This window comes from Salvelinus namaycush, chromosome 23 (assembly GCF_016432855.1).
Source record: "Salvelinus namaycush isolate Seneca chromosome 23, SaNama_1.0, whole genome shotgun sequence".
Taxonomy (NCBI): Eukaryota; Metazoa; Chordata; class Actinopteri; order Salmoniformes; family Salmonidae; genus Salvelinus; species Salvelinus namaycush.
In genome coordinates this window covers 10,506,650-10,578,738 of record NC_052329.1, presented here as the reverse complement: position 1 = coordinate 10,578,738, position 72,089 = coordinate 10,506,650, and the positions used below count along the sequence as shown (strand labels likewise).

The 72,089-nt window shown below is 42.5% G+C and overlaps 6 protein-coding genes and 1 pseudogene across 6 annotated transcripts; 3 read left to right on the top strand and 4 right to left on the bottom strand.

Annotated features, from left to right (window-relative positions):
• Positions 1-2,806: 2,806 nt before the first annotated feature.
• LOC120018961 (olfactory receptor 10G4-like) lies at positions 2,807-3,389 on the bottom strand. Its single transcript, XM_038962170.1, has 3 exons — positions 3,293-3,389; positions 2,947-3,169; positions 2,807-2,825 (listed from the first exon to the last, which is right to left on the bottom strand). Exons 1-3 carry the CDS (start codon positions 3,387-3,389, stop codon positions 2,807-2,809), a joined length of 339 nt encoding a protein of 112 aa, XP_038818098.1.
• Positions 3,390-11,512: 8,123 nt separating this feature from the next.
• On the bottom strand, positions 11,513-13,479 carry LOC120018960 (olfactory receptor 480-like). The gene is made up of 2 exons (XM_038962169.1): positions 12,701-13,479; positions 11,513-11,657 (listed from the first exon to the last, which is right to left on the bottom strand). Exons 1-2 carry the CDS (start codon positions 13,477-13,479, stop codon positions 11,513-11,515), a joined length of 924 nt encoding a protein of 307 aa, XP_038818097.1.
• An 11,446-nt stretch (positions 13,480-24,925) lies between these two features.
• LOC120018958 (olfactory receptor 4D2-like) lies at positions 24,926-25,753 on the top strand. Its single transcript, XM_038962168.1, has 2 exons — positions 24,926-25,247; positions 25,587-25,753. The coding sequence occupies exons 1-2, from the start codon at positions 24,926-24,928 to the stop codon at positions 25,751-25,753; spliced, it is 489 nt and encodes a 162-aa protein (XP_038818096.1).
• Positions 25,754-31,959: 6,206 nt separating this feature from the next.
• LOC120018957 (olfactory receptor 1-like) lies at positions 31,960-55,596 on the top strand. The gene is made up of 3 exons (XM_038962167.1): positions 31,960-32,914; positions 41,328-41,347; positions 55,591-55,596. Exons 1-3 carry the CDS (start codon positions 31,960-31,962, stop codon positions 55,594-55,596), a joined length of 981 nt encoding a protein of 326 aa, XP_038818095.1.
• Positions 34,955-36,971, bottom strand: LOC120018708 (annotated as a pseudogene).
• Positions 55,597-55,781: 185 nt separating the features above from the next.
• On the top strand, positions 55,782-61,887 carry LOC120018956 (olfactory receptor 49-like). The gene is made up of 3 exons (XM_038962166.1): positions 55,782-56,054; positions 56,259-56,339; positions 61,777-61,887. Exons 1-3 carry the CDS (start codon positions 55,782-55,784, stop codon positions 61,885-61,887), a joined length of 465 nt encoding a protein of 154 aa, XP_038818094.1.
• Positions 61,888-62,108: 221 nt separating this feature from the next.
• Positions 62,109-69,914, bottom strand: LOC120018955 (putative gustatory receptor clone PTE03). The gene is made up of 3 exons (XM_038962165.1): positions 69,713-69,914; positions 63,318-63,842; positions 62,109-62,143 (listed from the first exon to the last, which is right to left on the bottom strand). Exons 1-3 carry the CDS (start codon positions 69,912-69,914, stop codon positions 62,109-62,111), a joined length of 762 nt encoding a protein of 253 aa, XP_038818093.1.
• Between the last annotated feature and the right edge of the window lie 2,175 nt (positions 69,915-72,089).

The following is a 72,089-nucleotide window of genomic DNA, read 5'->3' as shown; positions in this document are numbered from 1 at the left end:
CATATTTCCTTTATTAAAGTCCCCAGCAATAATACATTCCGAATTAGGATATGCCATTTCCAGTTTGCACAAAGTCCAGTGTAGTTCCTTGTGAGACGTCGCTTTTTCGGCTTGGGGAGAAAATAACCAGAGAAAGTTTTCTCGGCAGCTAATGTGATCGACATTTGATGGTGATGTATTCCAGATTGGGAAAACAAAAGGAATTACGGCACATTATGGCACTGCTGCAACAATAAAGAGTATTCTGGTATCCTTATAACAAGACACCTTATAAATATAATCCTTTGTAGAAACAAAATCAACGTGGACACCCTGCCTCTGTTTGGTTTTTTAGGCCAGGAGAAATGCAACCACTCTCAAATTCATAGACAGAACTATGGATGCAAGGAATGACCATCCATGATATAACATTTTTTATTGTCACCATGTTTTAAGGCTATACAGTGTTTGCTTACATTTAAATTGTTTACAAATATTGGAGTAAAACAAGTTTATATTTTGGGATGTGCTGGGGTATGACAGTTGAACTAATCTCATGACGCATCTATAAGTTCTATCCTTGAAGAAACAATGGCTATATATCAGGGCTATTCAAATCTGACCCTACGAGGTCCAGCGCCTGATTCTTTTCTGTTCTACCTGGTCAAATCAAATGTTATTCGTCACATGTGCAGAATACAACAGGTGAAGACCTTACAGTGAAATGATTACTTACGAGCCCTTAACCAACCATGCGGTTTCAAAAAAGTAAAGATAAGAGTAATAGAAAAAAGAATCAAGTAATTAAAGAGCAGCAGTAAAATAACAATAGCGAGACTGTATACAGGAGGGTACCGATACAGAGTCAATGTGCGGGGGCAACGGTTTAGTTGAGGTAGTATGTACATGTAGGTAGACTTATTAAAGTGACTACGCATAGATGACATAAATGAGTAGCAGTTGTGTAAAGAGGGGGTGAGAGGGAGGGGGGACACTGCAAATAGTCTGGGTAGCCATTTGACTAGATGTTCAGGAGTCTTATGGCTTGGGGGTAGAATCTGTTTAGAAGCCTCTTGCACCTAGATTTGGCGCTTCGGTACTGCCTGCCATGCGGTAGCAGAGAAAACAGTCTTTGACCAGGGTGGCTGGAGTCTTTGACAATTTTTAGGGCCTTCCTCTGACACCGCCTGGTATAGAGGTCCTGTATGGCAGGACGCTTGGCCCCAGTGATGTACTGGGCCGTTCGTATTACTGTCTGTAGTGCCTTGCGGTTGGAGGCCGAGCAGTTGCCATACCAGGCAGTGATGCAACCAGTCAGGATGCTCTCGATGGTGCAGCAGATCATTCATTTCCCAGGTTTAAATCAGTTCTTGTTTAGAGGGGAAGAATAAAAATAAACAATGGAACTTACTCCAAGGTCCAGATTTGAATTAGAGGGGTATATATAATTAATTTATGAGTCTGAAAATGCACTTTCAATAAACATTTACTAAGCGATTCAATGCTAAATAACAATACATGAGATAAAAATAGATGCTAAATACATTTTTGTTTTGATACATTGTTTATAAACAATACTCAATCATTAAGCTTCTGTGCAACATAATGTGTTTGATGAAACTATTTGTGGTTACATAGCTAAATCATTAAGATACAGCAGAGACTCTCTTTCTGTGGACCAGTTCATCTTTTGAATCTTTTCATCAAGCTCTGTTTTATATCTTTTGTCTTAAAACAGTATATCAGTAGATTGATCATAGGAGGGAGCAGACTATACAACATGATAATAACAATATGTAAATCAGTGCTGCATCTAATGACAATATTACTGGACAGAGAAATACAAATTCTAGGTAGAATATAGAGGGCAATGATGATCAGCTGGCCACATCAGATAGAAAGGGTTTTGAGGCGGCCTTTGGTGCTAACAATCTTAAGAACTGCAACAATAATGTAGTCAAGCGTCTAGATCAGATCATTTTTTTAAGATAATACTGCAATAATCTAATAGTGGTCCATTACTACATATGCTTTACGCTAACACTTGACATTGAAAAAATTGCATTTAATAGTAGACAACATTAAATATGGTTTCGAATGGGCTAAAATGTAAAATCAAATCAATTTTGACTGACATTTAATTGAGTTGTCAACAGACATCAAACTAATCTAAATCAGGCGTGTCAAACTCATTCCTTGGAGGCCTCAGCGTCTACTGATTTTTGATATTTCTTTACAATTTGTGTGTAATTAAGACCTATAGTATCAGGTGAGGGGAGTTCCTAACTAACCAGTGACCAATTAAGACCTAGAGTATCAGGTGAGGGGAGTTCCTAACTAACCAGTGACCAATTAAGACCTATAGTATCAGGTGAGGGAAGTTCCTAACTAACCAGTGACCAATTAAGACCTAGAGTATCAGGTGAGGGGAGTTCCTAACTAACCAGTGACCAATTAAGACCTAGAGTATCAGGTGAGGGGAGTTCCTAACTAACCAGTGACCTTCAGTGATCAGTAAAAGGCAGGAGTGAAAACCTGCAGACACATTGCCTTCCATGGAATGAGTTTGACACCTGTGATCTAAATCAACCAAACCTTGACACTCTATTGTTGATTCACAGTTGAAACCTGACTGGTTAAATTGAGATAAAAACCACTGATGACTTTTAACAAATTCAATCAAATCTCAACATTGATTCAACATGATTACATTGATGATGAACATTATTGACCACTTTTGCTTGGAACAAGCAAGAAACAAGAAATGGCTTTGGTAACCCTAACCGTTACATTTTTGGAGTAATTTCAGATCTCTTGAAAATATATTTCAGGCGCCCTCGAATCTCCTTGGTTTTGAGACAATACACAAGTGGGTTCACAAGAGAGGGGCCCAGAGTACAGCCAATGACTAGGCCATTTCTGTGAGAGAGCGTGAGAACCAAACCAACCCTGGTGACCAATATTAACAACACCTTGGGGATAAAGAAGCAAGCCACCACTATCATGTGAGAGACACAGGTGTTAAATGTTTTCCTCCTGTCTTTGGATGAAGATATTTGCATCACTGCATAAACTATCTTCATGTATGAGAAGATTATCAAGGCTAAATTACCCCATAATACAGTAGCCGCCAAAGCAGAAATTGCATTGAAATAATGTGAAAGATTCACACATGCTGCTCTTACTAAGGCTGCATATTCACAAAAGCTGTATGGGAGTTTATTTGAGCCACAAAAGGGCAGATTGTTCACCAAGCCAGTCAACAAACTGGCTAACATGCAGCCTACTGCCCAAGTGGCTATTATAAGTAAACATACATTTGTATTAGTTAAGATAGTCTGATATCGAAGAGGATATGAAATTGCAATAAGGCGATCATAAGCCATCAGAGCAATAGCAAAGGGTTCCATAGCGCTTCCTAAATGATATAAGAAGCACTGTATCATGCAAGGTGCATAGGGGATTCTTCTCTCCTCACCAAGGAGAACGTTAAGCATTGTAACACTAATGCCGCTGGTGTAGACTATGTCTACCATTGCTAGTGAGCAAATAAAAAAGTACATGGGGGTATGCAGAGGCTTGTTGAATGCTATGACACAAATGTTGGTGATGCTTCCGATCAGAATGAGAAAGAGGACGAACAAAATGGCTGCTCCCACCAGCTTTGGGTGTTGTACTTCATCCAATCCTGTGATGAGGAATTCTGTTACCAAATATGTTGTTCTGTTGTTTGGCTCCATGTTCCTGTAAAATAATTTACAAAAAATAAGCAGCAAAAGATTGTAAATTGATCTACAGTGATATGCAGAATCTCTAATTGAGAGTGTGCCAGACATTTCTACAATGTAGGCCAACATCACCAACTCCCAACACTTGCTTGAATATAGCAGCCATGTACCACTATCAGGACAGTATAACTCTGTGGTCACTGATACGGTTCAGTTTGTATTTACTGCTACATGATGGAATATCTGTGAAAATAACTGCATAAAAACAGTCTGAATTGTCAAACTGGTGCATTGATTGTAACAGAAAATATATAATGAGAATCATCTAGAAAACATACTGTTGGTTACAAGGTCAAGTTTTGTTAATGGATTGTTAAGTTCAATACTTACCAGGCCAGTCTTGTGCGCCAAGTTTCACACACAGCTGGTAGATGACAATCTGACCAGACTGGCATTGGATGTCTCTGAATTTATCCCCTTTCTGAACCACCTTCTCTCGGCCACTTGAGGAATCCCACGTCATGATTCTCATTAGACAACTACATACTGATTGGTATCAACAACATGTGTAAAAATTGCACACTTGAACATGCGTACATGCTGATTGGCTCAAAGGTCCCTAAGACACATAAAGACGGACATATTTTGAGTTGTCCTTTATCTGTAATTGCTTGAATTGGGCCCTACGTCCTTTCATGAGTGAACTGTATTCATAGAGCGCCAAATCCCTAATGAGACAACCCAATCTCTCTCATAAAACTTGCATTGATGACAATGGTGAATTGCATGCACAGATCTCAAGATAGAACCTTGTCCCATGAGGACATCCCTCCCCGTGCGCTTTATTCAGTCACAACCCAAATGATCGGCACCCTTGATATAGAATAGCAAAAAAGACTATAAAATAAATTATAGAAATACTGAGCTATACTGAATGCACATTTTTATTTAATATTTTTAATAATAATACAATTGCTCAGAGAACATTATTTTCTTTAATAAGTAATACAAATAATCTAAAATATAGGTGTTAAAATTATTATAAACATAATCTAACAATAAATGTTATCAAAATGTTATTTGCATTAACCTTCTACACGTCTCCTGTTAATCTCATTTAAGTAACTGTATTTTGGCCTTTCGTGGCTTCCTGTTTCACTGGGGTAAAAATATGAGGTAACACGCATGTAAAATCCGTTTGTCATCCATCACCATAGAGAAAGGCAATGAACTCTGAGTCTCTCGGTCCCAGATTTGATGCACCTGTACTGTCTCCGCGCTCTAAACTGAATAAAAATATGTAACAATTTCAACGTTTTTATTAAGTTGCAGTTCATATAAGGAAATCCGTCAATTGAAATAAATGCATTAGGCCCTAATCTATGGATTTCACATGACTGGGAAGAAAGATATGCATCGGCACAGATACCTTAAAGAAAATGGGGCGTGGATTGGAAAACCAGTCAGTATCTGGTGTGACCACCAATTGCCTCATGCTGCCCAAACATCGCATGTAGTTGATCAGGCTGTTGATTGAAGCCTTTGGAATGTTGTCCCACTCCTCTTCAATGGCTGTGCGAAGTTGCTAGGGACATGCTGTTGTGCACATATGTCCAGATCATACCAAACATGCCGAATGAGTGACAACAGGTGAGTATGGAGGCCACTGGGACATTTTCAGCTTCCAGGAATTGGAAGGAACTGAGGAGTTTGTGCAGAAATTCTTTGGTTGTGCATACCCACAATTTCTTCAGCTGTCCAGGTGGCTGGTCTGCATATCCTTGTGACATGGCGCCATGCATTATCAAACTGAAGCATGAAGTGATGGCGGCAGATGAATTGCACGACAATGTGCCTCAAGATCTCGTCACTGTATCTCTGTGCATTCAAATTGCCGTCAATTTAATGCAATTGTGTTTGTTGTCTGTAGCTTATGCTACCCATACCATAACCCCACCGCCAACATGGGGCACTCCGTTCACAACGTTGTCAATAGCAAACCGCTCACTCACATGACGCCACACGTGCTGTCTGCCATCTGCCAGTTGTACAGTTGAAACTGAGATTCATCCATGAAAAGCACACTTCTCCAGCATGCTGAAGTCGGTTACGATGCCGAACTGCAGTCAGGGCAAGACGCTGGTGAGGACTACGAGCATGCAGATGAGCTTTCATGAGACGGTATCTGACAGTTTGTGCAGAAATTCTTTGGCTGTGCATATCCACAGTTTCTTCAGCTGTCCAGGAGGCTGGTCTCAGACGATTCTGCAGGTGAAGAAGCTGGATGTGGAGGTCCTAGGCTTGCGAGGTTACACATGGTCTGTGGTTGTGAGGCCGGTTGGACGTACTGACAAATTCTCTAAAACGACAGTGGAGGCGGCTTATTATAGAGAAATTTACATTAAATTCTCTGTCAACAGCTCTGGTGGACATTCCTGCAGTCAGCATGCCATTTGCACGCTCCCACAAAACTTGAGACATCTGTGGCATTGAATTGCGTGACAAAACTGCACATTTTAGAGTGGACTTTTATCATCCCCAGGACAAGGTGCACCTGTGTAATGATCATGCTGTTTAATCAGCTTCTTGATATGCCACAATTGTCAGGTGGGTGGATTATCTTGGCAAAAGAGAAATGCTCACTAACAGGGATGTAAACCAATTTGTGCTCAAAATTGGAGATAAACCCAAAAAAATGCGTATGAAACATTTCTGGGATGTTTAATTTCAGCTCATTAAACATGGGACCAACATTTTACATGTTGTGTTTATATTTTTGTTCAGTGTAGAAGGTAGAGGAGTGAACAAGCCGTGACTTGGGTGGCTGAGGTCCTTGATGATCTTCTTGGCCTTCCTGTGAGACTGGGTGCTGTAGATGTCCAGGAGGGCAGTTAGTGTTCCCCTGATGATGCTTTGGGCTGACCACACCTGCAATTGCGGGTTGTACAGTTGCAGAACTAGGCCTTGATACAGACCACAGAATGCTCTCGATGGTGCATCTGTAGAAGTTTGAGATGTTCTTAGCGGTCAAGCCAAATTTCTTCAGCCTCCTGAGGTTGATGAGGCAATGTTGTGCCTTTTTCTCCATTCTGTCTGTTTGAAGGGACCATTTCAGGTCCTCAGTGACATGAATGCCGAAGAAGTTTAACCTCACTGGTGTAGGGGGCAGTATTTTCACGTCCGGATGAAAACTGTGCCCAGAGTAAACTGCCTGCTACTCAGGCCCAGAGGCTAGGATATGCATATTATTAGTAGATTTTGATAGAACACACTTTGAAGTTTCTAAAACTGTTTGAATGATGTCTGTGAGTATAACAGAACTCATATGTTAGGCAAAAACCTGAGAAAAATCCAACCAGGAAGTGGGAAATCTGAGGTTTGTAGTTTTTCAAGTGATTGCCTATCCAATATACTGTGTCTATGGAGTCAGATTGCACATCCTAAGGCTTCCACTAGATGCCAACAGTCTTTAGAACGTTGTTTCAGGCTTCTACTGTGAAGGGGGAGATAATAAGAGCTGTTTCAATCAGGGGTCTGGCTGAAAGCCATGAGTTTAGTCATGCGCGCGGCCGTGAGCGCGAGCTCCGTTCCTTTTCATTTCTAAAGACAAAGGATTTGTCCAGTTGGAATATTATTGAAGATTTATGATAAAAACATCCTAAAGATTGATTATATATATCGTTTGACATGTTTCTATGAACTGTAATGAAAAGTTTTTTAACTTTTCGTCTGGACTTAGTGCCCGCGCCTTGTGCATTTTGTATTACTGTACTAAACGCGCAAACAAAAAGGAGGTATTTGGACATAAATATGAACTTTATCGAACAAAACACACATTTATTGTCTAACATGGAGTCCTGGGAGTGCCATCCGGTGAAGATCATCAAGGGTTAGTGAATAATTTTAACGCTATTTCTGTCTTTTGTGACACCTCTCCTTCTTTGGAAAATGGCTGTATGGTTTTCTGTTGCTAGGCGCTGACCTAACATAATCACAAGGTGTGCTTTCGCCGTAAAGCCTTTTTGAAATCAGACACTGTGGCTGGATTAACAAGAAGTTTATCGTTAAAATGGTGTATAATACTTGTATGTTTAAGGAATTTTAATTATGAGATTTCTGTTGTTTTGAATTTGGCGCCCTGCAATTTCACTGGCTGTTGGCGAGGTGGGACGCTAGCGTCCCACTTGTACCAGAGAGGTTAAACTGCGGCACATCAATGTGGATGGGGGCATTCTCTCTCTGCTGTCTCCTGTATTCCACGATCACCTCTTTACTTTTGTTGACGTTGAGCGAGAGGTAATGTTCCTGTCACCACTCTGCCAAGGCCCTCACCTCCTCCCTGTAGGCTGTCTCGGCATTGTTGGTAATCAGGCCTACGTAACACTGTTGTGTCTTCAGCAAACTTGATGATTGAGTTGGAGACATGCGTGGACACGCATTGATGGATGAACAGGGAGTACAGGCGGGGGCTCAACATGCACCCCTGTGGGGCCCCCGTGTTGAGGGTCAGCATGGCGGAGGTGTTGCAGCCGACCTTCACCACCTTGGGCACTATGGTTTTGAAGGCTGAGCTGTAGTCTATGGACAGCATTCTTACATAGGTATTCCTCTTGTCCAGGTAGGATAGGGCAGTGTGCAGTGCACTGGCCATTGCGACGTCTGTGGATCTGTTGGGGTTGTATGCAAATTGTTGTGAGTCTAGGGTGTCGGGTAAGGTGGAGGTGATATGATCCTTAACTAGCCTCTCAAAGCACTTCGTGATGTCAGAAGTGAATGATACCAGGCAATAGTAGTTTAGTTCACTTACCTTCGCTATTTTTGGTATAGGAACAATGGTGGACATCTTGAAGCAAGTGGGGACAACAGACTGGGATAGGGGGAGATTGAGTATGCCTATAAACCCTCCAGCCAGATTTGGCCAGAGGTCAGAGGTCAAAGCTAGTCTGTTTGTACCCGTCCATGTTCCCAGTCACCTTTCTGTGGTAAAATACAGTGGGTTGCACAGTTTATTTGGTGTGAATCCTGCCATCTATCCATGGGTAGGAGCAGGATGGTGATGTGATCTGATTTGCCAAAGGGAGGGTGGGGGAGGGCCTTATAGCCGTCCCGGAAGGGAGAGTAACAACGGTCAAGTGTGTTTTCTCCACGTGTAGCACAAGAGAAGTATTTGGTAGAATTTTGAGAGCATATTCTCATATTTCCTTTATTAAAGTCCCCAGCAATAATAAATTCCGAATTAGGATATGCCATTTCCAGTTTGCACAAAGTCCAGTGTAGTTCCTTGTGAGACGTCGCTTTTTCGGCTTGGGGAGAAAATAACCAGAGAAAGTTTTCTCGGCAGCTAATGTGATCGACATTTGATGGTGATGTATTCCAGATTGGGAAAACAAAAGGAATTACGGCACATTATGGCACTGCTGCAACAATAAAGAGTATTCTGGTATCCTTATAACAAGACACCTTATAAATATAATCCTTTGTAGAAACAAAATCAACGTGGACACCCTGCCTCTGTTTGGTTTTTTAGGCCAGGAGAAATGCAACCACTCTCAAATTCATAGACAGAACTATGGATGCAAGGAATGACCATCCATGATATAACATTTTTTATTGTCACCATGTTTTAAGGCTATACAGTGTTTGCTTACATTGAAATTGTTTACAAATATTGGAGTAAAACAAGCTTATATTTTGGGATGTGCTGGGGTATGACAGTTGAACTAATCTCATGACGCATCTATAAGTTCTATCCTTGAAGAAACAATGGCTATATATCAGGGCTATTCAAATCTGACCCTACGAGGTCCAGCGCCTGATTCTTTTCTGTTCTACCTGGTCAAATCAAATGTTATTCGTCACATGTGCAGAATACAACAGGTGAAGACCTTACAGTGAAATGATTACTTACGAGCCCTTAACCAACCATGCGGTTTCAAAAAAGTAAAGATAAGAGTAATAGAAAAAAGAATCAAGTAATTAAAGAGCAGCAGTAAAATAACAATAGCGAGACTGTATACAGGAGGGTACCGATACAGAGTCAATGTGCGGGGTGTTAAGGCTGCGAAGGTTCAACTGAGATAGGAACAATAGCACACCTGAACTTGGTTAAGATAATTGTTTAATTCAAAAGTTAATAAATGGCAAATGCAATTTCCGTATATACGGTTTCACTGTGTCATCACGCAGGATAAGACAGAGAACTGACTTGTTCCTGACAAAGATATTTTAATATACTCATGACAGAGATAGTTCCCGCTTCCGAGCCGGCCTGTCAGAGTAGAGACTGGGCGTGGTTTAGACTCACCCAGCCTATCGTTGGTGTTGGCGCTTAAGCTAGTCCTAGCCCCTTAGCGCTCTTTGGTGTCCCGGCGCTGTTGCTGTGTAGATTACGCTCCCTCACCCCAGAGACTGAGGTCAGACAGCTCTGCAACATTGTCTGAGCTATTTGCACCTGTATACAAAGCCCACTGTTCTCGCTCAAGGCTAACCACAGCTTCCCAGCACACTTATCTGGGGCTAACTGTTACTTCCAGCACACACACACAGACACCCAGGCGCCCAGGCCAACAGTTGCTAATATTCAATCACATTGAGTATTCAATCACAATCACATATAGTATTGGGTTGTAGTGCATAATTTAGAACCTCACAGATGATCTTCGTGTGTATAGTTTATCTGTTATTGTCTATTGTACACCATAGTCAGCAGTCTCATGATTCACCCCCCTCCCTCTAGCCCCTCATGTGCCTCCCTAAGATTAGCTTAGTTTCGGTCACACAGTACAGAGCCCTTCTTGCCACACACACACACACATTATTGTTCATATCTTACGGCCTTGTACTTTATTGCATACACACACATATTTCAGGCTGTGGCCTCATGGTTAGGCTATGAGAACTGTTACTCCTGAGAACAAAGACAGATTGTCAGGTTTACATGAGTCAGTAGCTTAAACTTTAATTAATGCAAAATCCTTCTAGTTTATAGTTATTTTAGCATGCCAAGCCTAGCAAAACCCCACAGGGGGCAACGGTTTAGTTGAGGTAGTATGTACATGTAGGTAGACTTATTAAAGTGACTATGCATAGTTGACAACAGAGAGTAGCAGTGGTGTAAAGAGGGGGTGAGAGGGAGGGGTGGGACACTGCAAATAGTCTGGGTAGCCATTTGACTAGAAGTTCAGGAGTCTTATGGCTTGGGGGTAGAACTGTTTAGAACTGTTTAGAAGCCTCTTGGACCTAGACGTGGTGCTCCGGTACTGCCTGCCATGCGGTAGCAGAGAGAACAGTCTTTGACCAGGGTGGCTGGAGTCTTTGACAATTTTTAGGGCCTTCCTCTGACACCGTCTGGTATAGAGGTTCTGTATGGCAGGAAGCTTGGCCCCAGTGATATACTGGGCCGTTCGTATTACTGTCTGTAGTGCCTTGCGGTCGGAGGCCGAGCAGTTGCCATACCAGGCAGTGATGCAACCAGTCAGGATGCTCTCGATGGTGCAGCTGAACATTCATTTCCCAGGTTTAAATCAGTCCTTGTTTAGAGGGGATTTGAATTTGAGTGGTATATATATTTAATTTATGAATCCAAAAATGCACTTTCAAATTAAACATTTACTAAGCAATTCAATGCTAAATATTAATATATTAGATACAAATAGATGCTAAATACATTTTTGTTTTGATACATTGTTTATAAACAATACTCAATCATTAAGCTTCTGTACAACATAATGTATTGGATGAAACTATTTGTAGTGACATAGCTAAATCATTAAGATGCAGCAGAGACTCTCTTTCTGTGGACCAGTTCATCTTTTGAATCTTTTCATCAAGCTCTGTTTTATATCTTTTGTCTTAAAACAGTATATCAGCGGATTGATCATAGGAGGGAGCAGGCTATACAACATGATAATAACAATATGTAAATCAGTGCTGAAACTAATGCCGATATTTCTGGACAGAGAAATACAAATTCTAGGTAGAATATAGAGGGCAATGATGATCAGCTGGCCACTGTAGATAGAAAGGGTTTTGAGGCGGCCTTTGGTGCTAACAATCTCAAGAACTGCAACAATAATGTAGTCAAGGGTCTAGATCAGATCATATTTTTAAGATAATACTGCAATAATCTAATAGTGGTCCATTACTACATATGCTTTACGCTAACACGTGACGTTTCAATAAAGTTCCATTTAACAGTAGACAAGATTTAATACGGTTCGCATGGGCTAAAATGTAAAATCAAATCAATTTTGACTGACATGTAATTGAGTTGTCAACAGACATCAAACTAATCTAAATCAGGCGTGTCAAACTCAGTCTTTGGAGGCCTCAGCGTCTACTGATTTTTGTTATTTCCTTACAACTTGTGTGCAATTAAGACCTATAGTATCAGGTGAGGGGAGTTCCAAACTAACCAGTGACCAATTAAGACCTATAGTATCAGGTGAGGGGATTTCCTAACTAACCAGTGATCAATTAAGACCTAGAGTATCAGGTGAGGGGAGTTCCTAACTAACCAGTGACCTTCAGTGATCAGTAAAAGGCAGGAGTGAAAACCTGCAGACACATTGCCTTCCATGGAATGAGTTTGACACCTGTGATCTAAATCAACCAAACCTTGACACTCTATTGTTGATTCACAGTTGAAACTGACTGGTTAAATTGAGATAAAAACCACTGATGACTTTTAACAAATTCAATCAAATCTCAACATTGATTCAAAATGATTACAATGATGATGAAATAACATGGGAACAATATCAACCACTTTTTCTTGGAACAAGCAAGAAACAAGAAATGGCTTTGGTAACCCTAACCGTTACATTTTTGGAGTAATTTCAGACCTCTTGAAAATATATTTCAGGCGCCCTCGAATCTCCTTGGTTTTGAGACAATACACAAGTGGGTTCACAAGAGAGGGGCCCAGAGTAGAGCCAATGATTAGGCCATTTCTGTGAGAGAGCGTGAGAACCAAACCAACCCTGGTGACCAACATTAACAACACCTTGGGGATAAAGAAGCAAGCCACCACTATCATGTGAGAGACACAGGTGTTAAACGTTTTCCTCCTGTCTTTGGATGAAGACATGTGTATCACTACATAAACTATCTTCATGTATGAGAAGATTATCAAGGCTAAATTAACCCATAGTATGGCAGTACCCACAGCAGAAATTGCATTGAAATAATATGTAGGATTCACACATGCTGCTCTTACTAAGGCTGCATATTCACAAAAGCTGTATTGGAGTTTATTTGAGCCACAGAAGGGCAGATTGTTCACTAAGCCAGTCAACAAACTGGCTAACATGCAGCCTACTGCCCAAGTGGCTATTATAAGTAAACATACATTTGTATTAGTTAAGATAGTCTGATATCGAAGAGGATATGAAATTGCAATAAGGCGATCATAAGCCATCAGAGCAATAGCGAAGGGTTCCATAGCGCTTCCTAAATTAAATAGGAAGCACTGTATCATGCAGGGTGCATAGGGGACTCTTCTCTCCTCACCAAGGAGAACGTTAAGCATTGTAACACTAATGCCGCTGGTGTAGACTATGTCTACCATTGCTAGTGAGCAAATAAAAAAGTACATGGGGGTATGCAGAGGCTTGTTGAATGCTATGACACAAATGTTGGTGATGCTTCCGATCAGAATGAGAAAGAGGACGAACAAAATGGCTGCTCCCACCAGCTTTGGGTGTTGTACTTCATCCAATCCTGTGATGAGGAATTCTGTTACCGTATATGTTGTTCTGTTGTTTGGCTCCATGTTCCTGTAAAATAATTAACAAAAATAAGCAGCAAAAGATTGTAAATTGATCTACAGTGATATGCAGAATCTCTAATTGAGAGTGTGCCAGACATTTCTACAATGTAGGCCAACATCACCAACTCCCAGCACTTGCTTGAATATAGAAGCCATGTAACACTATCAGGACAGTATAACTCTGTGGTCACTGATACAGTTCAGTTTGTATTTACTGCTCAAAGGACACTACGAAAGCGGACTAAGGCAATGGGGGAGTGGGGTCCACGTCCAGCACCAGAGCCGCCAACGCGGACAGATGCCCACCCAGACCCTCCCCTATTGGTTCAGGTTTTCTGTGAAAAAATCTGTGAAAATAACTGCATAAAAACAGTCTGAATTGTCAAACTGGTGCATTGATTGTAACAGAAAATATATAATGAGAATCATCTAGAAAACATACTGTTGGTTACAAGGTCAAGTTTTGTTAATGGATTGTTAAGTTCAATACTTACCAGGCCAGCCTTGTGCGCCAAGTTTCACACACAGCTGGTAGATGACGCTCTGACCAGACTGGCATTGGATGTCTCTGAATTTATCCTTTCTGAACCACCTTCTCTCGGCCACTTGAGGAATCCCACGTCATGATTCTCATTAGACAACTACATACTGATTGGTATCAACAACATGTGTAAAAATTGCACACTTGAACATGCGTACATGCTGATTGGCTCAAAGGTCCCTAAGACACATAAAGACAGACATATTTTGAGTTGTCCTTTATCTGTAATTGGTTGAATTGGGCCCTACGACCTTTCATGAGTGAACTGTAATCATAGATTGCCAAATCCCTAATGAGACAACACAATCTCTCTCATAAAACTTGCATTGATGACAATGGTGAATTGCATGCACAGATCTCAAGATAGGACCTTGTCCCGTGAGGACATCCCTCCCCCCTGCGCTTTATTCAGTCACAACCCATATTATCGGCACCCTTGATATAGATGAGCAAAAAAGACTATAAAATAAACCATTGAAATACTGAACTATACTGTATGCACATTTCTTTATTGCTCAGAGAACAATATTTTCATTAATATGGCCTTTCATAGCTTCCTGTTTCACTGGGGTATAAAAATGAGGTAACACAAATGTAAAATCCATTTGTCATCCATCACCATAGAGAAAGGCAATGAACTCACAAATGATAATGTAACGATAGTCTTCGTCCTCCTCATCTGACGAGTAGGAAATGTCGGACCAATACGCAGCGTGGTGAGTATTCATATTTATTTGAATACTAAAATAAAGAACAAAACAATAAGCAGACGAAATAAACGAAGACGCAACAGTCCCAAAATAGTGAACACTAATACACACCAACAGGAACAAATCACCCACAAAACACACTACAAAACAGGCTACCTAAATATGGCTCCCAATCAGAGACAATGACAAACACCTGCCTCTGATTGAGAACCATATCAGGCCAAACGAAAACCCCACATAGAAACACAAAACATAGAACCCACCCAACTCACGCCCTGACCAACTAAAACAAAGAAAATACAAAAGAACTAGGGTCAGAACGTGACAGTACCCCCCCCCAAAGTGCGGACTCCGGCCGCAAAACCTGAACCAATAGGGGAGGGTCTGGGTGGGCATCTGTCCGCGGTGGCGGCTCTGGTGCTGGACGTGGACCCCACTCCCCCATTGTCTTAGTCCGCTTTCGTAGTGTCCTTTGAGCGACGACCCTCGCCAACAACCTATGACTGGCAACCCTACTAAAGGGGCCCACGGGACTGAGGGACACCTCTGGACTGAAGGACGCCTCTGGACTGAGGGGCAGCTCCGGACTGAGGGGCAGCTCCGGACTGAGGGGCAGCTCCGGACTGAGGGGCAGCTCCGGACTGAGGGGCAGCTCTGGACTGAGGGGCAGCTCCAGACTGAAGGACAGCTCAGGACTGAAGGGCAGCTCAGGACTGAGGGGTAGCTCAGGACTGAAAGGCAAATCCGGACTGAAGGGCAGCTCCAGACTGGCAGGCGGCTCTGGCGGCTCCTGACTGGCGGGCGGCTCTGGCGGCTCCTGACTGGCGGGCGGCTCTGGCGGCTCCTGACTGGCGGGCGGCTCTGGCGGCTCCTGACTGACAGACGGCTCTAGCGGCTCAGGACATATGGACGGCTCTAGCGGCTCAGGACAGACGGGCGGCCCTGGCGGCTCAGGACAGACGGGCAGCTCAGGCGGCGCTGGAGAGACGGGCAGTTCAGGCGGCGCTGGAGAGACGGGCAGCTCAGGCGGCGCTGGACAGACGGGCAGCTCAGGCGGCGCTGGACAGACGGGCAGCTCAGGCGACGCTGGACAGACGGGCAGCTCAGGCGGCGCTGGACAGACGGGCAGCTCAGGCGGCGCTGGACAGACGGGCAGCTCAGGCGGCGCTGGACAGACGAGCAGCTCAGGCGGCACTGGACAGACGGGCAGCTCAGGCGGCACTGGACAGACGGGCAGCTCAGGCCTGCTGAGGCGCACAGTAGGCCTGGTGTGTGGTGCCGGAACTGGTGGTACCGGGCTGGGGACACGCACCACTGTGCGAGTGCGAGGAGCAGGAACAGGGCATACTGGACCCTGGAGGCGCACAATAGGCCTGGTGCGTGGTGCCGGAACTGGTGGTACCGGGCTGGGAACACGCACCTCAAGGCGAGTGTGGGGTAATGGAACTGGAGGCCTGGTACGTGGAGCCGGTACCGGAGGGCTGGTGCGAGGGGCTGCCACAGGAGGACTGGTGCTTGGAGAAGGCACCGGATAGACCGGACTGTGGAGGCGCACTACAGGTCTCGAGCACCGAGCCTGCCCAACCCTACCTGGCTGAATGCTCCCCGTAGCCAGGCTAGTGCGGCGAGGTGGAATAGCCCGCACTGGGCTGTGCTGGCAAACCGGGGACACCATGCGTAGGGCTGGTGCCATGTACACCGGCCCGAGGAGACGCACTGGAGACCAGATGCATAGAGCCGGCTTCATGGCACCTGGCTCGATGCCCACTCTAGCCCGGCCGATACGAGGCGCTGCTATGTACCGCACAGGGCTATGCACACGTACTGGAGACACCGTGCGCTCTTCCGCATAACACGGTGTCTGCCCGTACGCTCGCTCTCCACGGTAAGCACAGGGAGTTGGCTCAGGTCTCCTACCTGACTTAGCTACACTCCCCGTGTGCCCCCCCCAATACATTTTTGGGGCTGTCTCTCTGGCTTCCAGCCGCGTCTTCGTGCAGCCTCCTCATACCACCGCCTCTCCGCTTTCGCTGCCTCCAGCTCAGCCTTGGGGCGGCGATACTCTCCAGCTTGTGCCCAGGGTCCCTTGCCGTCCAGAATTTCCTCCCAGGTCCAGGAATCCTGCGATCGCTGCTGCTGCTGCCCGTTACCACGCTGCTTGGTCCTGAAGTGGTGGGTGATTCTGTAACGATAGTCTTCGTCCTCCTCATCTGAGGAGTAGGTAATGTTGGACCAATACGCAGCGTGGTGAGTATTCATATTTATTTGAATACTTAAATAAAGAACAAAACAATAAACAGACAAAATAAACGAAGACGCAACAGTCCCAAAATAGTGAACAAAAGAACTAGGGTCAGAACGTGACAGATAAGAAACAAATAGTTTTTGACTTTCAGAAATCAGGCAATGGGTACAAAAAAAAACGATTGAAAAACCAATTGTACCACTGACCACTATTAGGGCAACAATCAAGAAGTGTAAGATTACTGGACCAGTGGTAAACTTGCCTGGAAAAAGGACAAAAGTGTATCTTGTCCACACGCACAGTGAGAAAGCTTGTTCGGGAGGCAGAGAGGCTTTCCATAATAAACCTTTATTGATAGCAACCAACACATATAAATGCCTGGAGTTACAGCATTGCCACTTGGATTGGAACCGGGTGCTCTGGTCAGAGTAGATGAAAATACAGCTCTTAAGCCAGGCACACCAGTGGTGGGTTTGGCCTCAAAAGAAACTTGACCACAAGTGAATCTTCCAGCAAGACAATAACCCCAAGCAGATATAAAAATCCACAACTAAATGTTTAATTGACCACAGAAATCAACATTTTGCAATATCCATCTGTCTCAGGACTTGAACCCCATTGAAAACTTGTGTTTTGAATTGACGAGGGCAGTCCATAAGCGCAGATCGAAGGTTATCAAGAATCTGTAAAGATTCTGTTAGGAGGAATGGTCTAAAATCCCTCCAAATGTGTTCTTCAAACTAATAAAACATTATGAAAAAGGCAAAGTACCGTTATCCACGCATGGGGAAGGTGCACAAAGTACCGTTATCCACGCATGGGGAAGGTGCACAAAGTACCGTTATCCACGCACGGGGAAGGTGCACAAAGTACCGTTATCCACGCATGGGGAAGGTGCACAAAGTACCGTTATCCACGCACGGGGAAGGTGCACAAAGTACCGTTATCCACGCATGGGGAAGGTGCACAAAGTACCGTTATCCACGCACGGGGAAGGTGCACAAAGTACCGTTATCCACGCATGGGGAAGGTGCACAAAGTACCGTTATCCACGCACGGGGAAGGTGCACAAAGTATTGAAAACACGGATGCCAGTCATTTTGACACCTATATCTTTTTTAGATTTTTCTCTGAGCAATTGTATTAGTATAAAATAATATAGTTTTTCATTTTTTTTGTTGCATACAGTATACCGTAGCTCAGTATTTGTTGTTGCATACAGTATACCGCAGCTCAGTATTTGTTGTTGCATACAGTATACCGCAGCTCAGTATTTGTTGTTGCATACAGTATACCGTAGCTCAGTATTTGTTGTTGCATACAGTATACCGTAGCTCAGTATTTGTTTTTGCATACAGTATACCGTAGCTCAGTATTTGTTGTTGCATACAGTATACCGTAGCTCAGTATTTGTTGTTGCATACAGTATACCATAGCTCAGTATTTGTTGTTGCATACAGTATACCGTAGCTCAGTATTTGTTGTTGCATACAGTATACCGCAGCTCAGTATTTGTTGTTGCATACAGTATACCGCAGCTCAGTATTTTTTGTTGCATACAGTATACCGCAGCTCAGTATTTGTTGTTGCATACAGTATACCGTAGCTCAGTATTTGTTGTTGCATACAGTATACCGTAGCTCAGTATTTTTTGTTGCATACAGTATACCGTAGCTCAGTATTTTTTGTTGCATACAGTATACCGTAGCTCAGTATTTTTTGCTCATCTTTATCAAGAGTGCCAATCATTTTGGTCGTGACTATGTTTTTTTAAATTATGACTTAGTCTGCTACCTTTTTAATATTGTATTCCATTGAGCTCCCCTCTCTCTCAACCTTTCAATATCTGTGAGTAGGTTTTGTCATGTGATTCATTACTGTAGTCACCCTTTCACAGACAGTGCGGTTCCAGGGGATCATTAAGGGTCAACGCAAAAATATATTGTAATCCCAAGGCCCAGCTTGTCTAATGATATTAGTGAAGCATTTATACATTCCCTAGGAACAGAAAGCAGCAGCAGTCTGTTAAACCATCCCAGAGGGTTCCAGCATTAATAATTTGTTCAAGTAGGTAACAGCCCCATAGACTGTTCTGAGGTGTAAACAGACCAAAAGAACAACGTGTGTGTATAAGCGTTCATGATTAGCTTTCATAGCCCATTCATAACCATAATAGAAGCAACCATAGTTGGCTACTGTAGAAAAAGGCCAACACCATGATTTGGTTACCTTATCTTTCAACATAAAAAGTCAAATGACTTTTAAAAAGACAATGCAATATATTATTTTAACTTCATAATATACAGTATAATCTTCTGTAATTAGCACAATTCTTTATGACCCAAAATATAAACAATATTATTTGAGAATTCTTGGGCGTGTCAAAAGTGGTTGAAAGTCTGTGGTGTGATTGCAATGAAGACACACACCATTAGAATAAATACATTTTAGATAAACAAAAATGGACCACATGTAGAAGAAAAAATAGCTTAGTTGTTATTGCAGGCATAGTGAAATCATAACAGCAAAACAGAAACACAGACACGAGCACGCACACACACCTCACTAATCACACACAAGGGAACTTAGTGTATGAGAGAGACACTAATTAGACAGTAATCCTTCAAGACTTCATTTGTTGTAAGTTGTTGAAAGACAGGGGTTGCCTCTGAGAATCATGTACACTTCTAACAAACTTCTGTGTTTTGCAAGAACATGAAACAACACGTCAATCCACCCTTATACACAGTAGCAACGTAGGTTTTATATACAGTATTTCTTTTTTTAAATGTATTTTGTTTGGATAAATCATCAGAGGAAGTTTTAATGGAACTAGAAAATTAAGTGATTACTTTTCAACTAGTACTGGAGGCCTATAGGTGCATGACAATCACAAAAGCACTAAACTCTTATGAAAAGTAGAGGCATTCTGTACCTCTCAAAGCTGTAGGTGGAGGTTATCCACAATGGGCTCCTTTTGTAGCTCAGTTGGTGCTTGTAACGCCAGGGTGGTGGGTTCAATTCCCAGGACCACCCATACATAAAATGTATGCATTCATGACTGTAAGTCGCTTTGGACAAATGTGTCTGGTAAATTACATATATATAATTTATTTATGTTCACATGATCCACCTAGTGTCCATGCAAAACATATGAAATGTGACATGAGAGTACGGACTGGATTGACCGCCTGCCCACAGAGTGACTGCATTTGGTCTCCCCATTTAGTCAGATGCAGAGTATTAAGACTTGGGCCAACTTTTCAAATTCTGAATATTGTTCTAATTCTAGACAAAGTGGAACTGACAGCATTTTAGCAACATGACATTTGATTAAAATCTGAAGAATATTACTTATTTTTGTATTTATTTTTTATATTTTCTGACAAGCGAGCGCTTAGATATGGTCATTATTACCTCTTCATAAATGTATAGAATGTTTAGGAATGACGTATAGTCAGACATTTTGTCACACCCTGACCATAGAGAGCCCTCGGTTCTCTATGGAGTTTAGGTCAGAGCGTGACTAGGGGGGTGTTCTAGTCATTGATTTTCTATGTGGCTGGGTTGTATGGTTTCCAATTAGAGGCAGCTGGTAACCGTTGCCTCTAATTGGGGATCATATTTAGGAAGCCCTTTCTCCCACCTGCATTTGTGGGATATTGTGTTTGAGTTTGTGCTTGTTGCACCACTGATATCACGTTTTCGTTGTTGGTTTATTTTTTTATTTTTTTTGTTTTCACCGTAATAAAGATGTGGAACTCTACACACGCTGCGCCTTGGTCCGTCCATTACAACAACCGTGACACATTTGTGAAAATTCTATTGCAATATAGAGTGGGAAAGCAGCCATCTGTTTGGACAATTAATAGACACTGCAGTAAATAAAACCGAATAAAAACATCTGTCTTGTCCAGGGCCGGAGTCTACACAGACCGGTATGCATTAGCCAATTAGAGCTACAGTAGGCGTATGTGCAAATAAACCATTTGCCACACGGGCCTGTCATCGTTCACTTTGAACTGGACTGTGTGTTTACAGGCAGTTGCAACAGCGCAACTTTAGATCTTTAGAACACATTTGGCAAAAGCCACAAAATACACCTGAATGGATTTCTGCCAGTGGAGGCTGCTGAGGGGAGGACGGGTCATGATAATGGCTGGAATGGAGTCAATGGAAGGTATCAAATACATATGGTGTTCATGGGTTTGATACCATTGCATTCACTCCATTCCAGCCATTATCATGACCCGTCCTCCCCTCAGCAGCCTCCACTGATTTCTGCAAATATGTAAATACCATGGGAGTCCTCTTACATTTGGAAACTTCATAATTCTACTTATCAGACAACCATGAAAAGGTAGGCTCTCTCCCCCTCAGTTACCTATGCACATCAACAACATCAAGATCAACAACTAATGCTAGACAGAGCAAGATGAGCTAACATCTAACCAGGGAACATTAAATAAACCCTCTCAAACGTTTTTCAGCTAATTGGCTGTCAAAATTGCACTGATGAATGATGGGGAACAGTAGCCTGCTCGTCCTTCTGCAGCTTGCCTGCCAATGCATGCTTGTCCCATCCCACGTTTGACGACTGAATGGGAACTTGCCTGCCTGCCCACCCATTTGATCGATGCCAAATACATTTGATTGACAAATAAGAGATATGCTAACTGTTGATAACAGTTATTCAAGTTCAGCATAACTAGCTAGCTAGCAAAGCGATTCACATTGCTTGCTAGCTAACCAAATGACACCTGCCACATCTCTGGCTGTAGCCAATTAAAAACGATATGAGGGGAAAAAGTTGGTCACTCACCCACTCCTTCAATGATATGACATCCGCGCAGCAGCTAGCTAGCTAATGCTAGGCTCCGTGTTTTTTGCATGCTAAATAAACAGCTAGGTCCATAAATAGAGCATTCTACTCAATCATTTGTCTATGAACACTGCTTAAGATTTAATCAAAAGCGCATTACAGTGGATTGGAAATACAATGACTGTCACGTTCCTGACCTGTTTTCTGTTATTTTGTATGTGTTTAGTTGGTCAGGGCGTGAGTTGGGGTGGGCATTCTATGTTTTGTGTTTCTATGTTTAGGTCATTTGTAATTAGCCTTATATGGTTCTCAATCAGGGACAGGTGTTTGACGTTTCCTCTGATTGAGAACCATATAAAGGTAGGCTGTCCACACTGTTTGTTTGTGGGTGATTGTCTTCCGTGTCTGGTGTCTGTGTATGTTGCACCACACGGGACTGTTTCGGTTTGTTCGTTCGTTTGTTGTAGTCTGTACCTGTTCGTGCGTTCTTCGTGTTATATGTAAGTTCTCATGTTTTAGGTCAGTCTACGTGCGTTTGTTATTTTGTAGTTTGTTGAAGTGTTTTCGGTTTTCGTCTTTTCTTTAATAAACTTAATTATGTCTACATTCCACTCTGCGCTTTGGTCCAATCCCTACTCCTCCTCTTCTTCCGAAGAGACATTACAATGACATTCAAAAGGAGGGAAATAATTAGCAGGAAACCCTTTAATCATCATTGTGATGTCACCAGATTGACTTTAGATGCAGTATACATTTTGTTATTATTATTTTTATTATTTTTATTTTATTTTTATGAACACAACAAATACAAAAACCGAAATATACAAACAAGAGTACATGTCAAGATATATTTTCAATTTGTCAAAACGTTTTATGGTGTGTATTGCTTTTTTGTTTTTACATTTACTGATCATTTCAAAATAATATTTAAATTCTATCAGATCAGATGTTCAGGAGTCTTATGGCTTGGGGGTAGAAACTGTTTAGAAGCCTCTTGGACCTAGACTTGGTGCTCCAGTACCGCTTGCTGTGCGGTAGTAGAGAGAACAGTCTATGACTAGGGTGGCTGGAGTCTTTGACAATTTTCAGGGACTTCCTCTGACACCGCCTGGCATAGAGGTCCTGGATGGCAGGAAGCTTGGCCCCAGAGACATACTGGGCCGTACGCACTACCCTCTGCAGTGCTTTTCAGTCAGAGGCCGAGCAGTTGCTATACCAGGCAGTGATGCAACCCGTCAGGCTGTTCTCGATGGTGCAGCTGTAGTACCTTTTGAGGATCTGAGGACCCATGCCAAATCTTTTCAGTCTCCTGAGGGGGAATAGGTTTTGTCGTGCCCTCTTCACGACTGTCTTGGTGTGCATGGACCATGTTCGTTTGTTGGTAACGTGGACACCAAGGAACTTGACGCTCTCAACCTGCTCCACTACAGCCCCTTCGATGAGAATGGGGGTGTGCTCGTCCCTCCTTTCATTGTAGTCCACAATCATCTCATTTGTCTTGATCACGTTGCGGGAGAGGTTGTTGTCCTTGCACCCCACAGTCAGGTCTTTGACCTCCTCCCTATAGGTTGTCTCGTCGTTGTCGGTAATCAGGCCTACCACTGTTGTGTCATCGCCAAACTTAATGATGGTGTTGGAGTCGTGCCTGGCCGTGCAGTCATGAGTGAACAGGGAGTACAGGAGGGGATTGAGCACGCAGCCCTGAGTGGCCCCCGTGTTGAGGATCAGCGTGGTGGATGTGTTGCTACCTACTCTTACCACCTGGGGCGGCTCGTCAGGAAGTCCAGGATCCAGTTGCAGAGGGAGGTGTTTAGGTCCAGGGTCCTTAACTTATTGATGAGCTTTGAGGGTACTATGGTGTTGAACGCTGAGCTGTAGTCAATGAATAGCATTCTCACATAGGTGTTCCTTTTGTCCAGGTGTGAAAGGGCAGTATGGAGTGCAATAGAGATTGCATCATCTGTGGATCTGTTGGGGCGGTATGCAAGTTGGAGTGGGTCTAGGGTTTCTGGGATAATGGTGTTGATGTGAGCCATGACCAGCCTTTCAAAGCACTTTATGGCTACAGACGTGTGTGCTACGGGTCGGTAGTCATTTAGGCAGGTTAGGCCAGTCCAACTAGCATGTGTAAAACCTTTAGTGACATCATATTCCAATCATTCAGAATAGTTTGATTTAGCAACCACTGAAAGCCTAGTATTTTCCTTATTCATTAGGGACATATCCATGTTCCTGCTTTGGCCGCAAGGGAAATTATTATTATGTAGATATATTATAATCTCAGTTTGATATCAAGGATATGGTTGGTTGTTGGGTCTCTACCCAGGAGGTTCTCAGGTGAACCAAACATGTATAAATATCCCATGCCATCATAGAGAGGATAGCCATTGGATCTCCAGGTGAGCTCATCCAAAGGAAGGTGTTAGGTGTCTTAAAGGTTCAGATGTAGAACAGTATCATCTCACTGTGTGGTATCATGTATCATCTCACTGTGTGGTATCATGTATCATCTCACTGTGTGGTATCATGTATCATCTCACTGTGTGGTATCATGTATCATCTCACTGTGTGGTATTATGTATCATCTCACTGTGTGGCTATACATGCAGTATCCTGATAGCGTCAGGATTGTTGATATGAAAACATTCAATGAGTAGTATATTAGAACAGGATGATGATACTTTATGTAAAAATCATGATTCTGTTTGAAGAGATTATCACGATTCAATATAATCAATCATAGCATTATTTTTTGTTTGCTGTGTTTTCTCATTGTTTTGAGTATATTTAATTCATGACCACTTTTTCTGATTTGAAAATTAAGAAATGTAAGAGAATGAGAATTGAGAATGTGCTTATAGCTTTTGGTGCTTAAATGTTGTAAGATTGATTTAGAGCAGTTATTTAGTAAAGCAGCAGTCATAATGGCATAAGAAGTGCAGGTTCATAAGTCTGGTTGAATGACACCTATTTTTTCCCTTGTAGCTGTTTGGACCTTCGAGGGACAGTGGAATATGTCCTTGGGAAATGTCTCTGGCAAAATAATACATACATTTGTCATTGGTGGTTTTGACACAATTGACAGACCTCTGACAGTGGGGATTGTAATTCTGTGTTTCTATCTCCTAGTCATGCTTGCTAATGTGGCAAATATATGTTTTATCCTTCATGATAAGCGTTTGCACAAGCCAATGTATCTTCTGATTTGCAACCTTGCTGTAGTTGATATGCTGTACAGCTCCAGTGCCAGTCCAACTATGATTGGTGTGCTGGTAGCTGGTGATAAAACCATAGCTTATGTGTCATGCTTCATTCAGATGTTTGTTTTCCACCTGGGGGGCGTAATGGAGATGTTTGCTATCTCTGTCATGGCTTTTGATCGTTTGATTGCAATCTCTAGTCCACTGAGGTATCAAAGTATCCTCACCAATGTTCGTACTCTGGTTCTGACCGGTACTCTGTGGGTGGTTGCCTGTGCTTTTGTGGCTGTTATGCCTGCCACTGTGTTATCTCTCCCTTACTGCCACTCAACTCTCAAATACACCTTCTGTGATTATGCTGCGTTAGTGAGAGCCACTTGTGTCGATCCTAGCTACTATTTTAATATGATAACCATTGTCACCTCCTTTCTCCTGTTTGGTACGTTCTGTTTTATTTGCCTGTCCTACATATGGATCATATTTGCCATGGTTAAAATGTCCTCCAAGAACGACAAGAGGAAGATGTACAGTACTTGCTTCAGTCACTTGATAGTGGTAGTGTGTTATTACGTTCCTTTATTTGTACGTATAGTCTTGACCAGGCTAGGTGTGGTGCTGACCTTGGAAGAGCGTCATGGCTTGATGATCGGGGCTATTCTCGGGCCCTCTCTTGTTAATCCCTTTGTATACTGTTTTAGAACCAAAGAGATCAAAAACAAAATGTTGAAGATGTTTAACAAAGTTGCGCCCACTGAATAAAAAAAAAGGTTTAATGAAGTCATCTCCTTGTTGTGTAGCCTACTGTATGAGTGAATGTGTAAAAACATGTCTGTTACCGTGCTCTATAGAAGCATGCTGGCCTATGTTTTATTTTCACCTGTATTATGTTCTCTATTGGCAATAGCAGACATCAGGTATAAATCAATACAAATCAGGTGTCAAATCCCCTGTTAATATATTAAAATGTAAGAAAAATATAGATATTATATATAGATAGGATGTGTTAGAGAAACACTACACAAAGTATTCCTACAAATCTGTGCACTAGAACAATATGGACACTGTGCTCTAAAAACAATAAGAACACAACCAAAAGGAGATCTATGACCCAAAGCCACTATTTCACCAACATTATCAGTAGTGGGAGAATAATACTGCATATAAACTCCACATTATCAGTAGTGGGAGAATAATACTGCATATAAACTCCACATTATCAGTAGTGGGAGAATAATACTGCATATAAACTCCACATTATCAGTAGTGGGAGAATAATACTGCATATAAACTCCACATTATCAGTAGTGGGAGAATAATACTGCATATAAACTCCACATTATCAGTAGTGGGAGAATAATACTGCATATAAACTCCACATTATCAGTAGTGGGAGAATAATACTGCATATAAACTCCACATTATCAGTAGTGGGAGAATAATACTGCATATAAACTCCACATTATCAGTAGTGGGAGAATAATACTGCATATAAACTCCACATTATCAGTAGTGGGAGAATAATACTGCATATAAACTCCACATTATCAGTAGTGGGAGAATAATACTGCATATTAACTCCACATTATGCTTTGCTTTGCTTTATCTTGGCCAGGTCGCAATTGTAAATGAGAACTTGTTCTCAACTTGCCTACCTGGTTAAATAAAGGTGAAATAAAAAATAAAAAATAATCAGTAGTGGGAGAATAACACTGCATTTGAACTCCACATGAAAACTAGGAACATGTATCCTCTTGACTGGAACAGTATCAGCCCCTTCATTTGCTTTCATGTTTGAATCATCCTTCTGTCAGGTGGCCTAACTCTGATGCATGGTATTGCGACATCTGTCTCTTCAGATAACACTCAAAATCGTCAACACATCATTAACCTAGCTCAATTAGCTGTGGAACACCTGAGCACTGCTACAGTGCTAGCCAACACTCCTGTGGTATCTGTGGTTTCATTTCAGACTAACTAGCACAACTGAATGATGGATGCAACAGTACACACTTATTTTGTAGTATACTTTATAAAGAGTAAATAAATTGCACATAGGGTTTAGTTTACTCAACGTAGGCAATACAAATAGATTGTGTGATGTCTTAGATTTTCCCTGAGAATGTTTTTTGCAATATTATATGAGAATGGTGTTGTTTTTCTTACAATAAATGACCAGTTTGATTTGGTTTTTATACATCACAATACATCTAAGTCATTTAGCCGACACATCATCCAGAATGACTGGCTAAGATGTAAATCCTCCCTGTCTAGGCCTAGTCCCTGTCCCTGGAGTGATTCAAGGACTCATTAGTCAGTTAATATTCCATTATCTCATGTGTAATTGAAATCTCAGGACACTTTAATGACATGGGGCTGCTTTTAGATCTGACAGCGTTAGTTAGTCAAATTATTTATTTTGGAATGAATTGATGCATATAGTGTCAGCATGATATCTTTTGAGACATACATTTGAAAATAAAGCAGGACTGTTCTTTCTGACCTGCAAACAACTTCATGGTCATGATTATAACCCCCATATGACATGCAAAGTAAAGAAAAAAATCCCGCCTTGACGTGGTCACGATAAAGACGTCTTAATCTGGTTGTAATTTGGTTACCTGAAGTCACATGTCATTTTTTTTATCCGAAATGAATGTAATCGTAATGTTGCGTCCCTATCTTGTCCATGGGAGCTGACTGCAGTACCAGTTTTTTTTGCTGGGTTTCACACTCATATAGTTGTACATTAGTTGTCAATGTAAAATGAGTGTTACTCATTAAGACTGGCTCTCTTTCAATTATTCGTTACATGGGGGTTCGCTAGGACCGCCTACTCTCTTGAAGCACCTATCAAAAGCGTATGTTGGAAACAGACAGTTAGAGTGGCGAATGAGGTGAGACCCTCACTTCCAAAAAAATAACCACTCTCCCACCCTCTGCTTATTCTCGCTTTCCTCGTATCAACTGAATATCTGTTTGCCTGCTGAACTGCTCACAAGGGAACCATGAAGGATATCATTGCCGAGCGTAGGTGTTCAGACCCTGTTGAGTACTAACTGGAAGGTTTTTGTTTTAGTGTAGAAATTCCTTTTCAAATTCTCAGTCTCTGTCGGTAGCTAGATTCACTGCTAGCAGTTGAGACTCGGTGAGCCCACACTGCAAGGCTTAAGCTAACTTGGCTAGCTTGCTGAAAGGCAACTAACCTCACTAGCAGTGGTGTAAAGTACATAAGTAAAAGTACTTTAAAGTACTGGTTAAATTGTTTCCTGGGTTATCTGTACTTGATTTTACTATTTATATTTTTGACAACTTTTACTTCTACTTCACTACATTCCTAAAGAAAATCATATATGTTTTACTCCATTAATTTTCCCTGACACCCAAAAGTAGTTGTAGTGGCTTCCGTCGGTAGAAGGAGAGGAGGACCGCTGGGCAGACGGCAGACTCTGGCCTGCTGAGGCGCACAGTAGGCCTGGTGCGTGGTGCCGGAACTGGTGGTACCGGGCTGGAGACACGCACCACAGGGCGAGTGCGTGGAGCAGCAACAGGGCGTACAGGGCTCTGGAGACACACAGGAGGCTTGGTGCGTGGTGCCGGAACTGGTGGTACCGGGCTGGAGACACGCACCACAGGGCGAGTGCGTGGAGGAGGAACAGGGCTCTGGAGACGCACTGGAAGCCTGGTGCATGGTGCCGGAACTGGTGGTACCGGGCTGGAGACACGCACCACAGGGCGAGTGCGTGGAGGAGGAACAGAGCTTACACACCCATGAGAAGTGGGTGATGCCGTATGCTTTCCCTCCTCATCTTTGAGCCCCTCGATGACCAGTTATTTTCCGGTCGGCAGTTACAACCCTGCTTATGACCAGTGCTGGCAGCTATCTTCATACAGGGCATTTACCCAAGCGAACAAAGCAATGTTCTCATTGTCACACCTTGGAGCCTATGGCTTTTCACCTGTCGCCTTCCCTAGAAAGGAGTCCCCATTGTTGTCCAGTACATGAGGTTAGCATCTACTTTTGTAAGGATTGTAGGAGAGCTTGGGCAAGGGTGTCATGCTCTACGCTCGTTGGGCAACCACCTTCGGAAGAGGGACCATTTAATTGATTTATAATGGTGAGGGTAATAGCCTTCAGAGTGGCTTGGAAGGGCCCTTTCCTACAGAGTAGTTGACCTCTTGGTCACTGTTTTTGGGGAAAATCTCATTAAACTGAGATTGTATGCTTCCCCTCACTTTCTTTGAGGTTTTTCCCCCTTTGGGTTGTCTATGCACCTTTTCTGTACATACTCCCTTAGACCTCTGAAGGTTGCTGATGTTGGAACTTCCCTGGCTTCAGAGAGCATTTTTGCAATACGGGAATCGGCCACATCCCCACGTGAGATATCGAAACAAATAATTGAAAGAGAACTTAAGTTTAGTTGCGTAACCCAGGTTCTCTGACATTATGAGTGAGATACAGTGCATTCGGAAAGTGTTCAGTATTCCTTGACTTTTTTCTTTTTTTTTTACATTACATTTTTTTAATGGATTAAATAAATAATTTTCCTCATCAATCTACACACAATACCCCATAATGACAAAGTGAAAACAGGTTTTTAGAAATGTTTGAAAATGTAAATAATTTGTTTTTGCAAATCTATATATAAAAAAGCAGAAATACCTTATTTACATAAGTATTCAGACCCTTTCCTCTGAGACTCGAAATTGAGTTCAGGTGCATCCTGTTTCCATTGATCGTCCTTGAGATTTTTTTGCCACTTGATTGGAGTCCACCTGTGGTAAATTCAATTGATTGGAAATGATTTGGAATGTCACAAACCTGTCTATACAATGCCCCATTGTTGACAGTGCATGTCAGAGCAAAAACCAAGCCATGAGGTTGAAGGAATTGTCGGTAGAGCTCCGAGACAGGATTTTGCAGAGGCACAGATCTGGGTAATGGTACCAAAAATGTCTGCTGCATTGAAGGTGCCCAAGAACACAGTGGCCTCCATCATTATTAAATGGAAGACGTTTGGAACCACCAATACTCTTCCAAGAGCTGGCCGCCCGGCCAAACTGAGCAATCAGGGGAGAAGGGCCTTGGTCAGGGAGGTGACCAAGAACCCAATGGTCACTCTGACAGAGCCCCAGAGTTCCTCTGTAGAGATGGGAGAACCTTCCAGAAGAACAACCATCTCTGCAGCACACCATCAATCAGGCCTTTATGGTACACTGACCAGATGGAAGTTTGCCAAAAGGCACCTAAAGGACTCTGACCATGAGAATCAAGATTCTCTGGTCTGAGGAAACCAAGATTGAACTCTGTGGCCTGAATGCCAATTGTGAAGCATGGTGGTGGCAGCATCACGCTATGGGGATGTTTTTCAGCGGCAGGTACTGGGAGACTAGTCAGGATCGAGAGAAAGATGAATGGAGCAAAGTACAGAGAGATCCTTGATGAAAAGCTGCTCCAGAGCGCCCAAGACCTCAGACTGGGGCAAAGGTTCACCTTTCAACAGGACAACGACCCTAAGCACACAGCCAAGACTTTTCCAACGCAGGAGTGGCTTCGGGACAAGTCTTTGAATGTCCTTGTTTGAATGTCCTTGAGTGGCCCAGTAAGAGCCCGTACTTGAACCCGATCGAACATCTCTGGAGAGACCTGAAAATAGCTGTGCAGCGACGCTCCCCATCCAACCTGACAGAGCTTGAGAGGATCTGCAGAGAAGAATGGGAGAAACTCCCCAAATACAGGTGTGCCAAGCTTGTAGCGTCATACCCAAGAAGATTCAAGGCTGTAATCACTGCCAAAGGTGCTTCAACAAAGTACTGAGTAAAAGGTCTGAATACTTATGTAAATGTGGTATGTCAGTTTTTGATCTTTTATACATTTGCAAAAAAAATCCTAAAAACTATTTTTGCTTTGTCGTTATAGGTTATTGTGTGTAGGTTGATGAGGGGAAAAAATGATTTAATCAATTTTAGAATAAGACTGTAACGTAACAAAATGTGGAAAAAGTCGAGGGGTCTGAATACTGACCGAATGCATTGTATCTCACCACATTCCCCTGCTCGCCAAGAGAGTGAGAAGGAGAAGCATGCTTGGGAATAACCAGAGGGCAGGAGAGTGGTTCCTTTTATGAAAGTGAGGGTCTCACCTCATACGCCACTCGCCACTCGCCACTCGCCACTCTACCAGTCTGTCTCAAATATAAACTGTTGATAGGTACTTCAAAGAGAGTAGCAAACTTCCACGTGAGATATCTCACTCATAATATTAGAGAACCGGTGGGTTATGCAAGCAACCTAACTTTTTATGCCAAATATATTGAAAGACCTCTGACAGTAGGGATTGTAATTCTGTGTATCTATCTCCTAGTCATGCTTTGTAATGTGGCAACTATATGTTTTATCCTTCATGATGCACAAGTCAATGTATCTTCTGATTTGCAACCTTGCTCTAGTTGAAATGCTGTACAGCTCCAGTGCCAGTCCAACTATGATTACGTCATTCTCCTGGGGTTTTTCAATATCCTATGACAGACATTTACAATGAAGGACACGTACATATAAATGGCACATGGCGTAGACTTTTAACCACAACTAAGTGGCTCTCCTGCAAACAACAGACCTTCACCTGCAAATACAGTGAATGCTTGGCTCAACTTGTTGCCACTGACAACATCTGTTGGTAAGTTTGATTCAGCAACTTTTACTGTGATTTGATCAAATGTCAAGTTATGTTTGTAATGTTTAGGCTACTCTGGTAAAGACAAAAGGCCCCTGTATCTCAATATGTTAGACTTGGAACAAGACTAATATTTAGTTAAGTAATTCAGAACATTGCATTGTATTATACGGTTACATGTGTGAAATCACTATTAAGATGAGTGTAGGCCTACTGCACTTCTTAATGCAATTATTAATTGATGTATTTTTAAATTACAGATTGATGCAAATCATACCTGATGACCTGCGCTGCAATGAGCTCCATGATAAACATCATCAAACAAAACAGCTCTTTTGTGCGTCCTCAATATTTCTTCATCAATGGCTTCCATGATATTCCTCATGCCAAATTGTACTATATGTTCTTGTGCTTTGCCTATGTAGTTGCTGTTTGTGGGAACTCCATTGTAATGTTCATAATATTCACTCAACGCCATCTTCACATCCCAAAGTATATAGGCATTTTAAACTTAGCAGTAGCTGACTTAGGTGAGAGCAGTGCACTAATTCCTAACCTGATTAAGACATTTCTTTTTGATTCACAATACATCACCTATGAAGCATGTCTGGCCAATATGTTTTTTGTGTTCTTCTTTATTGCTTTACAGTCTATGACCCTTGTTGTTCTGGCATGTGATAGGTTTGTTGCCATATGTTTGCCTCTGAGATACCACACTCTGCTCACTAACACTAGCATGTCTGTCATGATTACAGGGATGTGGCTTGTCAATGTGGTCATTGTTGGTACAACCACGGTGCTGATCACTAGACTGTCTTACTGTAAAACCATAGTTATTGACAGTTATTTCTGTGATCATGGGCCTTTGTACAGAATGGCCTGCAACGACAATTCAGCCAATTCCATCATGGCAAAAGTGAATACAGTACTAGTCCTTCATGTACCATTCGTTTTCATAGTCCTGTCTTATGTGTGTATTTTACTTGCCCTGTTTAGAATTACTAGCTGGGAGGGCCGTGTGAAGGCTCTGAAGACTTGTATATCACACCTTCTCATAGTGGCACTTTTCTTTCTTCCATTTATATCCACCTACATTGCTGCAGTGACCTTCTCTCTTCACCCCAATGCCAGGATTATCTGTTTGTCTCTTGCTTCAGCTATCCCTCCCATGCTCAATCCAGTCATTTATGTTTTGAATACTGAGGAAATCAGAGGGTTTTTGAAGAAAAAGGTCAAACAAAACACCTCTAGCATAATACCAGTAAATTGATCAGGTGCTGGTACTGTACATTTGTATGTGATGCTATTCACTCATATCTGTCGTGGTAATTGTACATGTTAGCATTCATCACTGTCATAACAGAGTTGTAAGGAATGATGCTAGAGAAGAGAAGCAGGTACGGGGAGTTGACATTTAATTAGGAACGGACATGCAAAGGGACAGGAACAGCGTCAGAACTGGGAAACACAAAGACAGACGACAAACAATGCAGCAGCAGGGAACAGAGCTGGGGAACTGACAAATATTGGGGAGGTAATAAACAGGTGATTGAGTGAGTCCAGGTGAGTCCAATATCGCTGATGCGCGTGACGAGGGAAGGCAGGAGTGCGTAATACAGGGCAACCTGGTGCCCTCGAGCGCCAGGGGGGGAGAGCAGGAGCAGGCGTGACAAGAGTTGCATGTTATGTAACCAAAACAAATAAGTTAATCAGAAGTTGATAATGTATGTGTAGGATGTATGATAATGTATGTTTGGATGTATGATAATGTATGTTTTAATGTATGATAATGTATGTTTGGAATGTACAGCTCTGAAAACATATGGTGTACCATGGAAGGCCTTTCCAGGCTCCCACCTTATTGCAAAATTGATATTGTCCAACAGAATAACTGGGCTTGTATCCTTAATTTATAATAAATTATCCTCACATAATGTCAACACCCTCCCTATCACAAAGAAGTGGGAAAGAGACCTAGAGAACCTTGGTCTCAAACTGGCCCATGGTATGGAACAACATTTCTTCTTCATCTCAAAACCTTTCCCATCAGCTGGACCTATTTCACTCAGCGTAGATTTAAAATATAGCTTGTAGATAATGATCAATGTTACAAAATGCTCTTGTTCTAAAATAGGAAACTTTCTGCAAATGTTTTGGTGCTGTTTAACTGTGGACCTCTTTGGAAGCATGTCTTTGACATTTTAGGAAAAATCCTAAATAAGATTCTTCCAATATGCTGTGTCCCAAACGTGTAACTACACTGCTCCTTATAATAGAGGAACTACACTGCTCCTTATAATAGAGGAACTACACTGCTCCTTGTAATAGTTATGTTTATTCACCACAATACAAGAACTGCCCCAATTATTTATTTTTTTATCCTTAAATAGATTTATGCCTCGTTTTGTCTCTTTTATTTAGATTTTTGTCCCTCTGCGTACTGCTTGTACGAACTGCTTGTATGTTACCTTATACTGAATAAATAAAAAATAAATACATAATTGTTCACAAAAATGCTTACAACATTATACATGTTTTTAAATATGTATTTATTTATTAAAGGTTTATAAATAATTTATTCATCCTTATTCATGAAATGTATTATAAAAACAATTTTACCTGTGAAAAGAGCCCGACACTATGGATCTGCCAGTGAATATGTTTAAGTGTCATCTAGTGGAACTAATTCATATATGCTATTTAATTGAATTCGAGTTGAACTCTTTCAACATAAATACTGTATATCTACATACTTTGCATTTAAACTTGACTCTTTATACCATAAATGTATGTGATCACTATATGTGACATACCTGTACTCACTTATCATGCCCTGCACTGTCAGTTATTACACTGTCACTTATCAGAATGATTTTACCTCAACAGGTTGTACAGTACCTTTCTGTTAATACAGTAGCTTTATGATGGTTGCAGCATTAATCCATCCAATAATTAATGTTATATATAAACACGCCAAAATTACAGCTGTGGCATAAAAAACATCTCTGAAATGTACACAAAAAAAGATTTGAAATTAGAAGTTTGCATTTTATTTACCATATGTTACATCTATTATCTGCAAATATTGTGTTCAGAAGAATCGACATAAATAGCTTTATTGCTGTAGAGTTAGTGTGTATTAAACAGTATCAACAGAAACATGCTGAAATTAAGTAGATACAAAGGGGAAAGTTGCCTTGGAAACATTTCTTAAATCTTGAGTTCTTGCTGCAGAATTGAACCCAAACTAAAGATATGAAAACATAAGATCAACAACTCCATGTAAGGTCTCATTTGTGAGGAGTAGCTTTTGTCTTTACATACAGTTTGATGATTTTCTCTCGCCGCTCCTCTGTCTTTAGGCTGTAGTTGATAGGGTTGAGCATGGATGGCAGACACAGTGAGGATGGCAGTCAGGAGGTCTGAGGACTGCACCAAGCTCAGGTTACCTAGGAGGGAAGTGTGTGACAGTAATGCTAGTACGTACTCGGACCCAGGCGCCAAGAAACACAGCAAGCTGAGGTAAGGGTAAATCCAGAACTTTTACTAATGTCTTTACAGAAAACAAAGCAATAACACACGAGTACACTAAACAAACATGAGCCCTAAGCAAAGATGCAGGCAAACAGAGGAACCTAAATTACAAGGCAACCAGGTGAACTGAATGGGTAATCAATGGGTAATCAAACTCGGGCTTCTTCATCCACTGTCAACACCTTCTCGACCCTGGTCTCATCTCTCTATGGATTTCATCCCGGGTCTTCCATCCTCAGCGGGCAACGCTGTCATCCTGGTCATTGTGGACCGTTTTCCCAAGGTGGCACATTTCATGCCGCTGCCTAAGCTTCCATCTGCCGGTGATATTGCTCAGCTTGTCATTCAGCATTTTTTCCGCCATCACAGACTTCCTCTGGACATCGTCTCTGACCGGGGTCCCCAGTTTGCCTCCAGATTCTGGAGGAAGTTCTGTACTCTTCTGGGGTCATCAGCTAATTTGTTCTCGGGCTATCACCCTCAATCCAATGGTCAAATGGAGCGGGTGAACCCGGATCTGGAGACCGCCTTACAGTGCTGAGTCCGCCAACCCCGCCACTTGGAGTCAACATCAGGTGAACTGAGAGGGTAACCAAACACAGGTGAAACCAATAAGAATGAATCATTGTAAACTGTAAACTAGAAAACAAGATAAGGGTGCCCTCCAGAGGTAACCTAAGGAAACAACACTCAACAAGAACAGAAACTGTGACAAAGGGACAAACAGACACACATCCAGTGTCTTTGAGACGATGATTGATAATATCAAGAGTAAAATTAACATATCCAGTAAAAAAAAGAAGGAAATTGTGCACTGTGACATGATATACGCTCCCATGTGTTATCTTTTCCTTACTGCATCATTCACATGTACCTACAACGGGCTAACTCAGATGTGTGGCAGGTAGCCTAGTGGTTAAGAGTGTTGGGCCAGTAACTGAAAGGTTGCTGGGTTGAATCCCCGAGCCGACCAGGTGAAAGATCTGTCGATGTGCCCTTGAGCACGGCACTTAACCCATTTTTTTCTGGATAAGATTGAGTGCTAAATGAAATTACAGAACAACATTTAAACACTTGAGACAAATTTGCTACACTTAGGGATCATACAGTTTATATCAGGTATAAAAGGTGCGGTGATAAACACATAACACATAAGCATTTTGCTGAACCCCCACCACAGCATAGGTGAAGATAATGAAGGACAGCGGGCCTAACAGGACAGCCAGAGACTTAGCTTTCGCTAGTTTCCTGTTGAAGCAGGCCAGTCTGTATACGGGGCTGTGTTCACAGCAGCAGCTATGCACCACCCTGAAGGCCAGCGCGACAGGGGAGACCTCCAAAAGGAAGGCCAGGGTCCAGATCCCTACCAGGATTTGCAGCAACCTCAGGATGGTGTTGATGGTGAGGTAACGCAGAGGGAAACAGATGGCTATCACATGGTTGTACGCTAGGAGAGCCAGGGAAAATAATATCACCAAATAAATGAGTGAAGAACATCTGAGAAAAACACGTCCCGTAGTTCAGATTGAACACAAATACAGGCACCATCTGGGGGATGATAACAGTGTTCAAAGAGATGTCTACTATTGTTAAACTGCATGCTGCAACATCTTTGGGATTTTGTAGGCTTGTGTTTATAATGAAGACTGCTAACAGAGCAAAGATACCCGTTAGAGTGACGATGTATATTATAGATAGAGCTAAGATGAGGTAGTTCTTATTGCCCAGTGTGTGGAAGGCTGTAATATAGAATCCATCATCTGATGATTCCATTCCATTGTAAAGGCGCACAGAAAAACCCATGTGAGGGGACGCTGTGTGTCTGGAAGAGAAACCGTACAGATTACTGAGTTATTATATTTTTTTAATCCATAAATTATCCGAAGACACAAAATGAAGTTCTAAACCAAACATTGACCAAGGCAAGACAATCTCAAACTAAACGGCCTTTCTGGTCATTTAATACCTCCCTGACAACATTTTACAATAATACTGAACACCCACTGTACCAACATCAATAATACTGTACACTCACTGTACCAACATCAATAATACTGAACACCCACTGTACCAACGTCAATAACACTGAACACCCACTGTACCAACATCAATAATACTGAACACTCACTGTACCAACATCAATAATACTGAACACTCACTGTACCAACATCAATAACACTGAACACCCACTGTACCAACATCAATAACACTGAACACCCACTGTACCAACATCAATAATACTGAACACTCACTGTACCAACATCAATAATACTGAACACTCACTGTACCAACATCAATAACACTGAACACCCACTGTACCAACATCAATAATACTGAACACTCACTGTACCAACATCAATAATACTGAACACTCACTGTACCAACATCAATAATACTGAACACTCACTGTACCAACATCAATAATACTGAACACTCACTGTACCAACATCAATAATACTGAACACTCACTGTACCAACATCAATAATACTGAACACTCACTGTACCAACATCAATAATACTGAACACTCACTGTACCAACATCAATAATACTGAACACCCACTGTACCAACGTCAATAACACTGAACACTCACTGTACCAACATCAATAATACTGAACACTCACTGTACCAACATCAATAATACTGAACACTCACTGTACCAACATCAATAATACTGAACACCCACTGTACCAACATCAATAATACTGAACACTCACTGTACCAACATCAATAATACTGAACACTCACTGTACCAACATCAATAATACTGAACACTCACTGTACCAACATCAATAATACTGAACACCCACTGTACCAACGTCAATAATACTGAACACCCACTGTACCAACATCAATAACACTGAACACCCACTGTACCAACATCAATAATACTGAACACTCACTGTACCAACATCAATAATACTGAACACTCACTGTACCAACATCAATAACACTGAACACCCACTGTACCAACATCAATAATACTGAACACCCACTGTACCAACATCAATAATACTGAACACCCACTGTACCAACATCAATAACACTGAACACCCACTGTACCAACATCAATAATACTGAACACTCACTGTACCAACATCAATAATACTGAACACTCACTGTACCAACATCAATAATACTGAACACCCACTGTACCAACGTCAATAACACTGAACACCCACTGTACCAACATCAATAATACTGAACACTCACTGTACCAACATCAATAATACTGAACACCCACTGTACCAACATCAATAATACTGAACACTCACTGTACCAACATCAATAATACTGAACACCCACTGTACCAACATCAATAATACTGAACACCCACTGTACCAACATCAATAATACTGAACACCCACTGTACCAACATCAATAATACTGAACACTCACTGTACCAACATCAATAATACTGAACACTCACTGTACCAACATCAATAACACTGAACACCAAATGCACCTCTGCTTTTAACAATGTTCGTAAGCAGTCTTTCATTTTCATTTAATTAAAATGAGATAACAAGCACATACAGTATTTATGTATTAACATCTCATTAAAGGTAATGTTGTTAATAGATCTAAGGACCTAATTATCGCCATCTTATTTTATCATATCAGGGCCTAATTATCTCTTTTGACTAAAATGTTTACACTCATTAGCCTCTCTGTTTAATTATGACAACAACAACTAAGTATAAAATAGCGGAAACCGCTCAGTTCTGCCTCCAGGGAAAGATTCATGACAATAAACGCAAACCTTTTGTATCTCTTGCTCTGGCCTCCCTACAAGAACATTTCAGAACCCTAACCCCTGCCTTATCTTGACCTGTCTTCTAAACCCATAACCTATCCCCGACCGTTGGAAGCGGGTTTGCGCAATATACAATTTATAAAAAAATGAATGTTGTGTGAACTTGCAACACAAATGGCTGAGTTGATCGAACAACCAGTTGAGATGGCTGAGACCCAAAACTTAAAATAATATGTTGGCTTAAAATCCATATGTTCTCCATAACATATTTCCCAGTGTGCCTTCCAGCAAGTTGTATTTTACTTTATTTTATTCAATTTACTTGTCAGGGACCAGAATATCCTGAAATATAATGCATTAAACCAGATGAAGCAAAAAAGAACAGTCCCTTCAGAAAGTATTCATACCCTTATTCCACATTGTGTTGTTCCACATTGTGTTGTTCCTGTCCGGGACAGGAGGATGACTCTGGCTGCTCCGGACAGGAGGATGACTCTGGCTGCTCCGGACAGGAGGGAGCCTCTGGCTGCTCCGGACAGGAGGGAGACTCTGGCTGCTCCGGACAGGAGGGAGACTCTGGCTGCTCCGGACAGGAGGGAGACTCTGGCTGCTCCTGACTGAAGCCTGTCGCTGGAGGCTCCGGACTAGAGGACGTCGCTGGAGACTCCGGACTAGAGGGCGACGCTGGAGGCTCCGGACTAGAGGGCGTCGCTGGAGGCTCCGGACTAGCGGACGTCGCTGGAGGCTCCGGACTAGAGGGCGACGCTGGAGGCTCCGGACTAGAGGACGTCTCTGGAGGCTCCAGACTAGAGGGCGACGCTGGAGGCTCCGGACTAGAAGTCGTTGATGGAGGCTCCGGACTGACGTCCTTCGTTGGAGGCCTCGTGCCATAACTCCTCACTGGAGGTTTCGTGCCATGGATCCTCACTGGAGGCTTCGTGCCATGGATCCTCACTGGAGGCTTCATGTCATGGATCATCACTGGAGACTTCGTGCCATGGATCATCACTGGAGGCTTCGTGCCATGGATCATCACTGGAGGTTTCGTGCCATGGATCATCACTGGAGGCTTCGTGCCATGGATTATCACTGGAGGCTTCTTGCCATGGATTATCACTGGAGGGTTCGTGCCATGGATCATCACTGGAGGCTTCTTGCCATGGATCATCACTGGAGGCTTCGTGCCATGGATTATCACTGGAGGCTTCTTGCCATGGATCAACACTGGAGGCTTGGCTCTGGGAGAAGGCACATGAATCACCAGGCTGGGGAGACATGCAGGAGGATTAGGGCTTAGCACAGGCACAGGACTCACCAGGCTGGGGAGACATGCAGGAGGCCTTGTCCTTGGCCGAGGCACCGGATGTACTGGGCTGTGGAGGCGCACTCGAGGTCTCGAGCAAAGAGCCTGCACAACCCGTCCTGGCTGTATGGTGACTTTGGCCCTGCACGTGCGGGATGCAGGCACTGGGCTATGCAGACGCACTGGAGACACAGTGTGCAGAGCTGGCGCAGGATAACCCGGGATAATCTCCTCCCATGTGTAAGATCCCTTGCCGTCCAGAATGTCCTCCCATGTCCATTCCTCCTTTTTTCCACGCTGCTTGGTCCTTTGTTGGTGGGTGGTTCTGTAACGATCGTCGTATAGAGGAGAAGGAGAAGACCAAGGTGAAGCGTGGTAAGTATTCATAATTCCTTTTAATGAATACGAATACTAGAACAAAACAACAAAAACGATAAACGAACAGTTCTGCAAGGTGACATACACTAAACAGAAAACAACCACCCACAAACACAGGTGGGAACAGGCTACCTAAGTATGATTCTCAATCAGAGACAACGATAGACAGCTGCCTCTGATTGAGAACCACACCAGGCCAAACACACAGAAATACAAAACAAGGACAACATAGAACACCAGACATAGAATGCCCACCCAAACTCACACCCTGACCAACCAAAATAGAGACATAAAAAGGATCTCTACGGTCAGGGCGTGACAGTACCCCCCCCCCCCCCCCCCCCCCAAAGGTGCGGACTCCGGCCGCTAAACCTGAACCTATAGGGGAGGGTCTGGATGGGCATTTCACCGCGGTGGCGGCTCTGGTGCGGGACGTGGACCCCACTCCACCTTAGTCTTGGCCCACTTAGGTGGCGCCTCTGGAGCGGGGACCCTTACCGCCGATTATGAATACTTACCACGCTGCTCCTTGGTCTTCTCCTTCTCCTCTATACGACGATCGTTACACAGCCTGAATTCAACACGGATTACATATATTTTTTTCTAACCCATCTACACAAAATACCCCATAATGACAAAGTAATAACATGTTTTTAGAAATGTTTGCAAATGTATTGAAAATGAAATACAGAAATATCAAATTTACATGCAGTAAATATTTACACCCCTGAGTCAATACTTTGTAGAAGCCCCTTTGGCAACAACTACAGCTGTGAGTTTGTGCAACATTTGCCCATTATTCTGTTCTAAATTATTCAAGCTCTGTCAAATTGGTTGTTGATCATTGCTAGACAACCATTTTCAGGTCTTGCCATATATTTTCAAGTAGATTTAAGTCCAAACTGTAACTCAGCTACTCAGGAACATTGACTGTCTTCTTGGTAAACAACTCAAGTGTAGATTTGGCCTTGTGTTTCAGGTTATTGTCCTGCCGAAATGTGAATTAATCTCCCAACAATTTCAAGCATACCCATAACATGATGCAGCCACCACTATGCTTGAAGAGTGGTACTCAGTAAAGTGTTTTAAAGGATTTGCTCCACATTTTTTGCAGTATTCCTTTTGTGTCTCATGCAAACAGGATGCAGATTATGGAATATTTTTAATCTGTATACGTTTCCTTCTTGTCAATTAGGTTAGTATTGTGGAGTAACTACAATGGTGTTAATCCATCCTCAGTTTTCTCCTATCACAGCCGTTAAACTCTATAACTGTTTTGAAGTCACCATTGGTCGCATGTGGAAATCCCTGAGCGGTTTCCTTCCTCTCCAGCAACTGAGTTAGGAAGGACGCCTGTATTTTTGTAATGACTGGGTGTATTGATACTGTAATTAATAAGTTCACACTGGATGAATGTCTGAGGACCAATGTGCAGCGTGGTAATTTTCCATGATTTAATTCACACAAAACAAGACACTATACAAAATGACAAAACAAACTAACCGTCACAGTCCTATCTGGTGCAGAACACAAACACAGAGACAGGAAACAACCACCCACAATCCCCAACACAAAACAAGCCACCTATATATGATTCTCAATCAGGGACAACAATTGACAGCTGTCTCTGATTGAGAACCATATTAGGCTGGACACAGAAACAGACAAACTAGACACACAACATAGAATTCCCACCCAGCTCACGTCCTGACCAACACTAAACAAGCAAAACACAAAAGAACTATGGTCAGGACGTGACACTGTGGTTGAATTTGTGGTTGAAATGTACGGCTCGACATACAGATAATTGTATGTGTGGGGTACAGAGATGAGGTAGTCATTCAAAAATCATGCTAAACACAATTATTGCACACAGAGTGAGTCCATGCAACTTATTACCCCTTTTTTCTCCCAAATTGGTAGTTACAGTCTTGTCCCATCGCTGTAATTCCCATATGGACTCGGGAGAGGCGAAGGGTAAGAGCCATGCATCCTTCAAAACACGACCTAGACAAGCCGCACAGCTTCTTGACACACTGCTCGCTTAACTTGGAAGCCAGCCACACCAATGCACCTGGCCCGCCACAAGGAATTGCTATAGCGTTGATGGCACAAGGACATCCTGGCCAGCCAAACCCTCCCCTAACCCGGATGACATTGGAACAATTGTGCGCCGCCTCAATTGTGCGCCGCCGCCTTGTGGGCCGTGGTATATTGACCATATACCACACCGCCTCTGACCTTATTGCTTAATTATATAATCTAATTAACTGATAACATACTAGCTTATTCTGAATATAAAATACACAATTTTATTGTGCATGTGCTTTGTTTTTGTGTTACTGAATTCCCTGCTTACTAAACTCACAAAGACTTGAGGGAAGAGATGATGAGTGAAGCTGTGTTAGAAGAATCATAGAGCGGACTATGTAGAGTATCTCAGTGAAGGTGCAGCCAGTGGAGCTGTGTTAGAAGAATCATAGAGCGGACTATGTAGAGTATCTCAGTGAAGGTGCAGCCAGTGAGTTGTGTTAGAAGAAGAGGACTAGGTAGAGTATCTCAGTGAAGGTGCAGCCAGTGGAGCTGTGTTAGAAGAATCATAGGGTGAAGAGAGGACTAGGTAGAGTATCTCAGTGAAGGTTCAGCCAGTGAATGAGACGATATGGGACCTGGCCTCCACATTCTGAAAGGATACAGTGCATTTGGAAAGTATTCAGACCTCTTGACTTTTCCCATAGCCTTTTTCTAAAAAGGAAAACATTTGAGTTTTTTCCCACGCACCAATCTACACACAAAACCCCATAATGTCAAAGAAAAAACAGGTTTAGACATTTATGCACATTTATTAAATATAAAAAACAGAAATATCACATTTACATAAGTATTCAGACTCTTTACTCAGTACTTTGTTAAAGCAACTTTGGCAGCGATTACAGCCTCGAGTCTTCTTGGGTATGACGCTATAAACTTGGCACACCTGTATTTGGGGAGTTTCTACCATTCTTCTCTGCAGATCCTCTTAAGCTCTGTCAGGTTGAAGCCACTCCTGCGTTGTCTTGGCTGTGTACTTAGGGTCGTGGTCCTGTTCGAAGGTAATCTTTCGCTCCAGTCTGAGGTCCTGAGCGCTCTGGAGCAGGTTTTCATCCATGATCTCTCTGTTCTTTGCTCCGTTAATCTTTCCCTCGATCCTGACTAGTCTCCCAGTCCCTGCCGCTGAAAAACATCCCCACAGCATGATCCTGCCATCACCATGCTTCACCGTAGGAATGGTGCCAGGTTTCCTCCATATGTGATGCTTGGCATTCAGGCAAAAGTGTTCAAACTTGGTTTCATCAGACCAGAGAATCTTGTTTCTCATGGTCTGAGAGTCCTTTAGGTACCTTTTGGCAAACCCCAAATGGGCTATCTTGTGCCTTTTACTGAGGAGTGGCTTCCGTCTGGCCACTCTACAATAAAGGCCTGATTGGTGGAGTGCTGCAGAGATGGTTGTACTTCTGGAAGGTTCTCCCATCTCCGCAGAGGAACTCTGGATCTATGTCAGATTGACCATCGGGTTCTTGGTCAACTCCCTGACCAAGGCCCTTCTCCCCCGATTGCTCAATTTGGCCGGGCGAACAGCTCTAGGAAGAGTCTTGGTGGTTCCGAACTTCTTCCATTTAAGAATGATAGAGGCCGCTGTGTTCTTGGGGACCTTCAATGCTGAAGGCATTTTTGGTACCCTTCCCCAGATCTGTGCCTCAACACAATCCTGTTTCGGAGCTCTACGGACAATTCCTTTGACCTCATGGTTTGGTTTTTGCTCTGACATCAACTGTGGTCCAATCAGCTGGACCAATCAAATTGTAGAAACATCTCAAGGATGATCAATGGAAACAGGATGCACCTGAGCTCAATTTCGAGTTTCATAGCAAAGGGTCTGATTACTTATTTAAATAAGTTTTTTCAGATTTTTATTTTTAATAAATTTGTACAAAAAAATTAAAACCTGTTTTTGCTTTGTCAATATGTGGTATTGTGTGTAGATTGATTCATTTGAAGAAAAAAAAATATCATTTTAGAATAAGGCTGTAATGTAACAAAATGTGTAAAAAGTCAAGTGGTCTGAATACTTTCCTGTTGCACTATACAGTATCTCAGTGAAGGTGCAGCCAGTGAATGAGTAGCTATTATCAAGGCTCAGGAGAAGACCCAGATGCTGTATTACAGAAGTTTATTACAGAAACAGGGGGGCAGGCAAACGACAGGTCAAGGGCAGGCAGAGGTCAGTAGTCCATAGCAGAGTCTGAAAGGTACAGAACGGCAGGCAGGCTCAGGGTCAGGGCAGTCAGAATGGTCAAAAACCGCGAAAGCTAGAAAACAGGAACGTTGGTAGGCTTGACGAAACAAAATGACCTGGCAACAGGCAAACAGAGAACACAGGTGATACATTGGTGATAATGGAGAAGATGGGCGACACCTGGAGGGGGGTGGAGACAAGCACAAAGACAGGCGAAACAGATCAGCGTGTGACAGGTATGGGACCTGGCCTCCACATTCTAAAAGGAGACCTCCCCCTCTTTATAATCTACAAACACCCCCCACATTCAGATGATTATTTCTCAGGGAGTGGACGATGCTAGGCCCAGCGTCCAGTATCCATTTGCTTGACTCCTTGTCACCGGATTCTCTGGCCATTCCTAAAGCCCAGACAGTCTTCCTCTTCACTTGCACCTCATAGTAGAAACTCCCCGAGGAGAATACCCAATTTCCTAATTAGTATTATATTATATTATTATGATTATTATCAAACCTCTGTGGGTTAGCAGGTAGATTCTGATGTATATTGCCACATCACTTGATCTCCGACCTCAGACAGGAGGAGATAAGGACATGCTGTATTAGGGTCCACAGTCACATCCGCTGCTGCATTCTCTTCAGCATGACTTCAGTAAACTTCTCCATATTTTTATTGAGTGTCTTCTTCAGCTCTGCTTACAGTCAGCACAGTCAGCACTGTAAAGACTGGTCTCAGACCTATATGTACATATCTACCTTAATTGCCTTGTACCCCTGCACATCAACTTGGTACTGGTATCTGCCATATTTCTCTCTGTATCTCTCTTGCTGAGTTTTGCTGCCTGTTCGATCTGCTTAGCCTTCTGAAGTTTCTCCTGGATCATCTTCTGAACTTTACCCTTAGTCTTCCTCATCTGAGCCTTCTTCTCCCCACGCTCTTCCTCTATAGGGACAGTGTTGTGAGTCTTGTGGTCTGTCTCACTGCAGAACTGACACACACACGTTTGGTCTCGTCTACAGAACAGCTCCAGGGGTCTCTCATGCTGTCCTCCAAGGTTCTCCTCAGCTTGTGTTTCTTGAAAGATGCCACTGTCTTTTTACACATGGGACACTGGCACAGGTCAGTGCAATCCCAATGTCCTTTGACAAAGGCCTTGCAGTAGTTGTGCCCACATGGGATGGACACTGGCTCAGTGAACAGACAGTAGAACATTGGAACTGCTGGAGGAAGCCATAGCTGGAAACTATGATTTATGATAGTCACTCTGGTGGTCAGTGTTGATAGATTTGAAAGAGACGACTGTCTGGTCCATTCATTTGATACGTACAACATTTATTTACTTCTCTCAAACAAAATAAAACATTTAAAATAGCAATCTGTCAACAAAAAAATCCATAGTCGATCAACTTGTCTCATGAGTCAGAATAATTTCCTCAACACATACTTTTAAGTTGATTAAACTTTCCCCCCACTTGTCCCATTGAGTCAGAACAAAGTTTTGGCCAACTCAAAATTTGAATTTCATTCAACACTTTGCCAAAAAAAAGGTGGGTGAACTCAAAAAGGCTGTGGAACTAGTTAGTTTTTGAGTTGGGCCACCTAAAAAAAAAGTACAGTGGGATCAAAGCCATTCCAGCTGAGGTGACCCCAGCTGTAGTTGGTCAAATATTGTCACTCTTTTACAGATGACTGACTCAATAACCTGAGGCTCTTGCTGTCAGCCATTCCCTAGAGGTCCATTACCAGTGCTAAGTAGGGAGGTAGAGGGACCCAGGAGAGGAGCATGTGTGCCACACCCTTCCTATCAACTCTCATTAACCTAATGAGCAAAGTTTCAAAGAAAGTAAACATTGTGGTTGCTACAGTATACACATGGTTGGTAAGTGTACTCTTCAATAACAAGGCCTAAGGTGAGGAGAGACCCTCCAATGACACGTGTTCACCGAGGCAGCCTATGTGGTGAAGGTTATGATGACACCACTGTGTCATCTAATTCCATAGGGTGCCTTGTCGTAGCAACATCTCTAAGCTTCATTTCAGTTGTAACAGAGACAGATAGAGAGGACCTCACACTACCGAGCTCATTACAGAAATGTATCCACTGTTATGTGTACAGATACATTTTATTTTCTGTTCAGGCATTGTAGAAGATGACAATAGTACACATGTGTTGTCTATGGTATACACAGCACACTGAATAAATGAATGTTCATTCCTATCAGGTGTCGGCTGTCAAGTCAACAAAACACCTTTTAAGCAGAGCTTGTTAACTGTAATATGCACATTATCAAGCTCCAAATCATGTTGTGGACCTCCTGCTTAATGTTGAGATTGAACGTTGAGACACAATGTGCCCCAGATTCAATTGACCTGTAATAAACTGCTATTTGATGCTTCATGTAATATTTTCAAATGAAGCAACAAGTATGTAAAGCAACAATATTTTTTCTATTAGCAACAAGTACGTAATGCATTGTACAATAAATGTAAAATGGGAATATAGTTTACATAGGTTCTCATAAAAGCCAGGAGGTTTTATTTTGTATTTGTATGTGTATTTGTATCTTTGTATCGACTGAGATCCCCAAACATTGGAAAGCTGCTGCGGTCGTCCCTCTCTTCAAAGAGGGAGACGCTCTAGACCCAAACTGTTATAGACCTATATCTATCGTACCCTGCCTTTTTAAAATCTTCAAAAGCCAAGTTAACAAACAGATCACCGACCATTTCGAATCCCACCGTACCTTCTCCACTATGCAATCTGGTTTCCGAGCTGGTCATGGGTGCACCTCAGCCACGCTCAAGGTCCTAAATGATGTCATAACCGTCATCGATAAAAGACAGTACTGTGCAGCCGTCTTCATCGACCTGGCTAAGGCTTTCGACCCTATCAATCACCTCATTCTTATCGACATACTCAATAGCCTTGGCTTCTCAAATGACTGCCTCGCCTGGTTCACCAACTACTTCTCAGATAGAGTTCAGTGTGTCAAATCGGAGGGCCTGTTGTCCAGACCTCTGGCAGTCTCTATGGGGGTACCACAGGGTTCAATTCTCGGGCTGACTCTTTTCTCTGTATACATCAATGAATCTCTGATCCACCTCTACACAGACGACACCATTCTGCATACATCTGGCCCTTCTTTGGACACTGTGATAACTAACCTCCAAACGAGCTTCAATGCCATACAACACTCCTTCTGTGGCCTCCAACTGCTTTTAAACGCTAGTAAAACTAAATGCATGCTCTTCAACCGATTGCTGCCTGCACCTGCCCACACGACTAGCCTCACTACTCTGGACGGTTCTGACTTAGAATATGTGGACAACTACAAATACCTAGGTGTCTGGTTAGATTGTAAACTCTCCTTCCAGACTCACATTTAGCATCTTCAATCCAAAATTAAATCTAGAATCCGCTTCCTATTTCGCAACAAAGCATCCTTCACTCATGCCGCCAAACCTACCCTCGTAAAACTGACTATCCTACCGATTCTTGACTTTGGCGATGTCATTTACAAAATAGCCTCCAACACTCTACTCAGCAAACTGGATGTAGTCTATCACAGTGCCATCCGTTTTGTCACCAAAGCCCCATATACTACCCACCACTGCGACCTGTATGCTCTCGTTGGCTAGCCCTCACTACATATTCGTCGCCAACCCACTGGCTCCAGGTCATCTATAAGTCTTTACTAGGTAAAACCCCACCTTATCTCAGCTCACGGGTCAACATAGCAACACCCACCCATAGCACGCACTCCAGCAGGTATATTTCACTGGTCATCCCCAAAGCCAACACTTCCTTTGGCCGCCTTTCCTTCCAGTTCTCTGCTGCCAATGACTGGAACGAATTGCAAAAATCACTGAAGATGGAGACCCATATCTCCCTCTCTATCTTTAAGCATCAGCTGTCTGAGCAGCTTACTGATCACTGTACCTGTACACAACCAATCTGTAAATAGCACACCCAACTTCCTCATCCCCATATTGTTATTTATCCTCTTGCTCTTTTGCACCCCAGTATCTCTACTCACACAACATCTGCACATCTACCACTCTCGTGTTAATGCTAAATTGTAATTATTTTGCCTCTATGGCCTATTTATTGCCTTACCTCCCTACTCTTCTACATTCGCACACACTGTACATATATTTTTCTATTGTGTTATTGACAGTACATTTGTATGTACAGTACGTATGCATTAGTTTTACTTGTATTTAAGAGCAGTTGGAGGCCACGGAAGTAGAGTTGTATGGCATTGAAGCTCGTCTGAAGATTAGTTAACAAAGTGTCCAAAGAAGGGCCAGATGTATGCAGAATGGTGTCGTCTGCATAGAGGTGGATCAATGGATCACCAGCAGCAAGAGCGACATCATTGATGTATACAGAGAATTTATTGTGTAACTGGGAGTCTCGTGAGTGCAAACATCCGAAGATTATCAAAGGTAAGCGATTAAATTTATTGCTTTTCTGACTTTCGTGACCATGCTAATTTGGGGCTAGCTGTTCTAGCATTGATTGATACACTCACAAAAGCTTGGATTGCTTTCGCTGTAAAGCATATTTTCAAAATCTGACACGATAGGTGGATTAACAACAAGCTAAGCTGTGTTTTGGTATATTTCACTTGTGATTGCATGATTATAAATATTTTTAGTAATATTTTGCGCCCTGCAATTCAGCGGTTGTTTAGGAAAATGATTCCGTAAAAGGGATCCGTAGCGCAGAGAAGTTAAGCTACATATGCTAATATGGGCTATATTTAGCACTTTTCTGGGATGCTTGATTGTTTTCATTGCTTTACTGGGAAGCTTAGCAGCATGTTATTTATGTTAGTGCAGGGTGAACTGCACACAGTGGACTTCCTGCTAAGACACCCCCCCCTCAGTGCTAACAGTATATATCTGGTTCATGGATACATGATAACTGCATACAATTGCTGTAGGATCAGCAGAGGCATTCAGGGCAGTTAGAGGGACATAAATTAGGTTACTTACATCGTGTCTTCCAACGCCCCTTTTTGATGTACATTTGCTAAAGCATTATGCCAGCTCTGTGTCACAATGGTGGGGTTTAACTGAGCTGGGCTTGGGTCCTTGATAAGTCATTCTCAACGCAGCCTTTTAATGCTCTGAAAGGAGCTTGGAACCCAAATGATTTGAGTAAATCCCATCCTCCTTATAAAACAAGCTTTGTTTCCAGAAGGTATCAAAATGGTAAATTAATGTTGCTACAATAGTCTCGTAGCCAGTAATGAACGCTTACAGCAAAAAGGTGACATTGTTTTCAGTAATTCATGCATAATGCATTATACATAGACCGTTAATATAAAGGGCTATTAAAGAATGCTACAGTAGCAACAACAAATGTATGAATGCAGTCTGATACTGATACTGATACTTCCGGCGCCGACCAAGATGGCCGCCTCGCTTCGCGTTCCTTGGAAAATATGCAGTATTTTGTTTTTTTATGTGTTATTCCTTACATTGGTACCCCAGGTAATCTTAGGTTTCATTACATACAGTCGGGAGGAACTACTGAATATAAGAGCAACGTCAACTCACCATCGTTCCAACCAGGAATATGACTTTCCCGAAACGGATCCAGTGTTTTGCCTTCCACCCAATACAACGGATCTGATCCCAGCCGGCGACCCTATGCGACGCCGTAAAAGGGGCAAACGTAGCGGTCTCCTGGTCAGGCTTCGGAGACGGGCACATCGCGCTCCACTCCCTAGCATACTACTCGCCAATGTCCAGTCTCTTGACAATAAGGTTGATGAAATCCGAGCACGGGTAACATTCCAGAGGGACATCAGAGATTGTAACGTTCTCTGCTTCACGGAAACATGGCTAACTCAAGAGACGCTAACGGAGTCGGTGCAGCCAGCTGGTTTCTTCACGCATCGCGCCCGACAGAAACATACATCTTTCTGGTAAGAAGAGGGGCGGGGGGGTATGCCTTATGATTAACGAGACGTGGTGTGATCATAACAACATACAGGAACTCAAGTCATTCTGTTCACCTGATCTAGAACTCCTCACAATCAAATGTCGACCGCATTATCTACCAAGGGAATTCTCTTCGATTATAATCACAGCCGTATATATCCCCCCCCAAGCAGACACAACGATGGCCCTGAACGAACTTTATCTGACTCTTTGTAAACTGGAAACCACACACCCTGAGGCTGCATTCATTGTAGCTGGGGATTTTAACAAGGCCAATCTGAAAACAAAACTCCCTAAATTCTATCAGCATATCGATTGTGCTACCAGGGCTGGTAAAACCTTGGATCATTGTTACACTAATTTCCGCGACGCATATAAGGCCCTCCCCCGCCCTCCTTTCGGAAAAGCTGACCACGACTCCATTTTGTTGCTTCCAGCCTACAAACAGAAACTAAAACAACAAGCTCCCTCGCTCAGGTCTGACCAACGCTGGTCCGACCAATCTGATTCCACGCTTCAAGACTGCTTCGATCACGCGGATTGGAATATGTTCCGCATTGCGTCCAACAACAACATTGACGAATATGCTGATTCGGTGAGCGAGTTCATTAGAAAGTGCATTGACGATGTCGTACCCACAGCAACGATTAAAACATTCCCAAACCAGAAACCGTGGATTGACGGCAGCATTCGCGTGAAACTGAAAGCGCGAACCACTGCTTTTAACCAGAGCAAGGTGACCGGAAACATGACCGAATACAAACAGTGTAGCTATTCTCTCCGCAAGGCAATCAAACTAGCTAAGTCCCAGTACAGAGACAAAATTGAGTCGCAATTCAACAGCTCAGACACAAGAGGTATGTGGCAGGGTCTACAGTCAATCACGGATTACAAAAAGAAAACCAGCCCCGTCGCGGACCAGGATGTCTTGCTCCCAGACAGGCTTAATAACTTTTTTGCTCGCTTTGAGGACAATACAGTGCCACTGACACGGCCCGCTACCAAAACCTGCGGGCTCTCCTTCACTGCAGCCGAGGTGAGTAAAACATTTAAACGTGTTAACCCTCGCAAGGCTGCAGGCCCAGACGGCATTCCCAGCCGCGTCCTCAGAGCATGCGCAGACCAGCTGGCTGGTGTATTTACGGACATATTCAATCAATCCTTATCCCAGTCTGCTGTTCCCACATGCTTCAAGAGGGCAACCATTGTTCCTGTTCCCAAGAAAGCTAAGGTAACTGAGCTAAACGACTACCGCTCCGTAGCACTCACTTCCGTCATCATGAAGTGCTTTGAGAGACTAGTCAAGGACCATATCACCTCCACCCTACCGGACACCCTAGACCCACTCCAATTTGCTTACCGACCCAATAGGTCCACAGACGACGCAATCGCAACCACACTGCACACTGCCCTAACCCATCTGGACAAGAGGAATACCTATGTGAGAATGCTGTTCATCGACTACAGCTCAGCATTTAACACCATAGTACCCTCCAAACTCGTCATCAAGCTCGAGACCCTGGGTCTCGACCCCGCCCTGTGCAACTGGGTCCTGGACTTCCTGACGGGCCGCCCCCAGGTGGTGAGGGTAGGTAACAACATCTCCACCCCGCTGATCCTAAACACTGGGGCCCCACAAGGGTGCGTTCTGAGCCCTCTCCTGTACTCCCTGTTCACCCACGACTGCGTGGCCATGCACGCCTCCAACTCAATCATCAAGTTTGCGGATGACACTACAGTGGTAGGCTTGATTACCAACAACGACGAGACGGCCTACAGGGAGGAGGTGAGGGCCCTCGGAGTGTGGTGTCAGGAAAATAACCTCACACTCAACGTCAACAAAACAAAGGAGATGATTGTGGACTTCAGGAAACAGCAGAGGGAGCACCCCCCTATCCACATCGACGGGTCAGTAGTGGAGAAGGTGGAAAGTTTTAAGTTCCTCGGTGTACACATCACGGACAAACTGAATTGGTCCACCCACACAGACAGCGTTGTGAAGAAGGCGCAGCAGCGCCTCTTCAACCTCAGGAGGCTGAAGAAATTCGGCTTGTCACCAAAAGCACTCACAAACTTCTACAGATGCACAATCGAGAGCATCCTGTCGGGCTGTATCACCGCCTGGTACGGCAACTGCTCCGCCCACAACCGTAAGGCTCTCCAGAGGGTAGTGAGGTCTGCACAACGCATCACCGGGGGCAAACTACCTGCCCTCCAGGACACCTACACCACCCGATGTCACAGGAAGGCCATAAAGATCATCAAGGACAACAACCACCCAAGCCACTGCCTGTTCACCCCGCTATCATCCAGAAGGCGAGGTCAGTACAGGTGCATCAAAGCAGGGACCGAGAGACTGAAAAACAGCTTCTATCTCAAGGCCATCAGACTGTTAAACAGCCACCACTAACATTTAGCGGCCGCTGCCAACATACTGACTCAACTCCAGCCACTTTAATAATGGGAATTGATGGAAATTATGTAAAAATGTACCACTAGCCACTTTAAACAATGCCACTTAATATAATGTTTACATACCCTACATTACTCATCTCATATGTATATGTATATACTGTACTCTATATCATCTACTGCATCTTGCCATCTCTATGTAATACATGTATCACTAGCCACTTTAAACTATGCCACTTTATGTTTACATACCCTACATTACTCATCTCATATGTATATACTGTACTCTATACCATCTACTGCATCTTGCCTATGCCGTTCTGTACCATCACTCATTCATATATCGTTATGTACATATTCTTTATCCCTTTACACTTGTGTGTATAAGGTAGTAGTTGTGGAATTGTTAGGTTAGATTACTTGTTGGTTATTACTGCATTGTCGGAATTAGAAGCACAAGCATTTCGCTACACTCGCATTAACATCTGCTAACCATGTGTATGTGACAAATAAAATTTGATTTGATTTGATTTGATATGCCAGACTATACAACTCTCTCCTCATCTTTGGTGAAATAAGACATACTGTAAGTAAACAGAAATTAGCTGACAAAAGTGGAGGGGAAAGGCTCCACCCATGAAGAACATCCAATTAGTGTTAAATTGTTATTTTTTTATAATACCAAAATAGTGTATGAATCATGTGAAAGACAGTTCACTTTCACTATAAAACCACTATAAAATCCTTCCATAAAATAGCCTTAAAGTAACCATCTCTCTTTCTTTCTTTTTTATTATTTCAGTGCTTTATCTGCAGAACATATGGTTCATCAGTCACCAAGTTCCATGGCTTTGTTCTAATGAAGGCCTGAACAACCATGGCCCTGCCAAAGCATGTCTGTAGCAAACATGTGTATTTGAGTATTTGTTATTTCAATATTTGAGTACTTATTATTTAAATATTTGAGTATTTGTTAAAAACCAAATAGATTTTTGTAAAAACCAAGTAGTCAACCAAGTTGTACTTGACAGGATTTTCAAATAGCTAGGTTAAATGCATAGGAGTGTCTGCTCCAGCTCTTCCCTCCCCCTGGCGCTTGAGGGCGCCAGGTTGCCCTGCATCACGCACTCCTGCCATCCATCACGCACACCTGCCTTCCCTCGTCACGCGCTTCAGCGATATTGGACTCACCTGGCCTCACTCATCATCTGGTTATTTCCTCCCCTATATTTGTCAGTTCCCTTGCTCTGTTCCCCACTGCTGCATTGATTGTTTGTTGGCTGTATTATCAGTTTGCTGATGCTGTTCCTGTCTCGTTCCATGTCCGTTCTTTATTAAATGTTTTACTCCCCGTACCCCATGTCTGGTCTGCAGTGAGTGCATAACCAGGCTAACAGAAAATAAAATGAAATGTTTTTTTTAAGGTTTTGTTGAAGCTTAGAAGAGCCACCTTTTCTTAGAGTATTGTATATTTTCTGATTGTGGGAAGTTTATTGCACTAGAAAACAAAGGCTCCCAATGAAATATGCTTATTTTTTAAGAATAGTTAATAATTTCTTAAATCTGAATATGTAATCTCATGTGCCAGGTTTATACGTTTTGTAAATTTACGAAAAGTCTTAGTTCAGCTGTAGTTGGCATCCTGATATGACATTTGCATTCTGAAAGAGATGATCTAATCATTTACATCACGTGTCAAACTCATTACACGGAAGGCCGAGTATCTGCGTGTTTTCGCTCATCCCTTTTACTTGAATGATGAATTAAGGTCACTAATTAGTAAGGAACTCCCCTGATCTGGTTGTCTAGGTCTTAATTTAAAGGAAAAACCAAAAGCCCACTGACACTCAGCCCTCCATGGAATAACTTTGACACCCTTGAATTATATTGTCCAATCACCACCTCCAAAATACATTAATAATAATTAATGACAGACCAATAATCGTTTGAGGTAAGGTTGTAGAACCACAAAGCACAGGATCAGCTTTCTTATAAATACACATGCAACCACATGCTTCCAGAACTATTAATTAACTATGATGTTCTGCACTCTACATCTCCAAGGCTATCAGTGAATAACAATTGCTGTTCATTTAAGTTGATGTTTTGGAAAAAAATTTGCACTCTTCAAGCTGCCGTGAGGTTCAACGCTACAGGAGGATGGGGAACCGAACCATAGATGTACTCAACGCTGTTTTCATAATGGGCAAAATAGACTTGTCCTCTGAAGGGAAATATTTGACTGTCCTAATAGGCTCTCTCGTCTACTTATGTACACTGTTCTGTAATATGTCTTTGCTTGTGGTTATAGCTTTGAACAGAAATCTACACGGGCCTATGTATCTGTTCCTTTTTCAGTTATCCATCAATGACTTGATTGGTATCAGTGCCATCATTCCAAGGGTCATGTCAAATGTATTGTCTGAAGATTTGCACATCACTTACCCAGCATGCTTGATTCAGGCTTTCTGTATTCATATGTATGGAGGAGCAACACTTCTCATGTTGTCTATCATGTCATTTGATCGCTACATAGCTATCTGTCATCCACTAAGGTACCATTCCATCATGACTAAGAACACTGTTGTAAGTCTCATTGCCTCTGCTTGGCTGATTGACTTTCTACTGGTGGGAATCCTGTTTGGGCTCACGTTGCGTTTCCCTGTTTGTAAAACAGTTATCGTGAACATCTATTGTGACAATGTGTCCCTGTTAAGACTGACCTGTGCAACAGACACCACAGTGAACAACATCTATGGCTTGTTTATCACAGGTGTACTCCATGGGTTAGGGGCTTTTTCTGTGGTGTTCTCCTACTCATTCATTCTATTCACATGCTTTAAAAGTAGTGACTCTGATGCCAAGCTAAAGGCCTTGCATACATGTGCCACACACCTGCTTGTCTTTCTAATCTATGAGTTTTCAGGTATCATTGTTGTCCTTGTGTATCGAATACCTAACACTCCTCTCCTACTTCAGACATTTGCAGGAATGATATTTGTCATATTACCTCCAGGTCTGAACCCAGTAATATATGGTATCAAAACTAAAAAGATTAGAGTGAAATTACTTCAGCTTTTCTCCATGGCCAAAGGATCAGTTGGAGTAGTAAAAGTCAATAGTGTAACTTAATAATGTAACGTTAATTATTCCTTGTTCTGTTTGTTATACGTTTACATTTCTATTGTCAAGGAAAATAATTCTCAAGAGGAATGTATGTTAAAAAGCATAGGGAAGTCACTGTGTGTTAGAAAGCATAGGGACCAGAAGAGGAGCTATAGGTGGATGGGCTCATTGTAATGGCACAGTGAGGAGGAGACAGGCAAGTGGGACAACACAGGGATTGATCCCTGGTTTCCGATGCAGAGCAGTATATGACTGGCCGTAAGAGTTACTGCTAGACCACGGGCTCTGCACGTCGAGTAAGAGATGATCAACGAGGGGATATGCGTTCTATGAAAAAGAATGAACGACGTGGAAGGTGTGTTCCACGACACGCTATGGGAGTGGAGCTAAGCTTCCACGTCGTTCATTATTTTCCAGAGAAAGTATAGCCCTTCATTGATTATTCCTTCCTTGATGTGCAGAGCCTGTGGTCTAGCAGTAACTCTCATAGCCAGTCATATACTGCTCTGCATCGGAGACCAGGGATCAATCCCTGCGTCCACCCTGTCTACTGTTGTCCCACTTGCCTCTCTCCTCCTCTGTTTCTATATGTAAAGGGTATATATATATTATTAATTGATTAGTCAATTTATGTGATTGTGTTTCAAGTCACCAGAATTACCACAAAAATGAATATTTAACCTTTAATAGGTATAATTAGCTAATACAATTTCCTCCATATACAGTATTTTCATTTATACTTTGGTTTTGTGTTCGAAAACTGTCGGCTGGAATACCACTTTTCTCATAAAATATCAAATAAATTATGTGAATAATTTTTTCAATTTGTGAACCACACTTTCCACCACTCTTTCCTGACACATTCTCAGTTTGCATTTGCATCCTTTGTAGTATTGTTTTATGTAATTGATTCAACCTGTATGGCACTGAAATGAATCTGTCCTCTGATGAAGGGGGCTATGCAACATGATTTTTCAGTCATCAGACCAAATCGTCAGAAGCCATGTGGGCTAAATCCACCCATAGTTTCTGAGAGGATGCTGATCAAGTGCCTCGACTGGAGAATTTCCAGACTCAATCAGTGAAGTGAAACAATAGTGGAACAGAGTGATATTCAGTGTGGATTCCAGGCTATATTTGGTGCAGAACAAAATCACTAGAGGGTGCTGTGAACTAATTTGGACAACGACACGTGTGTCAGTTCATCAACATTGTTCTAATCAGCATCCCAGACCTAAATAGAAATGGCTATGTCTCATTCTATACATTTGAAATCTGTCTTGTTTTGTGGTATTCACAAACTAAACATGGGTTTGGAAGATGGAGAGAAGAGGAACAATTAGGCCTACATCTAGGTCATCATACAACAAACACACTGATCTTTAATGTGAAGAGACGGCCAAATACACCAGACATAATGCATAGGCCTACATATGAGATGTATAACAATTACTTTTACATTTTAGTCATTCAGCAGAGAGACTTACATGAGCAATAAGGGTTAAGTGCCTTCCTCAAGGGCACAGACAGATTTTTCACCTAGTCAGCTCAGGGATTTGAACCAGTGAACTCTCGGTTACTGGCCCTCTTAACCGCTACCTACCACCCCTAGTTTTTGTGTTAGTATTTGATAATCCAGGGAAAGACTACTGGAGTGTAAACTGGGCAAAAGTACATTAGTTTACCAAATCAGACCAACGTTGAAGATTTTATCAATTTTAGACACATTTTCACAGATCAATAAAAGTCTAATTTCAAGATGAGTCCATGTCTCACGCCATCTGTGGTGTTGATCAATCTTTATACTGTAATCCCGATAAAATAGGAAAGATAGGCACCAAATAATATGAAATTAGGTGGTGCCTATGCATCTTAAAATGTGGAGTCATTCTTCAACACAGACTGTTTTAACCATGATCAAAGATGTCACAGGATGGCATTCGTCATAGGAGTCATCAAATTGCTTTAAATGTCTTTCATAGTGTGATGTTTTAGGGAAGGTCTCAATTGCATATTTCTTTCTTCCTCTCTCCGCTCTCCTCCGACCTCTGGCTTTCTTATCCAATGGGTTTTGAGAAGGAGACGAGGAGAGAGAACAACAGGAATATGCAATTGAGATCTTCCCATTGACAGCATGATTTACCTTTTGTTGTGAAACCTTGACAAGCCTGAAACCTCCTTACTAGTTTATTCAAAAGATGATCTTCTACTTACATTGTCTGTTGTTCGTTGCCCCATACCGTTTTTTAAGTGTATTTGTAGGGTTATTTAGTTTGTTCCAACTAAATCAGTCTCTGATTAACATTAGCTTCATAGGGCCGAAAATGAATGGCACCCAACAATGGTTGTTATATTATTTCCCATGTCTGTTAGAAAGCAAGTGAGAGATTTCTTAACACCCCGGGGGGTTCTAAATGGCTTATTGGTTTTAGAATACAAGTCATACATTTACAGTTATGAAGATAAATATAACAACAATTGGTACATCACGCTGCCAGACTGTAAAATACAGCAACATTGCCTAAATACAACCACACTAAAAAGATTGTGACAAATGTCAACAATTAATATAGATTTAGATTAATAATGAATTAGTTATTTTCAAATCTATGTCTACTACTGAAAACATAGTCTAGAATGGAAAGACCTTTGTCTGCAAGAAATTAATTACTTTTACTCTGATATTCTTTGTTTTAAGACAATATATGATTGGATTTAAAGTTGGGAGGAATATTAAAACCTCTTAAGGATTAGCCCCTTTTTTTCGATTTTGGCCAAAAATGACATACCCAAATCTAACTGCCTGTATCTCAGGCCCTGAAGCAAGGATATTTGATTTGATTTGATTTGGATCTCTTTTAGTCCCCATTTGGACTACTCTTCCAAGAGTCCTTAAACATTCAAATACAATGTATAATACGAACACATTTTCACATATAACACACTATTACAAACATACATACAGTGGGGCAAAAAAGTATTTAGTCAGCCACCAATTGTGCAGGTTCTCCCACTTAAAAAGATGAGAGAGGCCTGTCATTTTCATCATAGGTACACTTCAACTATGACAGACAAAATGAGAAAAAAAATCCAGAAAATCACATTGTAGGATTTTTTATTCATTTATTTGCAAATTATGGTGGAAAATAAGTATTTGGTCAATAACAAAAGTTTATCTCAATACTTTGTTATATACCCTTTGTTGGCAATGACAGAGGTCAAACGTTTTCTGTAAGTCTTCACAAGGTTTTCACACACTGTTGCTGGTATTTTGGCCCATTCCTCCATGCAGATCTCCTCTAGAGCAGTGATGTTTTGGGGCTGTTGCTGGGCAACACGGACTTTCAACTCCCTCCAAAGATTTTCTATGGGGTTGAGATCTGGAGACTGGCTAGGCCACTCCAGGACCTTGAAATGCTTCTTACGAAGCCACTCCTTCGTTGCCCGGGCAGTGTGTTTGGGATCATTGTCATGCTGAAAGACCCAGCCACGTTTCATCTTCAATGCCCTTGCTGATGGAAGGAGGTTTTCACTCAAAATCTCACGATACACGGCCCCATTCATTCTTTCCTTTACACGGATCAGTCGTCCTGGTCCCTTTGCAGAAAAACAGCCCCAAAGCATGATGTTTCCACCCCCATGCTTCACAGTAGGTATGGTGTTCTTTGGATGCAACTCAGCATTCTTTGTCCTCCAAACACGACGAGTTGAGTTTTTACCAAAAAGTTATATTTTGGTTTCATCTGACCATATGACATTCTCCCAATCTTCTTCTGGATCATCCAAATGCTCTCTAGCAAACTTCAGACGGGCCTGGACATGTACTGGCTTAAGCAGGGGGACACGTCTGGCACTGCAGGATTTGAGTCCCTGGCGGCGTAGTGTGTTACTGATGGTAGGCTTTGTTACTTTGGTCCCAGCTCTCTGCAGGTCATTCACTAGGTCCCCCCGTGTGGTTCTGGGAGTTTTGCTCACCGTTCTTGTGATCATTTTGACCCCACGGGGTGAGATCTTGCGTGGAGCCCCAGATCGAGGGAGATTATCAGTGGTCTTGTATGTCTTCCATTTCCTAATAATTGCTCCCACAGTTGATTTCTTCAAACCAAGCTGCTTACCTATTGCAGATTCAGTCTTCCCAGCCTGGTGCAGGTCTACAATTTTGTTTCTGGTGTCCTTTGACAGCTCGTTGGTCTTGGCAATAGTGGAGTTTGGAGTGTGACTGTTTGAGGTTGTGGACAGGTGTCTTTTATACTGATAACAAGTTCAAACAGGTTCCATTAATACAGGTAACGAGTGGAGGACAGAGGAGCCTCTTAAAGAAGAAGTTACAGGTCTGTGAGAGCCAGAAATCTTGCTTGTTTGTAGGTGACCAAATACTTATTTTCCACCATAATTTGCAAATAAATTGATTAAAAATCCTACAATGTGATTTTCTGGATTTTTTTTCTCATTTTGTCTGTCATAGTTGAGGTGTACCTATGATGAAATTACAGGCCTCTCTCATCTTTTTAAGTGGGAGAACTTGCACAATTGGTGGCTGACTAAATACTTTTTTGCCCCACTGTAGTATACTAACATAATTACCCAATAAATACTCAATCAAAAATATATTGATTCTTCATCTACTATAGTCCCACAACATTTCTATGTATTATATTTAAATCGTTTAAAATAATGTTTATTTTAAACATTATTTAAACACCTTTATATTGAAAGGTTTCTGGTTTGCACAGTTAATTTATTCCATTTCTTTATTGCTCTAAATCGAAATGTTATTTAGCCTATTTCTCTTTTCTGTCTGGATAACGCATAGATGGTGGACAATCTATTCCTAATATTTACGGAATGCATATGCATATTCTTGATACCATTTGAAAGGAAACACTTTGAAGTTTGTGGAAATGTGAAAGGACTGTAGGAGAATATAACACAATAGATCTGGTAAAAGATAATACAAAGAAAAAAAACAACCGTTCTTTTGTATTTTTTTGTACCATCATCTTTGAAATGCAAGAGAAAGACCATAATGTTTTATTCCAGCCCAGGTGCAATTCAGATTTTATGTGGAGACCCCTATGAGTCTCTGTAATTGCGGGCGAAATAGTCTCAGTCTGTATGAAATAATGGTGAGAAGCCCTAAACACGTGAAGAGGAGAAAACTATTAAATGTGTAGCACAAGTCTGCAGAACTTTGCTTTTAGTGTCAGCTGATCCTTTGTTCCTGAAACATGTGACAAGTACATGAAAGTAAGTGTAGAGAATGGTCCAAACAACTATGACCTGCATGAGGGCAGGAATAAAGAGTCCATAGATGTTATTGATGGCTGTGTTAGCACAGACCAGTTTCAACAGGGAGGTGTTGTCACAGCAGGATTGTGTCATCAGAGATCTACAGCCTGCTAACCCAAGCAGCAGGTTAAAGAGCACCCTCATCAAAATCAACTCACACACCCATATAAGAGCGATAATTGTCCTGATATGAGCATTGGTCATAATTGTGTTGTACCTCAAAGGGCAATATATGCCAATATACCTGTCACGTGCCATAGCAGTCAGGATGAACACTGCTCCCGTCCCATAGATATGAATAAAGAAAACTTGTGACACAAGCAGAGTATTGAAAGGTCCCTGTGTCAAGTAAAAGCTCTTTGATGACCTGCGTAAAGAGTGCCGTGGAGCCTGTAAGGTCATTGATGGGAAGGTTTAGCAGCAGAAGATACATGGGCTAGGGGAGACTCCTGTTGAGGACGATGGTAAAAATCAGGACCAGGTTACAGGCGAGAATGATCATTCAGCTCAGTGCAGCAAAAGCACTTTCAGGGGGGAGATCGAAGCCTTGCAGTGTCAAAACATTTGATGGATTTGATAAAAAGTTATTTTTTGGTCCAGTTCAGATATCTTTATTTCAGAAAAGGGGATCCACAAATATTTATGCTAGAAAAAACTTACTGTACACCTTTCAAAAACGGAAATGACTGACTTGTTATACTGTGGTGTCATTATATGGGCAATTCTTTGTCTTTCTATCACAGATAGGCCTACCTTCTCACAGGGACAAAGTACAGGCATAACAATTATAATATACAACTTAATTATCCATGTACAGTGGACAACTGACGTCTGTCTTTTGCTTTTGTTACAATGAAATCTACTGTATTTACAATGACGGGGTAGGCCGTCACTTTAAATAAGAATTTGTTCTAAACTGACTTGCCTAGTTAAATAAAGGTTAAATAAAATAAAATAAAATATATAAAAATGTATTCTACATGAACGTCAAGTCAGTCAGGCCCAAGCCGCACACAATCACGCACACGCACACGCACACGCACACACACACACACACGCACACGCACACACACACACACACGCACACACACACACTCACACACTATTTTGTGCTGTCTTTGTTATTGTTATTAAAATGCTGAAGACTGACAAAACAAAACAAGTTACACACAATTTACTCAACATGCTGTAGCCAACCCATAACCAATCTTAACCCATTGCACATTTTAACCTCTAACAAATCAATGAAATTAGTCATTGTCTTGCACAAAAAGACGGAACACAACTCTAATTGTCATTGACTGATTTACAAAGGAGCATTTCTTTATTTTATTGGGAAGGCCTTAATAACTGACTAAAGCCCATTCCATGTATTATACAGATTCATCTACAGTATTTATTCTCATTTAACTGAAGATACCTTTCGTTTGTAGAAACCCAGAACATTTTGGCGAATTTCTTTAGTTTTTAGACCATATATGAGTGGATTGAGAATGGGAGGGAACACCATAACTGATACTCCAAAAGCTCTCCTCAAGGAAGGGGCTGCTTGCTCAAATCGATGAGCTATCAGGCTAAAGCAGGCGTTGAACTCTAAGAATAAGAACACGACAAGATGTGTACCACATGTCTGAATGGCCTTGCTCCGGGCATCAGGCGACTTATTCATGACACAGGTGAGCAGGATCTGGATATATGTAAATATAACCACTATCAACGATACACCCTGAAAGACAGCTGTTATCAACAACCCATAGTAGTTGTTTATACGTGTGTCATCACAAATGAGCCTCACCAATGACGGATTGTTACAATAAATATCCACTATTGTTGTTCTGCAGATCTTGAAACGAGTGACCAGAGCCAAGAGAACCACAATCAGGGTAATGACCCAAAGCCACATGAAAACGAGGATTTTCATCAAGTTACTGGAACTCATGATGGAGTTATACCTCAGTGGACAGCAGATTGCGATATACCTGTCATAAGCCATGCCAGTCAGGATAGTTAAGGAGCCAGCTCCGTACAGGTGGACGAGCAGAGCTTGGAGGTAGCATGCAGGGTAGGAGATGGACCTGTTCTGAGCCAGGATGCTCACCAACAGCTGAGGGAAGAAGGCTGTAGCACCAATCAAGTCATTGATAGGCATGTTGAAGAGTAGGATAAACATGGGTTTATGAAGCTTTCTGTCTAGGGCTATGGCTGATAAAACCGTCACGTTGCAAAACACAATGAAACAGTACGTAAGGGTTCCAAAAAGGAACGCTGGGTAAACACCTGATGGAGCTATGGCCAGTGGTTCCATGCTCAACATGTATGTAGAGTTTGTATACATAACTACTGTAGGATGATTTTGTAATTGTCTTCTTGAAAGCAGCCCACCTGAAATAATACAGAAATAGTCATATAGTCTTCAGCACATATGTTTGTCCAATGAATATACTGAATTAAAAGAGCACAATGTTGCCTACTGCAACGAACATGATGTTGTTGTGACTGCAACAAATATGACAGAAAGAACACCTCTACAACTAAAATGAACAAAACAAAAATCTAAATAATACATATACTGTATACATATATAGATATGTATATTTTGCAACTGTTAAACATAACACACATTTTTCTTTGCCTAATGGAAACACATGAATTACATCTACTGTATTTATGTGATAATGCCCGAGATCCCTGTAATATCCTTTTAACCATTCAACCTTCAGGATTAGACCCACCCGTTATATAATAATTAAAGCATGCCTACTTCTCTCTTCCTGGATGTCAGTTCACGACCAGAGCTGGAGTCCACCTTCAGTTGTGACCCCTGTGTGACGGCTCCCTGACAAGGCCCTTTTTATTGCCTCATTATCAGGAAAGGACAGCCCTTTAGTGTCCTAGAGGTCTGTCACCTAGCTGATGTAACCTGGGCTCCTGTGTAGTCTACTTAATGATTAAGAATGTTAAAACAACTTTTGCAATATTATCATCTCCTTAGATTAACATGCAATTTATTGGTGACTGAGATGTAGCAGAATTCTCCCATTGTTTTGCATTAAATTTTGCGAACACTAAATTGTGATCAGGTAAACGAAGCCACGTTTTCGGTTGCTGACTCTTATCCATCATCCATATATTGCCAGTTATCTGTCAATGTGAAACATGGGTGAACTATCAGTTTAGAACAGCCCGACATGTATGAAACAAGGGAACTATCACTTTAGAACAGCCCAATGTATATTATGAGGCCAGTGAACTGTTCCTTTACAACAGCCCAATGTGTATGACGCCAAGTGCATTTTTGTATGTATTTTTGTAAATAACAGCTTGTGCACGATATCTAAGGAAGTCTCCAGTGTCGTGTCTTTGACTATGCCAGATTAATTGCTATGACATGCTATTCAATAAAATAATTTCTCCGTAATTAATATTACCTAATTGAACTAATCATGTAAATATTAATTAACTAGAGAGGGACACCACGAAAGAATATTTATAGAGCTGCTATCTTTCGAATAAACTCTTAAAGATTTAGTAATAGTTTACATCCATAGCAGTCACCTTAATCGTCATTTTATTCAGTCTCATCTGAAAGTGGTAAATCCTTGTTATCTGCAAGAATGCTGGCTAACAAGTTGAATCAGCAATACAAAATTGGGTTTAATTATTTATTTACTAAATACCTAACTAATCACACAGAATCACACATACACAATGAAATCATAACTTGATCACAAATTACGTCATACAGAAAAACATCCCTAGCGGGCGGAATAGATATGACAGCTTGTTACACAAAGAAAAGGGGCGGGATTTTAGTGAAAGAGCGGGAGACTGGAACAGAGGCGAAGCTGTGCTATCGTAAATACAGTATCTTATGCATTCTAAATTACCGCCCATTTGAAGAAGGAAAATGCAATAAATATTTACTCTGAGCTGCGCTTCAGTAGGTTGGTGGTAGATGGACCGTGTCGCCAACCCGAGTCCTCTGTCCTTTGAAGAATGTCTCTGGTGCCTTACTGGATACGTTGGAGTAACGTTGTGTGTAGTAGACGGGATACTCGGACTGTCCTTTCTAACCTGCATTTGTAGCAGCTGTTGCTAACTCAACGGCTAGGAGATATCACTTCTGTAGTGAATACATATATATCTATCCGCGGTGGCGGCTCTGGTGCGGGACGTAGACCCCGCTCCACCTCTGGCTCACCCCACTTTGGTGACGCCTCTGGTGCGGGGACACTCGTCGCCGACCCGGACTGGGGACCCTCTCCGCCGACCCGGACTGGGGACCCTCTCCGCGGGCCCTGGACTGGGGACCCTCGCCGCGGGCCCCAGACTGGGGACCCTCGTTGCGAGCCCCGGACTGGGAACCCTTATCGTGAGCCCCGGACTGGGAACCCTTGTCGCGGGCCCCGGACTGGGAACCCTCGCTGCAGGCCCTGGACTGGGGACCCTCGTTGCAAGCCCCGGACTGGGGACCGTCGCTGGATGCTCCGGACTGGGGACCATCGCTGGAGGCTCCAGACTGGAGGCCGTCTCTGGAGGCTCCGGACTGGAGACCGTCTCTGGAGGCTTCAAACTGGAGACCGTCGCTGCAGGCTCTGGACTGAGGACTGTCGCTGGAGGCTCCGGACTGGAGGCCGTCGCTGGAGGCTATGGACTGGAGGCCGTCGTTCGTGCCATGGATCATCACTGGAGGCTTCTTGCCATGGATCATCACTGGAGGCTTTGTGCCATGGATCATCACTGGAGGCTTCTTGCCATGGATCATCACTGGAGTGAGGAGACGTATGGGCAGTCTGGCACGTGGAGCTGCCACAGGGCTCACCAGGCGGAGGAGACATACAGGAGGATTAGTTCTGGGCGCAGGCACAGGACTCACCAGGCTGGAGAGACATACAGGAGGCCTTTTCCTTGGCTGAGGCACCGGATAAACTGGGCCGTGGAGGCGCACTGGAGGTCTCGAGCTTAGAGCCTGCACAACCCGTACTGGCTGGGTGGTTTTCTTGACCCTGCAAATGCGGGGCGCTGGCACAGGACGCACTGGGCTGTGCAGACGTACCGGAGACACAGTGCGCAGAGCCGGCGCAGGATATACTGGGCCGAGGAGGCGCACTGGAGGTCTGGAGAGCAGGGCTGGCAGAACCCTTCCTGGCTGGATGCTCACCCTAGCCCGGCAGATGCGGGGAGCTGGAATGTGGCGCACTGGGCTAAGAACGCGTACTGGAGACACCATACGCTCCACCGCATAACACGGTGCCTGACCAGTAAGACACTCACCATGGTAAGCACGGGGAGTTGGCTCAGGTCTCCAACCTGACTCAGCCACACTCCCCGTGTGCCCCCTCCCCCCCAAAAAATGGGGGCTGCCTCTCGGGCTTCCTTACTAGCCGTGTCCCTTCGTAACGCTGCCGCTCTGCTTTTGCTGCCTCCAGTTCCTCCCGTGGACAGCGATACTCCCCAGCCTGCCTCCAGGGTCCCTTACCGTCCAGGATCTCCTCCCAAGTCCATGAATCCTTACCACGCTGCTTGGTCTGTTGTTGGTGGGAAGTTCTGTCACTGCTGTTGAAGGAAGTGGACCAAGGTGCAGCGTTATGAGCGTACATTTTCTTTTATTATAAAAAATGACGCCAACAAAACAACAAACGAGAAAACAACCGTGAAGCTAAAGGCTATAGTGTCAACAAACAAAGACAACTTCCCACAAATACAGGTGGGAAAAAGGGCTACCTAAGTATGGTTCTCAATCAGAGACAACGATAGACAGCTGTCCCTGATTGAGAACCCTACTTGGCCAAAACATAGAAATACAAATAATAGAACATAGAATACCCACCCCAAATCACACCCTAACCAAACCAAATAGAGACATAAAAAGGATCTCTAAGGTCAGGGCGTGACACTCTGGTTTTCATATCCATTGGATTTTGAGAAGGAGACGAGGAGAGAGAACAACAGGAGTATGCAATTGAGATCTTCCCATTGACAGCATGATTTACATTTTGTTGTGAAACCTTGACAAGCCTGAAACCTCCTTACTAGTTTATTCAAAAGATGATCTTCTACTTACATTGTCTGTTGTTCGTTGCCCCATACCGTTTTTTAAGTGTATTTGTAGGGTTATTTAGTTTGTTCCAACTAAATCAGTCTCTGATTAACATTAGCTTCATAGGGCCGAAAATGAATGGCACCCAACAATGGTTGTTATATTATTTACCATGTCTGTTAGAAAGCAAGTGAGTGATTTCTTGACACCGCGGGGTGTTCTAAATGGCTTTGGTTATCTATTGGTCCAATTCAGATTTCTTGATTTAAAAAAGGAGGATCCACAAATATTTATGCTAGAAAAAACCTACTGTACACCTTTCAAAAACAGAAATGACTGACTTGTTATACTGTGGTGTCATTATATAGGCCATTCATTGTCTTTCTATCACAGATATGCCTACCTTCTCACAGGGACAAAGTACAGGCATAACAATTATAATATACAACTTAATTATCGATGTACAGTGGACAACTGACGTGTCTTCTGCTTTTGTTACAATCAAATTTACTGTATTAATTCTACGAGCTACACACACACACACACACACACACACACACACACACACACACACACACACACACACACACACACACACACACACACACACACACACACACACACAAACACACACACACACACACACACACACACGCACGCGCACGCACGCGCACACACACGCACACACTATTTTGTGCTGTCTTTGTTATTGTTATTAAAATGCTGAAGACAGACAAACAAAACAAGTTACACACAATTTGCTCAACATGCTGTAGCCAACCCATAACCAATCTTAACCCATTGCACATTTTAACCTCTAACAAATCAATGAAATTAGTCATTGTCTTGCACAAAAAGACGGAACACAACTCTAATTGTCATTGACTGATTTACAAAGGAGCATTTCTTTATTTTATTGGGAAGGCCTTAATAACTGACTAAAGCCCATGCCATGTATTATACAGATTCATCTACAGTATTTATTCTCATTTAACTGAAGATACCTTTCGTTTGTAGAAACCCAGAACATTTTGGTGAATTTCTTTAGTTTTTAGACCATATATGAGTGGATTGAGAATGGGAGGGAACACCATAACTGATACTCCAAAAGCTCTCCTCAAGGAAGGGGCTGCTTGCTCAAATCGATGAGCTATCAGGCTAAAGCAGGCGTTGAACTCTAAGAATAAGAACACGACAAGATGTGTACCTCATGTCTGAATGGCCTTGCTCCGGGGCATATGACACAGGTGAGCAGGATCTGGATATATATAAATATACACCCTGAAAGACAGCTGTTATCAACAACCCATCCCAGTGAACTATCCCTTTAGAACAGCCCAATGTGTATGAGGCCAGTGAACTATCCATTTAGAACAGCCCAAGGTGTATGAGGCCAGTGTGACTATCTGAAGACTAAGCTCAAAGTGTAATTCAATACCTTCAAAAGCATGTTTACAGATGGGTAGGCTCCTAACTCACTTCACTGCACCTCATATAAAGTAGAGGAGAGTGGGCGGATTATGACAATCCCAGAGAGTCCAAAAATGATTTGTGGTGATTATAGTTGCAGCCCCTGAGCGCAGGACAAAAGGGCTTCTGTGGTGCTGCTGTCCCAGTTGTGAAGTACAGCTGTAGTAACACCTGCCCCCTAACAGTCACACCTCCTAACCTAACAGTACACAACCGCAAGACCATCCAAAGGCCTTACTTAAAGGTCAAATGCAGCTATTATTTTTTTTATCTCAATGTGAAATCATTTCTTGGTAACAATTAAGTACCTTATTGTGATTGTTTTCAATTAAAATGGTCAAAAATAAATAAAATAGCATCTTGGCAAAGAGCAATTTCTCAATCAAGAATTTTGCTCGGACTGTCTGGGAGTGGTCTGAGTGGGGAGGGGAAAACTGAAAATTAACTGTTATTGGCAGAGCGGTTTGGAACTCTTTCTTATTGGTCTATTAACTAATTTAGTTAAGAAGAGAGAAGAGGATGTAAAACATGGGCTTGTGGAGAGTCCGCTGTGTGATGAGCAACAGCATGATGGTGAGGTTACAGAAGACAGAGAACAGAGAGAGCAGGAGACCAATGGTGAACACAGGGTAGCTCACTGGGGTAGGGATGTCAAAATTGGCAATCTGCAGGTGGTAACTGAATGTCTGATTAAGATTCTGGCCCGCCATCATCAAATACCTGTAAATGAAGAAAAGATAATCTTATGTACACATTTAATGTACTATAAGGTATGTAAATCTGACTCAATACTAGCACAACATGATCTAAAGCTAGTTAGCTCCAGTCTACCTTACTGTAGGGCTCGTATTAACTGAATTATCAGATTGGTTATATTCAGTCACTCTAGAATTGAAATGTAATCATTTTGTAGTTGATCATTTTAAACATATATTGTCTTTAACTTAACATGTACTCTGCATTAAAGCAATGTGTGTATAAGTATATGGCATGTTATTCAGATGAGTGGTGTAGCTTAGCTGAGGGTTTACCTGTCTGTTACATTTTGTCTAAAAGCAAACAATACCTTGCTATTATGGTGTTAATCTTTCTAAACTAGCTTGGCTAGAGCAGAAATAATTCCCACTCAGAGAACCACTCACACATTCTGACGTAACTCAAGACTAAGTGATGATGTATTAATTACTGTTTATACAGTGCATTCGGAAAGTATTCAGACCTGTTGACTTTTTCCACATTTGTTACATTACAGCCTTATTCTAAAATGTATTAAATCGTTTTTCCCCCTTCATCAATCTACACAGAACGTTGTCGTATGCATAGAGGAGGATCAAAGAATTTTTATTTATTTTATTTATTTCACCTTTATTTAACCAGGTAGGCTAGTTGAGAACAAGTTCTCATTTGCAACTGCGACCTGGCCAAGATAAAGCATAGCAGTGTGAACAGACAACAACACAGAGTTACACATGGAGTAAACAATAAACAAGTCAATAACATAGTAGGGAAAAAAAAGAAAAAAAAGAGAATCTATATACAATGTGTGCAAAAGGCATGAGGAGGTAGGCAATAAATAGGCCATAGGAGCGAATAATTACAATTTAGCAGATTAACACTGGAGTGATAAATCATCAGATGATCATGTGCAAGTAGAGATACTGGTGTGCAAAAGAGCAGAAAAGTAAACAAATAAAAACAGTATGGGGGTGAGGTAGGTAAATTGGGTGGGCTATATACCGATGGACTATGTACAGCTGCAGCGATCAGTTAGCTGCTCAGATAGCAGATGTTTAAAGTTGTTGAGGGAGATAAAAGTCTCCAACTTCAGAGATTTTTGCAATTCGTTCCAGTCGCAGGCAGCAGAGAACTGGAAGGAAAGGTGGCCAAATGGTATACAGAATGTTGTCGTCTGCATAGAGGTGGATCAAAGAATCACCAGCAGCAAGAGCGACATCATTGATGTATACAGAGAAGAGAGTCAGCCCGAGAATTTAACCCTGTGGCACACTCCATAGAGACTGCCAGAGGTCCAGACAACAGGCCCTCCGATTTGACACACTGAGCTCTATCAGAGAAGTAGTTGATGAACCAGGCGAGGCAATCATTTGAGAAACCAAGGTGGTTGAGTCTGCCAATAAGAATGTTGTGATTGACAGAGTCGAAAGCCTTAGCCAGGTTGATGAATACGGCTGCACAGTAATGTCTCTTATCGATAGCGGTTATGATATCATTTAGGACCTTGAAGAGTCCCCGCGATATGCAACTGATGAGAGAGATATTGTCTCTAGAGACGTTTAAACCAGGTGATGTCAGTGCATATGTGGGAGGTGAAACTAAATGGTTGGTTAAGGCATATTGAGCAGGGCTAGAGGCTCTACAGTGAAATAAGACAATAATCACTAACCAGGAGAGTAATGGACAAGGCATATTGATATTAAGGTGAGGCATGCGTAGCCGGGTGATCAATAGGGGTCCAGTGAGTGGTTGGGCTGGCTGGAGACACGGCGATTCAGACAGCTAGCAGGCCGGGGCTAGCAAGCTAGCAGACCGAGGCTAGCAAGCTAGCAGAAGGGCCTTAGAGGGACGTCTCGACAGAGGAAAGTCTGTTTTAGCCTCCGCGTGCGGTGACGTCGATAGACCAGTCGTGATGGATTAGTAGGGTTCCGAGTAGCAGAGGGGTCCAAGTCCAATTGGCAAAATAGGTATAGTGGCCCAAGAAATTGGCCGATGGGTCTGTACAGCTAACAGTCCAATATGCTCTAGACAGCTAGCAGCTAGCGTACCGCGGCTAGCAGCTGGCGGGCCGTGGCTAGCGGATCGGCATTCAGGGGATATCGCGATGTAGAGGCCAGTTGAGTACCCCCTCGAGCAGATTACGTTGTAGA

Bases quoted from the DNA above. Each gene is read 5' to 3' on its own strand.
- LOC120018961 (XM_038962170.1), bottom strand. From the start codon at position 3,389: ATGGAACCCTTTGCTATTGCTCTGATGGCTTATGATCGCCTTATTGCA. The intron at 3,170-3,292 runs GTTTACTTATAA...GTGAATATGCAG, and splicing joins CTTAACTAATACAAATGTAT to CCTTAGTAAGAGCAGCATGT.
- LOC120018960 (XM_038962169.1), bottom strand. From the start codon at position 13,479: ATGGAGCCAAACAACAGAACAACATATACGGTAACAGAATTCCTCATC. The intron at 11,658-12,700 runs GTTGGTCACCAG...TTCTCTGTCCAG, and splicing joins ATCCCCAAGGTGTTGTTAAT to AAATATCGGCATTAGTTTCA.
- LOC120018958 (XM_038962168.1), top strand. From the start codon at position 24,926: ATGCTTGCTAATGTGGCAAATATATGTTTTATCCTTCATGATAAGCGT. The intron at 25,248-25,586 runs GTACTCTGTGGG...TTGTACGTATAG, and splicing joins TCGTACTCTGGTTCTGACCG to TCTTGACCAGGCTAGGTGTG.
- LOC120018957 (XM_038962167.1), top strand. From the start codon at position 31,960: ATGAGCTCCATGATAAACATCATCAAACAAAACAGCTCTTTTGTGCGT. The intron at 32,915-41,327 runs GCATAATACCAG...AATGAAATACAG, and splicing joins GGTCAAACAAAACACCTCTA to AAATATCAAATTTACATGCA.
- LOC120018956 (XM_038962166.1), top strand. From the start codon at position 55,782: ATGTTGTCTATCATGTCATTTGATCGCTACATAGCTATCTGTCATCCA. The intron at 56,055-56,258 runs GTACTCCATGGG...CTCCTACTTCAG, and splicing joins ATGGCTTGTTTATCACAGGT to ACATTTGCAGGAATGATATT. The intron at 56,340-61,776 runs GTGAAATTACTT...TTGTCACAGCAG, and splicing joins TCAAAACTAAAAAGATTAGA to GATTGTGTCATCAGAGATCT.
- LOC120018955 (XM_038962165.1), bottom strand. From the start codon at position 69,914: ATGGCGGGCCAGAATCTTAATCAGACATTCAGTTACCACCTGCAGATT. The intron at 63,843-69,712 runs TTCTTAACTAAA...TACTCTTCAACA, and splicing joins GTTTTACATCCTCTTCTCTC to TGCCTATCAATGACTTGATT. The intron at 62,144-63,317 runs GTACACATCTTG...CGTCCTCAACAG, and splicing joins CAAGGCCATTCAGACATGTG to GAGTCTCCCCTAGCCCATGT.